This window comes from Salmo salar, chromosome ssa09 (genome assembly GCF_905237065.1).
Source record: "Salmo salar chromosome ssa09, Ssal_v3.1, whole genome shotgun sequence".
Classification (NCBI taxonomy): Eukaryota; Metazoa; Chordata; class Actinopteri; order Salmoniformes; family Salmonidae; genus Salmo; species Salmo salar.
Window position 1 is genome coordinate 18,142,025 of NC_059450.1, and position 60,948 is coordinate 18,202,972.

General features: G+C 43.2%; 2 protein-coding genes across 3 annotated transcripts; one reads left to right on the forward strand and one right to left on the reverse strand.

The window, feature by feature from the left end:
• The first annotated feature begins 19,767 nt into the window (after positions 1–19,767).
• LOC106610885 (sodium-dependent lysophosphatidylcholine symporter 1-B) lies at positions 19,768–47,205 on the forward strand. Of its 2 annotated transcripts, none has more exons than XM_014210539.2 (14): positions 19,768–20,024; positions 25,929–26,057; positions 28,123–28,247; positions 37,882–38,005; positions 38,353–38,431; positions 38,523–38,692; positions 38,795–38,885; positions 39,187–39,305; positions 41,189–41,272; positions 43,632–43,715; positions 43,805–43,917; positions 44,065–44,208; positions 44,470–44,646; positions 44,952–47,205. In XM_014210539.2, the coding sequence occupies exons 1-14, from the start codon at positions 19,935–19,937 to the stop codon at positions 45,004–45,006; spliced, it is 1,584 nt and encodes a 527-aa protein (XP_014066014.1). In that variant the 5' UTR covers positions 19,768–19,934; the 3' UTR covers positions 45,007–47,205. The 2 variants fall into 2 exon arrangements, with proteins under 2 accessions (XP_014066014.1, XP_045579392.1); XM_045723436.1 differs by having other exon boundaries at positions 44,571–44,646.
• An 11,081-nt stretch (positions 47,206–58,286) lies between these two features.
• cd276 (CD276 molecule) lies at positions 58,287–60,043 on the reverse strand. Its single transcript, NM_001140791.1, is given in 4 exon segments — positions 58,287–58,752; positions 58,913–59,197; positions 59,376–59,723; positions 59,882–60,043. Coding segments are annotated over 4 exon segments (912 nt in total). The 5' UTR covers positions 59,952–60,043; the 3' UTR covers positions 58,287–58,543.
• Positions 60,044–60,948: the final 905 nt, after the last annotated feature.

The window sequence follows — 60,948 nt, forward strand, 5'->3', positions numbered from 1 at the left end:
AGAATGATTTATTTCAACATTTATTTCTTTTGTCACATTCTCAGTGGGTCAGAAGTTTACATACACTCAATTAGTATTTGGTTGCATTGTCTTTAAATTGTTTAACTTGGGTCAAACGTTTGGGGTAGCCTTCCACAAGCTTCCCACAATAAGTTGGGTGAATTTTGGCCCATTGCTCCTGACAGAGCTGGTGTAACCGAGTCAGGTTTCCAGGCCTCCTTGCTTGCACACGCTTTTTCAGTTCTACCCACAAATGTTCTATGGGATTGAGGTCAGGGCTTTGTGATGGCCACTCCAATACCTTGACTTTGTTGTCCTTAAGCCATTTTGCCACAACTTTGGAAGTATGCTTGCGGTCATTGTCCATTTGGAAGACCCATTTGCAACCAAGCCTTTACTTCCTGACTGATGACTTGAGATGTTGCTTCAATATATCTACATACTTTTTTTTCTGAGGTCTTGGCTGATTTCTTTAGATTTTCCCATCATGTCAAGCAAAGAGGAACTGAGTTTGAAGGTAGGCCTTGAAATACATCCACAGGTACACCTCCAATTGACTCAAATTATGTCAATTAGCCTAAGAGAAGCTTCAAAAGCCATGACATCATTTTCTGGAATTTTCCAAGCTGTTTTAAGGCACAGTCAACTTAGTGTATGTAAACTTCTGACCCACTGGAATTGTGATACAGTGAATTATAAGTGAAATAATCTGTCTGTAAACAATTGTTGGAAAAATGACTTGTGTCAAAGTAGATGTCCTAACCGACTTGCCAAAACTATGGTTTGTCAACAAGAAATTTGTGGAGTGGTTGAAAAACTAGTTTTAATGACTCCAACCTAAGTGTATGTAAACTTCCCACTACAACTGTAGATGCTGACTTATATCAATTACAAGCAATGTAGACAGCATACATGGTTAATATTTGCCATTTACCTCTGCTAGATCACATTTATCAATAAAAGCGCTATTTGTTTTTTGTATAAAATGTGATTTCTGTTAAAAAAAATCAATTATAATCAATACATGGGTGGAATAAATCATGTTTATCTTGAACAAATATAAATGAAACAAGGTTTTCATCACTGTTGATGTTAATTTAGGACAAATTTTATGGAAATGATAAATGAGCCCGATTGAACACAAATTAAGGCTGGTCTACACACCACATGAGGGACAGAGTTTACTGTGTGTGTGTTGAAAATGTATTTCTTGCACTTGATGCATGTGTACTGTGTCTTCCTGTCCTTTTTAGGTTCACACACATCCAAGCGCTTCTTCTTGTTGCTACCAGCTGCAATCTAGAATTATGAAAACATTTAGTTCAGGAATTTTACTAACATCTCACTCACTCACATATATAATTACAGCAGGTCAAGGTAGGAGAGTCAGACACACACACATGCAACAACATCACGCACACTTACTTCCGGTATTGGAGTTGTTGGTTCTGTGGGTCGGGCGGACGGGGAACCAGCCTCCTCCTCCTGAATCCTCCTCATGATGGCTGCAGAAGCTGGTGTCCATGGGATATGTTACCTCCTCTGGATTTGAGGTCTTACCAATGCCTTGCCCAGCTCCTCGAGAAAGAGCCGTCTCTTCTGGAGCTTCCCTCTTCCAATCTGGGTTCAACACCATCCAGATGACAAATGCGTTGTACAGACGTGGCCAACATTTTTAAGAATGACACAAATATTAATTTTCACAAAGTCTGCTGCCTCAGTGTCTTTAGATAGGTTTGCCAGATGTTACTATGGAATACTGAAGTATAATTACAAGCATTTCATAAGTGTCAAAGGCTTTAATTGACATTTACATGAAGTTGATGCAAAGAGTCAATATTTGCAATGTTGACCCTTCTTTTTCAAGACCTCTGCAATCCGCCCTAGCATGCTGTCAATTAACTTCTGGGCCACATCGTGACTGACTGATGGCCCATTATTGCATAATCAATGCTTGGAGTTTGTCAGAATTTGTGGGTTTTTGTTTGTCCACCCGCCTCTTGAGGATTGACCACAAGTTCTCAATGGGATTAAGGTCTGGGGAGTTTCCTGGCCATGGACCCAAAATATCGATGTTTTGTTCCCCGAGCCACTTAGTTATCACTTTTGCGTTATGGCAAGGTGCTCCATCATGCTGGAAAAGGCATTGTTTGTCACCAAACTGTTCTTTGATGGTTGGGAGAAGTTGCTCTCGGAGGATGTGTTGGTACCATTCTTTATTCATGGCTGTGTTCTTAGGCAAAATTGTGAGTGAGCCCACTTCCTTGGCTGAGAAGCAACCCCACACATGAATGGTCTCAGGATGCTTTACTGTTGGCATGACGCAGGACTGATGGTAGCGCTCACCTTGTCTTCTCCGGACATGCTTTTTTCCGGATGCCCCAAACAATCGGAAAGGGGATTCATCAGAGAAAATGACTTTACCCCAGTCCTCAGCAGTCCAATCCCTGTACCTTTTGCAGAATATCAGTCTGTCCCTGATGTTTTCCTGGAGAGAAGTGGCTTCTTTACTGCCCTTCTTGACACCAGGCCATCCTCCAAAAGTCTTCGCCTCACTGTGCGTGCAGATGCACTCACACCTGCCTGCTACCATTCCTGAGCAAGCTCTGTACTGGTGGTGCCCCGATCCTGCAGCTGAATCAACTTTAGGAGACGGTCCTGGCGCTTGCTGGACTTTCTTGGGCGCCCTGAAGCCTTCTTCACAACAATTGAACCGCTCTCCTTGAAGTTCTTGATGATCCGATAAATGGTTGATTTAGGTACAATCTTACTGGCAGCAATATCCTTGCCTATGAAGCCCTTTTTGTTCAAAGCAATGATGACGACACATGTTTCCTTGCAGGTAACCATGATTGACAGAGGAAGAACAATGATACCAAGCACCACCCTCCTTTTGAAGCTTCCAGTTTGTTATTCAAACTCAATCAGTATGACAGAGTGATCTCCAGCCTTGTCCTCGTCAACACTCACACCCGTGTTAACGAGAGAATCACTGACATGATGTCAGCTGGTCCTTTTGTGGCATGACTGAAATGCAGTTGTCACAAGCGTTGTATTGATGAGACCAAGACGCATCGTGTAGAGTGCTCATTCTTGCTTATTTATTTAACGAGAACACTTAAACAAAGAAAAACCAAACGACAGCAAACAGTTCTGTAAGGTTCACAGACTATATGGAAAACAACCACCCACAACCCACAGAAAAAAACAGGCTGCCTAAGTATGGCTTCCAATCAGAGACAACGAAAGACACCTGCCTCTGATTGGAAACCATACTCGGCCACACATAGAAAATGAACATAGAAAATGAAAACTACAACAAATCCCCATGAAACAAACTAACCCCAAAACACACAAAAACAACACCCCCTGCCACGCCCTGACCATACTACAATGACAAATGACCCCTTATACTGGTCAGGACGTGACAGCAATGGGGATTCAGTTAATTTGCATGGCAAAAAGGGACTTTGCAATTAATTGCAATTCATCTGATCACTCTTCATAACATTCTGGAGTATATGCAAATTGTCATCATACAAACTGAGGCAGCAGACTTTGTGAAAATTAATATTTGTGTAATTCTCAAAACTTTTGCCCACGACTGTACGCCGAGATGTCCAAGATGTTGAAGAATATCACAAGTGGCCAGCGTAAGGTTCTTTTTTTGCAGCGGTAGCCAGTCACCAGTCACCCCTCCTTTTGTGTGTCGTGAAAATTCATACTGCGAGAAACTTTGTCATTTATTCAAACAATCATCTTTATTCAATATATTGATTAATTATTGCAATAATGAGACTAGTCAACCCAACACTCTTGACTGTTGGGCCGAGCAGACTAACCTTAAAGAAAATGCTGTTTCTTATATAGCTGACATTAAAAATGCTTAGTCATGGCTGGTTCCACCCCTCCCATGCAGATCGGGGGCATCATAAGCCACTTTGGGTTAATATTGTGGTTATCTGCACATGGTGTTTTTTTAACCCCCACCCGGCTTAGTCTCCCAGATGCAAGGATGATTTTGAGACAATGAGGGATTGTTCTACTCCTAAGCTATATCTATCTCGGTTGCACCCACCCCATCTTGTCTATGGAATGCGGGCTGTAACACAATTGTCAGCTCAAGCACCACAGACACATGATGAAAGAGTACTCATCAAACCTTATTTGACGCATAAACAGTTTTATAACATAATCTTGTAATTTTTCTCTCACATGTGGCATTGTAATCCATTATGATTTCTGTTTTTTGATGTTTCTGGCCACAGATTCTCCCATCTCTATGTAGCGTGCTCATGAGACCACATTTTTGCCATTCTTTGGCACATAGAACACAAGGGACGTGTCGGCCGTGAACACAAACTTAGAGGAATTGATAGGCTTGCTCCGTGTATTCAACAACTGAGGTGGGAGCTCTGATTTGTTTTTTAATACTGTTCCTACCATCGTCAGCTTCCACTTGTGTGAATTAAAAGGTTATTGCATTTGATGTTGTGGCCACGGAGTCCCTCTGTCACATCTAGGACAACCCGCATACATTGGTTCCTCCAATACACTTGCAAGTTCCACACATATGATGAAGCAGCATCACAGGCAGCCCAGATCTTGATTCCATATTTTGCGGGTTTAGACGATATGTACTGCCTGAAGGGGCAGCGGCCCCTAAATGGCATAAGCTGCTCATCAACAGTAACGTTGGGCCCAGGGTTGTAAAACAGGGGAAGGCGGTCCACCCACTGGTCCCACACTGACCTGATTGTAGCTAGCTTATCTCTCTGCCGCTGAGCTGGTCTGGTGTCTCGGTTACCGAAGCGGATAATTCTGGAAATTATGTGGAAGATTTCCAGACATTGTTGCACGGTAAAGTTCTCTGCCAGTTCTGCATCCCACTGGGATTATGTGGATTCCCCATTGGATCTGAAAACACCAGCAAGGACAAGAACCCCAAAGCACGCATGTAAATTAGTTTGGTCCATCTCCTTCCATCGCTCTCCAAAACCACGCTTTCCTTCCAAATTAGTGCAGTCCAGAATGATTTTCTGGATGGTGTCTGGGTTGAACAGTTCAAAAGAAGACTTTATGTCCTGCACATGAGTAACCGCCATCCCATTGGCCCTGGTTGCATCCTTATCACATTGGCAGCCATGCAGGGTGGCTCATTCCTTGGGCAAGAAGGCCATTCAATTTCACACATTTTTTACATGCATATTTCTCCTCCTGCAGGCTGCTGATGAGATGGTTGCTGACGGGCTGGTCCTGGGGCTAGCTGCTGACGAGCTGGTCTTGGGGCTGGCTGAGGGCCAATCTCATCCTCTTCTTCCAACTCACTGTCAGACTCCGGATTGACAGAGAGATGATCCTCATATTCCGAAAAATGTTCATCTCCCAAAGTGGAAGACGCTCCTTCCACACTAGCTTCTCTCTCTGCAAAGATTATTTCTTAGGCCCTCTGAGCAGAGATGATTTTTGCCATACTGATTGATTGTGGTAAGAAGCCACACATTCAAAGCTATTTATTTGTTGTGTCCCTCCCCTAATTTACACCTGGCTGGGGTAGAGTGTGGGAAAATACATTTTTTTTTAGAATGTATCGAAATAATGTATCGAAATAATGTATTGTAATAACATTGCGCAGGTTCCCGCAAGACATTGTGTAGTTTCACACACTACAAAGGGTAAAGAGTTTGAGAAAAGCAGGAGACAGGCAAGGAGACAGACAGGTTATTGCTGCTATGTTGAAACAGCAGGCCCAGGGAGGAGGAAGACAGAGTGAAGGCACACAGCAATGTCACACCCTGATCTGTTTCACCTGTCTTTGTGATTGTCTCCACCCACCTCCTAGGTTTCACCCGTTTTCCCCATTAGTCCCTGGGTATTTATTCCGGTGTTCCCTGTTTGTCTGTTGCCAGTTCGTCTTGTCAAGTCAACCAGCGTGGTTTTCCGTGCGCCTGCTGTTTCTCTCTTTTGCTAGTCCTCCTGGTTTTGACACTTGCCTGCCTTGACTCTGAACCCGCCTGCCTGACCATACTGTCTGCCCTGACCTCGAGCCTGCCTGCCACTCTGTACCTCCTGGACTCTGACCTTGTTATGATCTTTTGACTGTCCAGGACCATTCTCTTGCCTGCCCCTTGTATTATAATAAATATCAGAGACTCGAAACATCTGCCTCTCATGTCTGCATCTGGGTCTTGCCTTGTGCTCTCATAAGCAAACTTTTTTGTTTCATTTTTACTTGTTGCTGCGTACACACACACACACACTTTTATTACCCTTTGGTCCAGTGGACCCAAACACCACATATGTAATATAAATGTGTAGGGGGGTGCAAAGTGTGCACTCAATGAAAATTTGTTATTTTACATGTTTTTCACAGAAAATGAGCCATGGTCAATAAGTCTCAAGTTGATAAAATTATTAGTTGTATAATTTTTATTTTAGTAAACATTGAAATGGGTCGCACAGACCCGAACACCACACAAGGGTTAAATAGAGTAGGCTATAGCCTATGCATGGGCGGAGAAGCATGGGGTAGTTATCTTGAGAAGGAAACTTAGGCCTATGATTAGGCAATAGTTTACTACATTACCTACAGTGGGGGGGAAGTATTTGATCCCCTGCTGATTTTGTACGTTTGCCCACTTACAAAGAAATGATCAGTCTATTATTTTAATAGTAGGTTTATTTGAACAGTGAGAGACAGAATAACAACAAAAAAATCCAGAAAAACGCATGTCAAAAATGTTATAAAATGATTTGCATTTTAATGAGGGAAATAAGTATTTCACCCCTCTGCAAAACATGACTTAGCACTTGGTGGCAAAACCCTTGTTGGCAAACACAGAGCTCAGACGTTTCTTGAAGTTGGCCACCAGGTTTGCACTCATCTCAGGAGGTGTTTTGTCCCACTCCTCTTTGCAGATCTTCTCCAAGTCATTAAGGTTTCGAGGCTGACATTTGGCAACTCGAACCTTCAGCTCCCTCCACAGATTGTCTATGGGATTAAGGTCTGGAGACTGGCTAGGCCACTCCAGGATCTTAATGTGCTTCTTCTTGAGCCACTCCTTTGTTGCCTTGGCCGTGTGTTTTGGGTCATTGTCATGCTGGAATACCCATCCACGACCCATTTTCAATGCCCTGGCTGAGGGAAGGATGTTCTCACTCCATCGTCCCTTTGATGCGGTGAAGTTGTCCTGTCCCCTTAGCAGAAAAACACCCCCAAAGCATAATGATTCCACCTCCATGTTTGACGGTGGAGATGGTGTTCTTGGGGTCATAGGCAGCATTCCTCCTCCTCCAAACACGGCGAGTTGAGCTAATGTCAAAGAGCTCCATTTTGGTCTCATCTGACCACAACACTTTCACCAGTTGTCCTCTGAGTCATTCAGATGTTCATTGGCAAACTTCAGACGGGCATGTATATGTATTCTTGAGCAGGGGGACCTTGCGGGCGCTGCAGGATTTCAGTCCTTCACGGCATAGTGTGTTACCAATTGTTTTCTTGGTGACTATGGTCCCAGCTGCCTTGAGATCATTGACAAGATTCTCCCGTGTAGTTCTGGGCTGATTCCTCACTGTTCTCATGATCATTGCAACTCCACGAGGTGAGATCTTGCATGGAGCCCCAGGCCGAGGGATATTGACAGTTCTTTTGTGTTTCTTCCATTTGCGAATAATCACACCAAATGTTGTCACCTTCTCACCAAGCTGCTTGGCGATGGTCTTGTAGCCCATTCCAGCCTTGTGTAGGTCTACAATCTTGTCCCTGACATCCTTGGAGAGCTCTTTGGTCTTGGCCATGGTGGAGAGTTTGGAATCTGTTTGATTGATTGCTTCTGTGGACAGGTGTCTTTTTTACAGGTAACAAGCTGCGGTTAGGAGCACTCCCTTTAAGAGTGTGCTCCTAATCTCAGCTTGTTACCTGTATAAAAGACACGTGGGAGCCAGAAATCTTTCTGATTGAGAGGGGGTCAAATACTTATTTCCCTCATTAAAATGCAAACAATACTATTTTCCCCCACTGTAGAAATAGGCCTAAATAAACTTAAATCCATTTTACCCAATTTCTACCAGCATGGCACATGAGATCTTCAGTTTCTTGGCAATTTCTCGCATGGAATAGCCTTCATTTCTCAGAACAAGGATAGACTGACGAGTCTCAGAATAAACTTTTTTGTTTCTGGCCATTTTGAGCCTGTAATCGAACCCACAAATGCTGATGCTCCAGATACTCAACTAGTCTAAAGAAGACCAGTTTTATTGCTTCTTTAATCAGAACAACAGTTTTCAGCTGTGCTAACATAATTGCAAAAGGGTTTTCTAATGATCAATTAGCCTTTTAAAATGATAAACTTGGATTAGCTAACACAACGTGCCATTGGAACACAGGAGTGATGGTTGCTGATAATGGGCCTCTGTACGCCTATGTTGATATTCCATTAAAAATCAGCCGTTTCCAGCTACAATAGTCATTTACAACATTAGCAATGTCTACACTGTATTTCTGATCAATTTAAGGTTATTTTAAAGGCAAAAAAGTAGCTTTTCTTTCAAAAACAAGGACATTTCCTAGTGACCCCAAACTTTTGAACGGTAATGTACATATCCCAACCAGAAACCATGGACTACAGGCAACATCCTCACCGAGCTAACGACTAGAGCTGCCGCTTTCAAGGAGCAGGACATTAATCCGGATGCTTATAAGCAATCTTGGTATACCCACAGATGAACAATCTAACAAACAAAAAGGGTCAATAACGGACTAAGATTGAATCCTACCACACCGGCTCTGACGCTCATCGGATGTGGCAGGACTTGCAAACTATTACGGACTACAAAGGGAAACCCAGCCATAAGCCTACCAGACGAGCAAAATGCCATTTATTTCTCGCTTTGAGGAAAGCAACACTGAAGCATGCATGAGAGCACCAGCTGTTCCGGACGACTGTGTGATCACGCTCTCCATAGCCGATGTGACCAAGACCTTTAAACAGGTCAACATTCACAAGGCCGCGGGGCCAGAAGAATTGCCAGGACGTGTATTCAGAGCATGCGCGGACCAACTGGCAAGTGTCTTCGCTGACATTTTCAACCTCTCCCTGACCAAGTCTGTAATACCTACATGTTTCAAGCACACCACCATAGTCCCTGTGCCCAAGAAAACGAAGGTAACCTGCCTACGTGGCTATGTCAGTAGCCATGAAGTGCTTTGAAAGGCTGGTCATGGCTCACATTAACACCATCATCCCGGAAACCCTAGACCCACTCCAATTCGCATACCGCCCCAACAGACCCACAGAGGACGCAATCTCAATCGCACTCCACACTGCCCTTTCCCACCTGGACAAAAGGAACACCTATGTGAGACTGCTGTTCATTGACTACAGCTCAGCGTTCAACACCATAGTGCCCACAAAGCTCATCACTAAGCTAAGGACCCTGGGACTAAACACCACCCTCTGCAACTGAATCCTGGACTTCCTGACGGGCTGCTCCCATGTGGTAGGGGTAGGCAACAACACATCTGCCACACTGATCCTCAAGGGGTGCATCCTTAGTCCCTGTTCACCCACGACCGCGTGGCCAAGCACGTCTCCAACAATATCATTAAGTTTGCTGATGACTTAACAGTGGTAGGCCTGATCACTGACAACGATGAGACAGCCTATAGGGAGGAGGTCAGAGACATTGTAATGTGGTGCCAGGACCTCAATGTGAGCAAGACAAAGGAGCTGACGTGGACTACAGGAAAAGGAGGGTCCAACAGGCCCCCATTAACATCAATGGGGCTACAGTCGAAAGGGTCGAGAGTCCACATCACCAACAAATTATCATGATCCAAACAAACCAAGACAGTCTGGAAGAGGGCACGACAAAACCTTTTTCCAATCAGGAGACTGAAAAGATTTGGCATGGGTCACCAGATCCTCAAAAAGTTCTCTCAACCAGCTTCATAAGGAATGCTATTCCAACAGTCTTGAAGGAGTTCCCACATATACTGAGCACTTTGTGGCTGCTTTTCCTTCACTCTGCGGTCCAACTCTTCCCAAACCATCTCAATTGGGTTGAGGTTGGGTGATTGTGGAGGCCAGGTCATCTGATGCAGCAGTCCATCACTCTCCTTCTTGGTCAAATAGCCCTTACACAGCCTGAAGGTGTTTTGGGTCATTGTCCTGTTGAAAAACAAATGATAAGCCCACTAAGCACAAACCAGATGGGATGGCGTATCGCTGCAGAATGCTGTGATAGCCATGCTGGTTGTGTGCCTTGAATTCTAAATAAATCACTGACAGTATCACCCGCAAAGCACCTCCACACCATCACACCTCCTCCTCCATGCTTCACGGTGGGAGCCACACATGCAGGGATCATCGGTTCACCTACTCTGCGTCTCACGAAGACATGGCGGTTGAAACCAAAAATCTCACATTAGGCCTCATCAGACCAAAGGACAGATTTCCACCGGTCTTAATGTTTGTCTATTGCTCGTGTTTCTTGGCCCAAGCAAGTCTGTTCTTCTTATTGGTGTCCTTTAGAAGTGTTTTTTGTTGTTGCAGCAATTCCACCATGAAGGCCTGATTCACATAGTCTCCGCTGAACAGTTGATGTTGAGATGTGTCTGTTACTTGAACTCTGTGAAGAATTTATTTGGGCTGCAATCTGAGGTGCAGTTAACTCTAATGAATTTATCCTTTGCTGCAGAGGTAACTCTGAGCCTTTCCTGTGGCGGTCCTCATGAGAGCCAGTTTCATCATAGCGCTTGATGGTTTTTGCGACTGCTCTTGAACAAACTTTCAAAGTTCTTGAACTTTTTCAGATTGACTGACCTTCATGTCTTAATGTAATGATGGACTGTTGTTTCTCTTTGCTTATTTGAGCTGTTCTTGCCATAATATGGGCTTGGTCTTTTACCAAATAGGGCTATCTTCTGTATACTACCCCTACCTTGTCACAACACAACTGATTGGCTGAAATGCATTAAGAAGGAAAGAAATTCCACAAATGAACATTTAACAAGGCACACCTGGTAATTGAAATGCATTCTAGGTGACTACCTCATGAAGCTGGTTGAGAGAATGCCAAGAGTGTGCAAAGCTGTCATCAAGGCAAAGGGTGCCTACTTTGAAGAATCTCTGATATAAAATATATTTGTATTTGCTTAACACTTTTTTGGTTACTACATAATTCCATATGTGTTGTTTTGTAGTTTTGATGTCTTCACTATTATTCTACAATGTTGAAAATAGTAACAATAAATAAAAGCCATGGAATGAGTAGGTGTGTCCAAACTTTTGACTGGTACTGTATATACTAGGCATTGTCAGAGTAAGGCCCAAAAAATTGTCAGACTCCGGTCACCCAAGTCATAGACTGTTCTCTCTGCTACAACACGGCAAGCAGTACCAGAGCACCAAGTCTAGGTACAAAAGTCTCCTTAAAAGCTTCTAACCCCAAGCCATAAGTTTTGTCACACCTATAAATCCACTACAATTGAGAATTTCAATAAGCATTTTTCTACGGCTGGCCATGCTTTCCACCTGGCTACCCCTACCCCGGTCAACAGCCCTGCATTCGCCACAGCAACTCGCCCAAGCCTCCCCCATTTCTCCTTCACCCAAATCCAGATAGCTGATGTTCTGAAAGAGCTACAAAATTTGGACCCCTACAAATCAGCCGGGCTAGACAATCTGGACCCTCTCTTTCTAAAATTATCTGCCGAAATTGTTGCAACTCCTATCACTAGCCTGTTCAATCTCTCTTTCGTATCGTCTGAGATTCCCAAAGATTGGAAACGGTAATCCCCCTCTTCAAAGGGGGTGACACTCTAGACCCAAACTGCTACAGACTTATATCTATCCTACCCTGTCTTTCTAAGGTCTTCGAAAGCTAAGTTAACAAACAGATCACCGACCATTTAGAATCCCACCGTACCTTCTCCGCTATGCAATCTGGTTTCAGAGCTGGTCATGGGTGCACCTCAGCCAGGCTCAAGGTCCTAAATGATATCATAACCGCCATCGATAAGAGAAATTACTGTGCAGCCGTATTCATCAACCTGGCCAAGGCTTTCGACTCTGTCAATCACCACATTTTTATTGGCAGACTCAACAGCCTTGCTTTCTCAAATGATTGCCTCGCCTGGTTCACCAACTACTTCTCTGATAGAGTTCAGTGTGTCAAATCGGGGGGCTGATGTCCGGACCTCTGGCAGTCTCTATGGGGGTGCCACAGGGTTCAATTCTCGGGCTGATTCTCTTCTCTGTATACATCAATGATTTCGCTCTTGCTGCTGGTGTCATGACTTCCGTCGAAGTCGGTCCCTCTCCTTGTTCGGGCGGCGTTCAGCGGTCGACGTCACCGGCCTTCTAGCCATCGCCGATCCACTTTTCATTTTCCATTTGTTTTGTCTTTGTTTTACACACCTGGTCTCAATTCCCCAATTACATGTTCATTATTTAACCTTCTGTTTTCTCCATGGTTTTTGTGCGTGTTTGTTTTATGTATTTCGGTCCTTTTGTGTGGGCTTGGTATTACTACATGTATTTGGTAATTTTGAGTAAAGTTACTTTTATTACTCATCTCTGCTGTCCTGCGCCTGACTCCTCTGCACCAGCTACACCCAGACCTTTACAGCTGGTGATTCTCTGATCCACCTCTACACAAACGACACCATTCTGAATACCTCTGGCCCTTCTTTGGACACTGTGTTAACTAACCTCCAGATGAACTTCAATGCCATACAACTCTCCTTCCGTGGCCTCCAACTGCTCTTAAATGCAAGTAAAACTAAATGCATGCTCTTCAACCAATCACTGCCCGCACCTGCCCGCCCGTCCAGCATCACTACTCTGGACGGTTCTGACTTAGAATACATGGACAACTACAAATACCTAGGTGTCTGGTTATACTGAAAACTCTCCTTCCAGACTCACATTAAGAATCTCCAATCCAAAATTAAATCTGGAATCGGATTCCTATTTCACAACAAAGCATCCTTCACTCATGCTGCCAAACATACCCTCGTAAAACTGACCATCCTACCGATCCTCGACTTCGGCGATGTCATTTATAAAAGAGCCTCCAACACTCTACTCAACAAATTGGATGCAGTCTATCACAGTGCCATCTGTTTTGTCACCAAAGCCCCATATACTACTCACCACTGTGACCTGTACGCTCTTGTTGGCTGGCCCTCGCTTCAAACCCACTGGATCCAGGTCATCTACAAGTCTCTGATAGGTAAAGCCCCACCTTATCTCAGCTCACTGGTCACCATAGCAGCACCCACTCGTAGCACCCGCTCCAACAGGTATATCTCACTGGTCACCCCCAAAGACAATTCCTCCTTCGGCCGCCTTTCCTTCCAGTTCTCTTCTGCCAATGACTGGAACGAATTGCAAAAATCACTGAAGCTGGAGACTCGTATCTCCCTCACTAGCTTTAAGCACCAGCTGTCAGAGCAGCTCACGGATCACTGCACCTGTACATAGCCCATCTGTAAACAGCCCATCCAACTACCTCATACCCATACTGTATTTATTTATTTATTTATCTTGCTCCTTTGTACTCCAGTATCTCTACTTGCACATTCATCTTCTGCACATCTACCATTACAGTGTTTAATTGCTATATTGCAATTTACTTCGCCACCATGGCCTATTTATTGCCTTACCTCCCTAATCATACCTCATTTGCATTCACTGTACATAGACTTTTTGTTTTCTTGTTTTTCTACAGTATTATTGACTGTATGTTTTGTTTATTCCATGTGTAACTCTGTGTTGTTGTATGTGTCGAACTGCTATGCTTTATCTTGGCCAGGTTGCAGTTGTAAATGAGAACCTGTTCCCAACTAGCCTACCTGGTTAAATAAAGGTGAAATATATTTTTTTAAATAAATAAGACTGCTGAACAATTAATTAAATTGCCACCCGGACTATTTACATAGAGCCCCCCCCTTGTTTTTAAACTGATGCTACTCGCTGTTTATTATTATATGCATAGTCACTTTACCCCTACCTACAAGTACAAATTAGGTTGACTAGCCTGTACCCCCGCACATTGAAGATTTTCATCCCAAAGTCGTCTGTCTGACTGCCCGCTCCCACTAGCAGCATGAAAAAAGCAGACTGGAGCATGGCCCGAGGGCCCGCAATGATCTCTGTCAGGACCTGCAGGTCTCGCAGGCATCCCACAGGAATGCAGCCCTCTAGTGCAGTCAGGACACAACATTATGTTCATCATGGCTTAGCTGGATCAGATGGTGACAGGGGTCCCAGCAGGGTCAGATAGCCAGGGAAGACCAGTCTACAGAGCTCAGGTGAATTTTGCTGTATATTTACAATATCAGTGAATTATACAAGTCCCATCTTGAATTGTAGACCTACAGTAGCTACAGGACAGCAGCTTAAGTTCAAAGTTACTGTCTGTGATCTGGGAATAATGGTAATTTCAATTATTGAACCATTGATTATATTCTTGGATAATATCATTTATAAATTTACACCAAGGTAAATCTTTGTCATGCCTCATTTTAGGAAGATCAGATGTTGACAGTGGTCTCAGCATGGTCAGGCAGCCAGAGAGGACCAGTCTGTGACAGATTCTTGGTGACTTTTTGCAGATACAACACTTTATTCCCTCTGTGCAGCAAACACTGGATAAGTCAGATGCTATATTAATGCAGTCTGACAAACCTCCAAAGTTGATTTCCAAACTGTATCAAGGGTTGATAGAGGCTTTCCCCGATGACACAAAATAAACTGCTAAAAAAAATAAAGGGAACACTTAAACAACACAATGTAACTCCAAGTCAATCACACTTCTGTGAAATGAAACTGTCCACTTAGGAAGCAACACTGATTGACAATACATTTCACATGCTGTTGTGCAAATGGAATAGACAACAGGTGGAAATTATAGGCAATTAGCAAGACACCCCCAATAAAGGAGTGGTTCTGCAGGTGGGGACCACAGACCACTTCTCAGTTCCTATGCTTCCTGGCTGATGTTTTGGTCACTTTTGAATGCTGGCAGTGCTTTCACTCTAGTGGTAGCATGAGACGGAGTCTACAACCCACACAAGTGGCTCAGGTAGTGCAGCTCATCCAGGATGGCACATCAATGCGAGCTGTGGCAAGAAGGTTTGCTGTGTCTGTCAGCGTAGTGTCCAGAGCATGGAGGCGCTACCAGGAGACAGGCCAGTACATCAGGAGACGTGGAGGAGGCCGTGGGGAGGGCAACAACCCAGCAGCAGGACCGCTACCTCCGCCTTTGTGCAAGGAGGAGCAGGAGAAGCACTGCCAGAGCCCTGCAAAATGACCTCCAGCAGGCCACAAATGTGCATGTGTCTGCTCAAACGGTGAGAAACAGACTCCATGAGGGTGGTATGAGGGCCCGACGTCCACAGGTGGGGGTTGTGCTTACAGCCCAACACCGTGCAGGACGTTTGGCATTTGCCAGAGAACACCAAGATTGGCAAATTCGCCACTGGCGCCCTGTGCTCTTCACAGATGAAAGCAGGTTCACACTGAGCACTTGACAGACGTGACAGAGTCTGGAGACGCCGTGGAGAACGTTCTGCTGCCTGCAACATTCTCCAGCATGACCGGTTTGGCGGTGGGTCAGTCATGGTGTGGGGTGGCATTTCTTTGGGGGGCCGCACAGCCCTCCATGTGCTCGCCAGAGGTAGCCTGACTGCCATTAGGTACCGAGATGAGATCCTCAGACCCCTTGTGAGAGCATATGCTGGTGCGGTTGGCCGTGGGTTCCTCCTAATGCAAGACAATGCTCATCTGGGACATCACATCTGGGACATCATGTCTCGCTCCATCCACCAACGCCACGTTGCACCACAGACTGTCCGGGAGTTGGCGGATGCTTTAGTCCAGGTCTGGGAGGAGATCCCTCAGGAGACCATCCGCCACCTCATCAGGAGCATGCCCAGGCGTTGTAGGGAGGTCATACAGGCATGTGGAGGCCACACACACTACTGAGCCTCATTTTGACTTGTTTTAAGGACATTACATCAAAGTTGGATCAGCCTGTAGTGTGGTTTTCCACTTTAATTTTGAGTGTGACTCCAAATCCAGACCTCCATGGGTTGATAAATTGGATTTCCATTGATTATTTTTGTGTGATTTTGTTGTCAGCACATTCAACTATGTAAAGACAAAAGTATTTAATAAGATTATTTCTTTCATTCAGATCTAGGATGTGTTGTTTAAGTGTTCCCTTTATTTTTTTGAGCAGTATATATAAAACAAAAATGTGAGGAAGACCTGATATATTGATGATGATGAATGGATACAGATATGTTTGAATGCCCAGTCATGTTCATATCATCTCAGACATAAAGTACTGCAGTTTAAGACCATCCATTGAACATACTATATGCCAGTGAAACTGAATTACATGCACTCAGAAATGTAATTCCTCTGCAGGAGGTGTAAAACACTAAAGGGGACATATTTCCATGTTATGGTCTTGTGAAGGCTGGCTAAATTCTGACAAAGAGTATATGTTTGTAACGTAATCGCTGAGAGTCAGGAAGAAAGTACAGAACTTGAGTTTAATAATAATAATAATAATAGGCAGATAAACAAAACAGGAGAAGCGTACTGAACGAGACAAAACCAATACTGCCTGATGACTGAGGCTACCGAGGGCTAAATAAAGGGGGAGTAATCAAGGTGATAATGAGGTCCAGGTGCGCGTAATGGAGGGACCTGACGGCATAGGCGAGGGTCCCCTCAATGTCCAGTGGAGGCGGAGGGCTGTCACGGGGGACGGCATCAGCCACGGGACCAGGAACCACCGGCCTGAGGAGGGAAACATGAAAAGAGGGTGAGATCCGGTAGTTTGAGGGGAGTTGTAAATGGTATGTTACCGCGTTGACCCTCCATAGGACCTTGAAGGTCCCCACAAACCAGGGGCTCAGCTTCCGGCAGGGCAGGCGGAGTGGGAGGTTCCTGGTGGAGAGTCAGACGCGATTACCAGGATGGGACACGAGAGCCTCACTATGGTGGCAGTCTGCCTGCTCCTTCTGGCTTCGGTCTGGCTCAGGGTCCACAGGGCTAGAGTCTGCTGATATCCCAGGACACACTGGAAGGGAGTCAGCCCGGTGGAGGAGTGACGAAGTGAGTTCTGTGCATACTCCGCCCAGGGAAGGAACCGGGCCCACTACCCCTGTCGGTCCTGGCAGTCACTCCTAAGGAACCTCCCCAGCTCCTGGTTGTTCCTCACCACCTGCCCATTGGACTGAGGCCGGTACCCGGATGCGAGGCTGGCCGTGGCCTCCAGCTTCTCCATGAAGGCTCTGCAACGTGAATTGTGGTGTACTGTCGGAGACGATGTCCTCTGGAAGGCCATAGTGCCGGAAGACCTGCTGGAACAGTGTCTCAGTGACCTGGAGAGTGGTAGGGAGACCAGAGAGAGGGATAAAACGGCAAGATTTAGAGAATCTGTCTACAACAACCATAATAGTGGTGAAACCATCAGACGGAGGTAGATCTAACGAAATCTATGCACAGATGGGACCAAGGCCGCTGAGGCACGGAAAGGGCAAGGAGTTTCCCTGCTGGAGCGTGCCGGGGAAATTTGATTTGGGCACATACGGAGCAGGAGTTGACATAGTGGGCGACGTCCTGTGCCAAGAGGTGCCACCAGTACTTAGCGATGATGGATTGAATAGTGCGGGTGATACCTGGGTGTCCAGCCGCGAAGGATGTGTGTGCCCAGGTCAACAGCCGGAAAAGGAGAGGAGAGCGGGTACAAGATGATGTTCAGGGAGGAGGCGAGGGCCTGGTCGATTCAATTCCCCGTGGCACCAGAGTCCACTCGAGCAGTAAAGACAACACCTGAGGGACAGCCAGCCAGTGAAATGGAAACCAGGAAGGGTTTGGCAGGGTTTGGCGGAGAACGATGATGATGATGAAGTACTCATGCCTAGCCTGGGAGACAGATGATCACAGGGCCAGAGCAAAGTACAGAGAGATCCTTGATGAAAACCTGCTCCAGAGCGCTCAGGGCCTCAGACTATGGGGAAGGTTCATCTTCTAACAGGACAACGACCATTAGCACACAGCCAAGACAACACAGGAGTGGCTTCGGGACAAGTCTCTGAATGTCCTTGAGTGGCCCAGCCAGAGTCCAGAATTTAACCTGATCGAACATCTCTGGAGAGACCTGAAAAAAGCTGTGCAGCGACGCTCCCCATCCAACCTGACAGAGCTTGAGAAGATCTGCAGAGAAGAATGGGAGAAACTCCCCAAATACAGGTTTGCCAAACTTGTAGTGTCATACCCAAGAAGACTCGAGGCTGTAATCTCTGCCAAAGGTGCTTCAACAAAATACAGAGTAAAGGGTCTGAATATTTATGTAAATGTGATATTTACGTTTTTTATTTTTAATATATTTGCAAACATTTCTAAAAATCTGTTTTGCTTTGTCATTATGGGGTATTGTGTGTAGATTGATGAGGGGGAAAAAACTATTGAATCAATTTTAGAATAAGGCTGTAACCTGACAAAATATGGAAAAAGTCAAAGTGTCTGAATACTTATTGAATGCACTGCACCTATTTAGGCAATCACTAGCTGCTGGGCTGCACAGTCCTGGCATCGGGGCTCTGCCATCCTGTGGGTTGTCACTCTCGCCTTGGCCTAACACACCTAAAACCAATAAGGAATGCTTCATTAAGATCCTAAAGCTGAGTGGGGTGTGTTTGGTTGGGGCCCTCCAGAGTGGTGGACCCCTAGGGACAGGTAAAAAGAGCTCTACAGTACTATTAGTCCTATGATATTAGTTATATGGAGGATTTGCTGTTTCTGTGTTTCTGTGTGTTAATGCATATTGGAGGTGTATGTGGGTTTTTTGTTTTCCAATCCTTTCCCTTGGGAATTTAAAAAATGTAAGGTGTGAACTGGGAAGGAAATTGTGTTGGGAGAGAGTTGAATTATTGACTAGATTGGTGGGGGTCAGGGGTGCAGGCAGCTCGGAATGGCTGGTCGGTCTGGCTGAAAGTTGATATAGAGGGTGTCTTAATAAAGACAATTTTTGTATTTGTATTTTTTTAAGCGTTGCTCATATGTTAGGCTATTGGTTAAAGTTGTAACACAATATTTATTATTGAATTACCTTTGATCTAGTTCAGTCTTATTAACCACTTAAACATGTTTAGTAATGATCTCTTACCTAGCTTGATGACTGTGGGCATTTTTGCTGACTTTTTGTTCTAAATAGAGATGGCATATTTGATTGTGTAAAAATACAGAAAGTTAGCTTTAGATGCCCCCCAAAATTTGGTTGAATCATAACATCAGTGAACTTCAGGTTGGAAAGTCAGAGCTCTAGAAAGAGGTCAGAGTTCCCAACTTGGAATTCGGAGTTGGATGACTGTTAAAAACACATTTTCCCAGTCAGAGCTCGTTTTTTACCTAGCTTGATGACTGTGGGCATTTTTGCTGACTTTTAGTTGCAAATAGAGACGACATATTCGATTGTGTAAAAAGTTCAGAAATGTGCTTTATATGGCTCAAAAATTCTGGGGGAGGCCCCTCCCACCCGCCAGGTCATGTCCCACCCACACTTTTATAACCCAAAGTGCACTATGTCATAATATAAAATTGATGCAGACAAATATTTCTGCCTATATTGTTGGTATGCTATGTTTCCTTTAGTGTCGGCTACCTTGCATTGAATCCAATTAGTCGCGTCAGCACATTAGTCAATTAAAGGGTTAACATGACGTCGGAGGCGTAGTATTTGAAAGCGTGTATGAATGAGTGGGGGAGGGCAAAGACGCGCTCTATCCATCCATATCAAACCAAGGAGACCAGCCTCCCAAATTGAGTGTGCAACCCGTGCGGTTCCAATACTGAGTGAGGAGCAAAACATTTTTTTAAGGCTTTTGAAAGAAATTATCGATTTAAAACGATATGGTAAAAGGAGAGTGCGCGGAGCAATATTCCGCGTCAAGCCTGTTACGAAAAAAAACAAGAAGTCAAGATGGAATCAAAATTGCCAAGGTGAGTGCGAGGAATTCTATTAATTTATGGCCTAAAATTATCTTCACAATACTGTTATGTAGACTATACGGATATCTGGACGGTATTATTTTACTAACATATCCACATGGATAAATATGGGCTGTATTGTAGCTTAAATAGGCATTTTTATAATGGGTTTTTCAACACACACAAATTCACTGAAATATTTTGACCGTGATATTAAGATAAAATTGAGACCGGTTTGATTAGGCTATTAGGAAAGCCGCTGTAATTGGCAGTGAGGGCATGTGGTGCCATTATGTGCTATTTTTATTGGGCTGGTTACTTACTGCAGTCACGTTTCAAACGTCAAATAGCCTTCAAATGATAGGCATTTACAATGAGTGGCTTAGGTTACTGGTGTAATTGTGACTAAACCATAGCTGACATAGTACACTAATGCCCTCCAGGTTCGTCGATGGGGCTTGAATTTCACCACGCTAGAGCAATCGGAGTAGGTCTTCAGAGAAACTTTACCGGTTTTAAAGGGACATGCATTCATTAAACCTGTATTTTAGCTATGATTAATATTGTCTGAAGGATAATGTTGACCAGCTGACGTACTCAAACTCTCAAAAGAACAGCATACATAGACCTATTGGTGCTTTCAAGACAATTGGGAACTCTGGGGGGGGGAAATGTGGTTCTCATAACATCAGTGATCTTCAGGTTGTAAAGTCAGAGCTCTAGAACTAGGCCAGAGTTTCCGACTTGGAATTCGGATTTGGATGACCATTCAAGACACATTTTCCCAATCAGAGCTGATTTATTTTTAATTTTTTCCCCCGAGTTCCCAGTTGTCCTGAATGCACTACATTTGTCTATAATAAGAACCGAAGACTAATGTTTTACTGACGTTCACTGATATGACGTCAGTAATTGTCTCGATGGGCCGCGTTGAAAATAACTGGGAACTGGGAAATCTCTGACCTCAGTGCGTTCAAGACAACTGGGAACTCTGAAGAAAACGAGCTGCGACTGGGAAAATTAGTTTAACGGTCATCCAACTTCGAATTCCAAGTCGGTCTCTGGCCTATTTCTAGAGCTCCGACCTGAACATCACTGATGTTATGATTCAACCTCTGAGTTCCCTGTTGTCTTGAAAGCACCATAATGCCGCGTTCAGGTGCTAGTAGGAACTAGGAAACTCAGACATTTCCAACTTGCTACTTACATGTGCTGCGTTCAACCAGTTAGTTAGCAAGTTGGACATTGCTGAGTTTCCTAGTCCCAACGAGTGTTTGAACGCGGCATCAGTGCTGTGCTGTCACACTGGATTTCCTTGTAACAGGTTGATTTCCGGTGTGTAATGTTTTGGCTGCTCCGTCAAAGTTTTGCCTCATCTCTGGTCCCATGCCAGTCTCGGCTGCTTGACGAGCTCAAAGGCTATTTACCTTTCATTCTGACTGGCAGGGAGGTGCAATGTGGCACATCAACACCATTTTAGAGGTGTCACTGATTGTCTGTGTCAATTTCAATTTAAGGGCTTTATTGGCATGGGAAATGTGTTAACATTGCCAAAGCAAGTGAAGTAGATAATAAACAATAAAAATGAACAGTAAACATTACTCACAAAAGTTCAAAAGAATAAAGACATTTCAAATGTCATGTCTAAATAGTGTTGTAACAATGTACAATGGTGTTTGTTCTTCACTGGTTGCCCTTGTGGCAACAGGTCACAAATCTTGCTTCTATGATTGCACACCGGTATTTCACCCAGTAGATATGGGAGTGTATCAAAATTGGGTTTGTTTTTGAATTTTCTCTCTGAGAGAATTTATAAGTGCAACAATTTCAAAGATTTTACTGAGTTACAGTTAATATAAGGAAATCAGTCAATGTAAATAAATTGGCTGATTTAAGTAGGGGCATGGATCAGAAAACCAGTCACTATCTGGTGTGACCACCATTTGACTTATGCAGTGTGACAAATCTCCTTCACATAGAGTTGATCAGGCTGTTGATTGTGGAATGTTGTCTCACTCCTCTGCAATGGCTGTGCAAAGTTGCTGGATATTGGCGGGAACTGGAACTGTTGTACACATTGATCCAGAGCATCCCAAACATGCTCAATGGGTGACATGTCTGTTGAGCGTGCAGGCCATGGAAGAACTGGGACATTTTCAGCTACCAGGAATTGTATACAGATCTTTGTGATATTGGGCTGTTCGTTATCATGCTGAAACATGAAGTGATGGCAGCGGATGAATGGCATGACAATGGGCCTCCCAGGATATTTTTTTTCTCCTTTATTTAACTTGGCAAGTCAGTTATTAAGAACAAATTCTTATTTTCAATGACGGCCTAGGAACGGTGGGTTAACTGCCTTGTTCGGGGGCAGAACGACAGATTTTTACCTTGTCAGCTCTAGGATTTGATCTTGCAACCTTTTGGTTACTAGTCCAATGCTCTAACCACTAGGCTACCTGCCATCGGGGCAGCAGGTAGCCTATCGTCACGGTATCTCTGTGCATTGAAATTGCCATAGATAAAATGTAATTCTGTTTGTTGTAGCTAATGCCTGTCCATACCATAACCCCACCGCCACGATGGGGCACTCTGTTCACATTGACATTAGCAAACTGCTTGCCCACACGACGCCATACACGCTGTCTTCATCTGCCAGGTACAGTTGAAATTGGGATTCAGCTGTGAAGGGGGCACTTTGTTTTCCAGCGTGCCAGTGGCCATCAAAGGTGGGCATTTGCCCACTGAAGTCAGTTACGACACTGAACTGCAGTCAGGTCAAGACCCTGGTGAGGACAAGCACGCAGATGAGCTTCCTTGAGACGGTTTCTGACACTTTGTGCAGAAATTCTTCGGTTGTGCAAACCCACAGTTTCAGCAGCTGTCCAGGTGGCTGGGCTCAGACAATCCTGCAGGTGAAGAAGCCTGATCTGGGCTGGCATGGTTACACATGGTCTGCTGTTGTGAGGCCTGTTGGACCTACTGACATTCTCTAAAATGATGTTGGTAGAGAAATGAACATTAAATTATCTGGAAATAAAAACTCTGGTGTACATTCCTGCGGTCAGCATGCCAATTGCTTACTCCCTCATAACGTGAGACATCTGTGGCATTGCGTTGTGACAACTGCACATTTTTAAAGTGGCCTTTTATTGTACCCAACTGAATCAGCTTCTTGATATGCCACACCTGTCAGGTGGATGGATTTGCAGTATCTTGGCAAAGGAGAAGTGCTTACTAACAGGGATGTAAAATTTGTGTACAAAATGTGAGAAATTAGCTTGTTGCATTTGGAAGTACCTCTGCCAAATGCAGAGGTACTGCATTTATATTTTTGGTGTGTGTGGATAGATATCTATCTCATGACCAAGAGTATGTGGACACCTGCATATCGAACATCTCATTCAAAAATAATGGGCATTAATATGGAGTTGGTCCCCAACTGCTATAACAGCCTCAACTCTTCTGGGAAGGCTTTCCACTACATGTTGGAACATTGCTGCAGGGACTTGCTGCAGCCTCGAGCATTAGTGAGGTCGGGCTCTGATGTGGGGCGATTAGGCCTGGCTCACAGTCAGCGTTCCATTTCATTCCAAAGGTGTTCGACGGGATTGAGGTCAGGGCTCTGTGAAGGCTAGTCAAGTACTTCTGCACCGATCTCAACAAACCATTTCTGTATGGACCTTGCTTTGTGCATGGGGGCTGTGTCATACTGAACTGTTGCCACAGTTGGAAGCACAGAATGTCATTGTATGCTGTAGCGTTAAGTTTCCCCTTCACTGGAACTGAGGAGCCTAGCCCGAACCATGAAAAATATCCCCAGGCCATTATTCCTCCTCCACCAAACTTTACAGTTGGCATTGGGGCAGGTAGCGTTCTCCTGGCTTCTGCCAAACCCAGACTGCCAGATGGGGAAGTGTGATTCATCACTCTAGAGAACGCTGCTCCAATGGCGGCGAGCTTTACACCACTCCAGCTGACGCATAGCATTGTGCATGGTGATCTTAGGCTTGTAGAGCTGCTCGGCCATGGAAACCCATTTCATGAGGGTCCAGACGAACAGTTATTGTGCTGATGTCCCTTCCAGAGGCAGTTTGGAACTCGATAGTGAGTGTTTCAACAGGATGTTTATGTACTACACGCTTCTGCGTTCCCATTCTGTGAGCTTGTGTGGCCTACCACTTCGCCGTTGTTGCTCCTAGACGTTTCCGCTTCACAATAACAGCACTTAAAGTTGACCGAGGCAGCTCTAGCAGGGCAGAAATTGCATGGCTGTGTGCTCGATATTATACACCTGTCAGCAAGGCATGTGGCTGAAATAGCCTTATCCACTATTTTGAAGGGGTGTCCACATACACAAAAGTATGTTCCATACAAGTTGTCCTACACAGGATATCTTCAGGCTGCATTCCTGAAGGCAATGTGGGATGTAATTCCTGTTCTATGCGGGTGTATTTCACCTGGGAAAGTACTATGAATGGGTCAGGTGCTTATAACAACACTGACAGACAGGACGGTGTCAGAATAGATGCTATTGGACTGGGTTTATTTACTCATTGACCAGTAGGATGTTTTTGTGATTGGAAGGAGGGGTGTGTGCACTCCTGACTGTCTGCAGACTGCTGGGCCACTCAGGCCGCTGATGGAACATCGGAATGCCTCATCACATAGCCAGAGCCAATCGCTGCCTCCGGCACCAAGCATAGTTGTGCAGTGACCTCCCAGTCTCACACCAGTTTCTAAACTCCTTGTGGCCCAGACTGCATAGTCAGAGGGATTTGGTGCTAATCTGATGTTAAAAATGGGGTGAGGAGGGTTGGCCAATGTTGGCCTCACAATGTTGTTTTAGGGAATTTCTATCTAAAAGGACCTATGAGGACCAACATGTGAAGCTCATAAGAGCATGTCAAATGAAAGTGAAGTCTATTTTGGAGAAATTAATGCATTTACATTTTTCAACCATTTTCCATCAAAAAAATTAGGACTAAGCAAAGGCTATGATTTCTGGTCAAGCAGATAGAAAATTGGTCTCTGATAACATCTAGCAGAAAGTCTTAAGGTATTAGAAATGCATCCAAACATAATGTTAAAGACCCCTACCAACTAATATCAACACTTATATTTCGTTTTGGAGGAATTGTTTGCATACTGTATGTTTAAGAAACGTTGCCTTGTGCCGATACCAAAAACCCACATCCTTAAGGGAGGATGATGACAGTTCACAGAAGTAAAGGTAGACCTACCAGTTAGTTTTTACTGATCAGGTTTGTTCATTATTAAGTGATAAACCACAGTGTGGCTTCCCACCATGCGTCAGTGCAATAAGACGGGTCTTAACCAGCTACAACGTATCGTCAGTAGGGCTGCTTCTATCATGACTGGGTATTCACGGAAGGAACACAGATTACATTTTTTGTGCAAGAAGCTAGAATCGAACCACAGACAAGTAGGATCCATTACAACACCTTAGTGACTGTTTCCAAGGTGACACAGCACAAACTGCATGAATACATGTCAGACCTGTTCAGGTGGGAGTCTCCAACCAAGTATGAAGTGTGTGCTGTGATTTTAGCTGTGCTGTTGTATGTATGCTAAAGGATTTGCTGTATATGCTTCTGTGTATGGTGTGTTTTATTGATTATATGGAATCCAGGACTCCCTAGAAAACTGTAGCAATTGTTAGAGTGGACTGTCCTGGCTAAATATATAAAAATGAAATGCCTCCCACATTTGTCAGCTTTTAATACAAAGTCCGAGTTGGATATGGACATACACAGAGCCCCGTATCACAACACAGCTAAATTGTGTATCAATAGCAACCCATTAAATTCCAGTGTTCTTCATTTCTGTATTTAGTGTATGACAAAACATTGTCCTATCGTCCTGCTATGTGTGTCTTCTCTCCCTATTCTCCAGCGGCGGGACGACAGCGGCCGTCTATCAGTGTGCAGTAAGTTGTGCTATGCCATTGGAGGGGCTCCCTATCAGATCACTGGCAGTGCTCTGGGCTTCTTCCTCCAGATCTACCTGCTGGATGTGGCCCAGGTGAGTGAGACGGGGGTTGAGCCAGAGGGCAAAACCAGGGTGGGGGACATAGAAGGCTTGGGTTAGAAGTCCCAAGCTAGGCATCTCTATCAGTGGTGTGCATTACTTAAGTAAAAATACCTTAAAGTACTACTAAATTCGTTTTTTGGGGGGGCTTCTGTACCGTAAATTCCGGACTATAAGCCGCAACTTTTTTCCCAGCTTTGAACCTCGCGGCTTAAACAATATAATTTTTGGATTTTTCCCGCTTTCAATTTTTTTTTCTCCCAAAAAACACATTCTGTGACGTGCTCAGTTTTTTTGGGCGGCATGAAGCTTTCATTAGACCAATGAAATTGCCGAACGGGTTAAGGCCAAACAACGTTTTTGTTTACTGTTTAGATTAAATCGAGCACTCTCAAACTTCCCATCATTCTGATTATGGTAGTAATTTTGTCACCCTCATGGCAAAGACACGGAGAAATGCATATGATGCAGCTTTCAAGTTGAAGGCGATTGATCTGGCTGTTGGAAAAGGAAATAGAGCTGCTGCACGGGAGCTTGGTCTTAATGAGTCGATGATAAGATGTTGGAAACAGCAGCGTGAGGAATTGACTCAGTGCAAAAAGACAACTAAAGCTTACTGCTAATTTATTTTTTGTTACAAGCCGTGTTTCGTTAAAGCCTGTGTAAAGTTAATTTGTTTCAATGTACCGGTAGGCACCTGCGGCTTATAGACATGTGCGGCTTATTTATGTTCCAAATTTTTTATATATATATATATATATATATATATATATATAGTAAAAGTACTGTAATTTCTGGACTATTAAGTGCACCTGAATATAAGCCGCACGCACTGAATTAAATTTATATAATTCAGTGGGTGCGGCTTATATTCAGGTGCACTTAATAGTCCGGAAATTACGGTACTTTACTATTTATATTAACTACTTTTACTTCACTACATTCCTTAAGAAAATATTCTACTTTTTACTCCGTACATTTTCCTTGACACCCAAAAGTACTCGTTACATTTTGAATGCTTAGCAGGATGGGAAAATAGTCAAATTCACGCACTCACTTATCAAGAGAACATCCCTGGTCATCCCTACTGCCTCTGATCTGGCGGACTCACTAAACACATGCTTTGTTTCTAAATTCTGTTGGAGTGTGCCTGTGGCTTTCCATAAATAAAAATACATTGGGTGTCATCTGGTTTGCTTAATATAAGGACTTTGAAATAATTTTTTACTTTTGATACTGAAGTATATTTTAAACCAAATACTTTTACTCAAGTAGAATTTTACTGGGTGACTTTTACTTGAGTCATCTTCTAGTAAGGTATATTTACTTTTACTAGTTGGGTACTTTTCCCACCACTGATCACCTATATAGGCACTGTAATTAATAACTCCCCAAGACAAAGAGCACAGTGTTCCTAGGGCAGAACTGAAAATTTTAGTTCACCTTCAGTATTTCAGTGTCCATCTAATGAGCTTTATACTATCAGTCCTTGTCTTGAAATTGTCATTTAAAGCACAACATAAAAAGTCAGTGTATATATTTTGTCTCATTTATTTTCTGAATATTGTAACATTTCTGAGCTCACTGTCACAAAATCAGTTCCCCTTTTACTTTTTTAAAGGGGAAGGCCAAAGAGCTGGTTTCATTTTGCCAGCCTCTGGCATGACTCATCCAGTGAAGCACTTTAACTCTGACTCCCCACTGCTTTGCTTTGTCTCTCAATTAGCAAGTGATAAACTGTGCACACTGAATACAACACCTTCAACCAGAGAGATAATGAGCTCCTTGGAATTGTCTTAAACACCACACTGTTCTGATGGTAATGTTGTCAATGTGGCCACACCATGTATCCCTGACTGTTCTTACACAACCTTTGCAACTCACTAAATATCCTCTTAGTCATCTTGTTGCTAAGATGCAAAAGATGGCTTTTTTATTTCTGTGTCAATGGCCACAGCTTCTGTGAGGAGAGGTGATGGCTGATGTCTGTGGTTGTAGTGGTCTGACAGACAATGAATGTTTTCTCTCTCTCTCTCTCCCTTTAACTCTCTCTCCATAGCTGGACCCATTCTATGCCTCTATCATTTTGTTTGTGGGCCGGGCCTGGGATGCAGTGACAGACCCAACGGTGGGCTTCCTGGTGAGCCGGAGCAGATGGACCCGGTGTGGCCGGATGATGCCCTGGTAGGTGTCTCCGCCTCGGTCACCCAGTGGACATCCTTACAGCAGGCAGGAATGAAAGAGGAAATGAAAACAGAGGACATGAACAAGAATAGGATATTGGCGGAAGGGGGAGAGGAGAGGCATTCAGAGATTTAAAGCATAACCTCTCGTCACGCTTCGAGGGAGAACAGTAGTGGAAATGGAAATATAGGTGGTAATAGTGACAACGAAGCTGAAATGAAACAGATTGAATAGAGAGAACAGGCTGTCACTGATATGTATAACTTGTTCTCTATTTGACCTCGGTATCTGCTGACGCTATTACTGTCTTTATCTGCAGTTGGGTACGGTCTGTCTTAGATTGTAGTAGCTTTTAACTTCTCCTCTGGGTGCAAACCAGGACAGACTGGAATGAGGCTAAATCTTATTTTAGTTAGTTTTAGAATACCCAGGTGCTTTCTTTTTTTTCTGAGCTGCCACTGCGAGGTTCCACAAAGTTCTCGGGTGGTAGAAATGCTATGATTTTCCCCCAGATGCCCTAATCGAGACTTAAGCCAAGTGGTGGGTGCTATGTGTCAGGAATGGAAGAGAACGGTGAGTTCTCCCTCTAAAGTAATAGGAGTGCATTTTGGAGTGAGTACAGCAGCCCAGAATGGCCGTCACTAGTTGATGAAACCAGAGCTCCAGTGTCACACACTGATCATCTAAACACATGAGCATTGCATATAAGATTCGGCAATGCTACTGCTAAAGTAATCCTCGCGTCAAAAAAACGCCATTGTTACTGTTTTGTTGCTAGGTGTGCTCTATCAAGGCAGTAGTCTTATTTGACATCTGGTTGTAGGAATTCCATAATGGGAGGTATTTAACATTGTGAGACAGTTGTTTGTAAAGAGATGATCTCGATGGTGTTAGATCCTCTAACAGCATCCTACCCCTGCTACCTAGCACTTTGGGGCCTACTTTATATGGACCTGTGAAACTCTATGACCCCATGTGGTCAAGAGAAACACTGATCCCTGACTCCTCTCTGGCCTTTGGGTACTGCGACTGTGTGACCCTGCACCGGCCAAAGTTATTTAAACCAGAGGGAACATGGTGACCACTGCTATATAACATTTTTTTACATTTAACATACTAATGTGTGTATATATAACATACTAATGTATATTTTCACATACTCCTCTACAAGAGGATAGAGTGAAATTGTGGTTAAAATGTATATTTGGCATTATACTGTGACTGTCTAGGAATTCTGTCAAGATATCAAGCTGGATTCGCTTGATATCTTAGGACCCTGGGCGTGTAATGTAGGATGCCAGGTGGAGAGAACTGGCTTCTCCCTCTCTAATTGGTCCAAACCTCAACACACCACTGGATTTAGGCCAATGGGGGGCCTGAAGTGTGTGTGTGATTCCAGAATGCAGGTGGGGAGGGGGTTTGCCTACATTTTACATTTTAGTCATTTGGCAGACGCTCTTATCCAGAGCGACTTACAGTAGTGAATGCATACACTTCATACATTTTTTTTCTCTCCGTACTGGTCCCCCGTGGGAATCGAACCCACAACCCTGGCGTTGCAAACACCATGCTCTACCAACTGAGCCACACGAGACACCAAATTCAGAGAAGTTACCACAGGTCAAGTAGAGGGGAGATTCTTGGCTGCTTGTCAATGAGGTAGGTCACTGTTAGGTGGCAGTTTTCTGGCCTGTACAAACCACAAAGCCTCCAGCATGTTATCCGCACCTTAGCACAGACTAGGAGATTTAGATGTCTTCCCCACTAACAATAATGCATTACTTAACTAAACCTTGACTAAAGCTCTTTCCCCATCTGAATGCTCCAGCCTTTTTAATTGGCACTATAAGTGGAAGATGTTTTTCCCAGAATAGTGTTCATTAGTCCTAAACACTGTGGAATTCTAGAACCCTCTTCCATGTATCTGCCTGCAAGACTGATTTTAAATAATCATCTGATTGGTTGTGATTTAAAAATGACATCAAAAGGATCATTGTTATAAAAGAGAGGGAACACAATGTTATCTTAATGGGCTCTGCTGATCAGTACTTTAATAGTTTCGCTTTTTAAGTATTATGATATTGATAAGACAATGTTGACAACTTGAACAAGCACATGAATGTTTCTCACAGGCAGATGATCCAGTCTGCAAAATAAAACCCTGAGCCCTTTCCTCTCTCGTGTCTTGCTCTACACCCTGAGGTGTGTTGTGTATGTCTTTGCCTCAAGGTCATTGGTGTTGGGCTGCCGTCGAGCTCATGCTGTGAGCTTGGTGTATTAAACCGGAGTGACGGTTTACAAAATGCAGACAATCAAGGAGAAATCTGACCTCTATTTCCAGTCAGATCTGCCTATTGACTCTCATTAGCCCCATTGTCAGCCCACATAGTCTAAGGAACAAGATGATGGGGGATTATCCAGTCCAGTTGGTGTGGGCTGCTGAGGATGGGCCATTTCCATTGACTGGCCATTTTGTGAGTGGGGTCGTCATGTCAGACAAACATGCATTTTCAGTTAATCTAGCTGATAGGCCCCCTGAGGACTGTAGGCACCATAATTGCAGGTCAAGCATAGATTATGGATAGAAAGAAACATTACTTATTAGCGAGAGATTGTTCTAAAGTGTTAATGCTGTTGTAGTGATTAAAACACTTGGCAGATGAGCATGCAATGTTAGAGTAACCACTGTTCTCAACTGTGGTTTTTGCGGCGACTAGTGAGAGGATGAGACGAGTGGAACGCCCACTGCCCTGCAGGCATAGAAATGTCTTTGATGCATATTTGTCTCCAAAATACCCTGCCAGCAATGCCCCTGACTTGTATTATTTCGAGTGGCCTGGTCTGCTGGAAACCCAGTAGTGCTGGGGTCTCCAACATTTTCTAGCATGGTAGCTACTTTCAGATACGCACATTCTTCTCTACCCTGCACATCTTCCCTGGGTCTTTGGTGTATGTGTTTTCTATCAATATACCTGGTAATCTAATGGTTAATATGAATTTTATGGGACCTGTCATGCCAAATAATCTTTAGTATTTTCGAATTCTATTTTCGCAGTTTTATTCTTGCTGGTATTTTTATTTTTTTTTCTACTCAATATAACAATTATTCATAGAGAAACAGCGAAAAGGAATGTTCGAGTCAAGTCAATGCTTAAATCGCATCGGAAGACAATTGTTTGGGAAAAAACGATCACATTTAGATTTTTGTTGTTGGTGTAATTCCCCTTTTTTTAAAATTGTAAATCTATCAAATAAAATGTTACTGGTCACATACACGTGTTTAGCAGATGTTATTTGCGGGTGTAGCTTCTAGCTCTGACAGTGCAGTAATATCTAACAGTTTCACAACATATTCACGTAAATCTAAGTAAGGAATGGATTAAGAATATACAGTTGAAGTCGGAAGTTTACATACACCTTAGCCAAATCCACTTAAACTCAGGTTTTCACAATTCCTGACATTTAATCCTAGTAAAAATGCCCTGTCTTAAGTCAGTTAGAACACCACTTTATTTTAAGAATGTGAAATGTCAGAATAATAGTAGAATGATTGCTTTATTTCTTTTGTCACATTCCCAGTGGGTCAGAAGTTTACATACACTCAATTAGTATTTGGTGGCATTGCCTTTAAATTGTTTAACTTGGGTCAAATGCTTCAGGTAGCCTTCCACAAGCTTCCCACAAAAAGTTGGGTGAATTTTGGCCCATTCCTCCTGACAGAGCTGGTGTAACTGGGTCAGGTTTGTAGGCCTCCTTGCTCGCATACACTTTTTCAGTTCTGCCCACAAATGTTCTATAGGATTGAGGTCAGGGCTTTGTGATGGCCACTCCAATACCTTGACTTTGTTGTCCTTACGCCATTTTTCCACAACTTTGGAAGTATGCTTGGGGTCATTGTCCATTTGGAAGACCCATTTGCGGCCAAGCTTTAACTTCCTGACTGATGTCTTGATGTTTCTTCAATATATCCACATACTTTCCCTCCCTCATGATGCCATCTATTTTGTGAAGTGCACCAGACCCTCCTGCAGCAAAGCACCTCCACAACATGATGCTGCCACCCCCGTGCTTCACGGTTGGGATGGTGTTCTTCGGCTTGCAAGCGTTCCCCTTTTTCCTCCAAACATAGCGATGGTCATTATGGCCAAACGCTTCTATTTTTGTTTCATCAGACCAGAGGACATTTCTCCAAAAAGTATGTTCATTGTCCCCATGTGCAGTTGAAAAAAGTAGTCTGGCTTTTTTATGGCGGTTTTGGAGCAGTGGCTTCTTCCTTGCTGAGCGGCCTTTCAGCTTATGTCGATATAGGACTCGTTTTACTGTGAATATAGATACTTTTGTGCCTGTTTACTCCAGCATCTTCACAAGGTCCTTTGCTATTGATTTGCAATTTTCCACCAAAGTACATTCATCTCTAGGAGACAGAATGCATCTCCATCCTGAGCGGTATGACAGCTGCGTGGTCCCATGGTGTTTATACTTGTGCACTATTGTTTGTACAGATGAACGTGGTGCCTTCAAGCATTTGGAAATTGCTCCCAAGGATGAACCAGACTTGTGGAGGTCTACAATTGTTTTTTTTTTTTTGTTTTTTTTAATTCTGATATCTTGGCTGACTTCTTTTGATTTTTTTTCCCCCCACGATGTCAAGCAAAGATGCACTGAGTTTGAAGGTAGACCTTGAAATGCATCCACAGGTACACCTCCAATTGACTCTAATGATGTCAATTAGCCTATCAGAAGCTTCTAAAGCCATAATATTTTCTGGAATTTTCCAAGCTGTTTAAAGGCACAGTCAACTTAGTGTATGTTAACTTCTGACCCACTGGAATTGTGATACATTTGTTGGGAAAATTACTTGTCATGCACAAAGTAATGTCCTAACCGACTTGCCAAAACTATAGTTTGTTAACAAGAATTTGAATGCTGGTGGTGCTTTCACTCTAGTGGTAGCATGAGACGGAGTCTACAACCCACACAAGTGGCTCAGGTAGTGCAGCTCATCCAGGATGGCACATCAATGTGAGCTGTGGCAAGGTTTGCTGTGTCTGTCAGCGTAGTGTCCAGAGCATGGAGGCACTACCAGGAGACAGGCCAGTATATCAGGAGACGTGGAGGAGGCCGTAGGAGGGCAACAACCCAGCAGCAGGACTGCTACCTCTGCCTTTGTGCAAGGAGGAGCACTGCCAGAGCCCTGCAAAATGACCTCCAGCAGGCCACAAATGTGCATGTGTCTGCTCAAACGGTCAGAAACAGACTGAGGGCCCGACGTCCACAGGTTGGGGTTGTGCTTACAGCCCAACACCGTGCAGGACGTTTGGCATTTGCCAGAGAACACCAAGATTGGCAAATTTGCCACTGGCGCCCTGTGCTCTTCACAGATGAAAGCAGTTTCACACTGAGCACATGTGACAGACGTGAGAGTCTGGAGATGCTGTGGAGAACATTCTGCTGCCTGCAACATCGTCCAGCATGACCGGTTTGGCGGTGGGTCAGTCATGGTGTGGGGTGGCATTTCTTTGGGGGGCCGCACAGCCCTCCATGTGCTCGCCAGAGGTAGCCTGACTGCCATTAGGTACCGAGATGAGAGCCTCAGACCCCTTGTGAGACCATATGCTGGTGCGGTTGGCCCTGGGTTCCTCCTAATGCAAGACAATGCTAGACCTCATGTGGCTGGAGTGTGTCAGCAGTTCCTGCAAGAGGAAGGCATTGATGCTATGGACTGGCCCGCCCGTTCCCCAGACCTGAATCCAATTGAGCACATCTGGGACATCATGTCTCGCTCCATCCACCAACGCCACGTTGCACCACAGACTGTCCGGGAGTTGGCGGATGCTTTAGTCCAGGTCTGGGAGGAGATCCCTCAGGAGACCATCCGCCACCTCATCAGGAGCATGCCCAGGCGTTGTAGGGAGGTCATACAGGCACGTGGAGGCCACGCACACTACTGAGCCTCATTTTGACGACATTACATCAAAGTTGGATCAGCCTGTAGTGTGGTTTTCCACTTTAATTTTGACTGACTCCAAATCCAGACCTCCATGGGTTGATAAATTGGATTTCCATTGATTATTTTTGTGTGATTTTGTTGTCAGCACATTCAACTATGTAAATAAAAAAGTATTTAAGATTATTTCATTCAGATCTAGGATGTGTTATTTTAGTGTTCCCTTTATTTTTTTGAGCGGTGTACATATGAAATGGGTGACGCAATATGTAAACACAATTTAAAAGTGACTAAGATGGTGTGGAGTGCAGTTTACATATGAAATGAGTAATGCTAGGTACAGAAACATTAGTGGCCAGTGATTCCTAATCGGTCTGTAGGCATTTGCCTCTGTGCTAGTGATGGTTGTTTAACAGTCTGATGGCCTTGAAATGGAAGCTGTTTTTCGGTCTCTCGGTTCCAGCTTTGATGCACCTCTACTGACCTCGCCTTCTGTATGATAGCGGGGTGAACAGGCAGTGGCTCGGGTGGTTGATGTCCTCTTTTTTGGCCTTCCTGTGCCATCAGGTGCTGTAGGTGTCCTGGAGGTATTCTTCACCCCACTGTCTGTGTTGGTCGACCAATTCAGTTTGTCAGTGACGTGTACGCCGAGGAACTTGACGCTTTCCACCTTCTCTGCTGCGGTCCCATCGATGTGGATTGGGGGGTGCTCCCTCTGCTGTTTCCTAAAGTACACGATCATCTGCTTAGTTTTGTTGAGTGAGAGGTAATTTTCCTGGCACCACACTCCCAGAGCCCTCACCTCCTCCCTGAAGGCTCTCATCGTTGTTGGTAATCAAGCCTACTACTGTTGTCTGCAAACTTGATGATTGAGTTGGAGGCGTGCTTGGCCATGCAGTCATGGGTGAACAGGGAGGACAGGAGGGGGCTGAGCACACACCCTTGTGGGTCCCCTGTGTTGAGGATCAGCGAAGAGGTGTTTCCTACCTTCACCACCTGGGGGCGACCCGTCAGGAAGTCCAGGACCCAGTTGCACAGGGTGGGGTTCAGACCCAGGGCCTCGAGCTTGATGATGAGCTTGTACTATGGTGTTGAATGCTGAGCTATAGTTAATGAACAGCATTCTTACATAGGTATTCCTCTTGTCCAGATGGGACGGGGCAGTGTGGTGGCGATTGGATTCTCTGGATCTATTGGGGCGGTAAGCAAATGGAAGTGGGTCTAGGTGAGTCAGTTAAGGTAGAGTGATATGATCCTTGACTAGTCTCTCAAAGCACTTCATGAGGACAGAGGTGAGTGCTACGGGGCGATAGTCATTTAGTTCAATTACCTTTTGCTTTCTTAGGTACAGGGACAATGGTGGCCATCTTGAAGCATATGGGGACAACAGACTGGGATAGGGAGAGATTAAATATAGCTGTAAACGCCAGCCATGCTGTGAGGACACGGCTAGAGATATCATCTGGGCCCGCAGCCTTGCGAGGGTTAACACACACTTAAATGTCTTACTCACGGCCGCCACGGAGAATTAGAGCCCACAGTCCTTGATAGCGGGCCGCGTCGGTTTGTACTGTATTATCCTCAAAGCGAGCGAAAGTGTTCAGCCTGTCCGGAAGCAAGACGTCGGTGTCCGCGACGTGGCTGGTTTTCCTTTTATAATCCGTGATTGTCTGTAGACCCTGCCACATACAACTCGTATCTGAGCCTCGTATCTGACCCATTGAACTGGGACTCAACTTTGTCCTTATACCGCCGTTTAGCCTGATTGCTTGCGGCGGGAATAACTACACTGTTTGTATTATTCCATATTCCCAGTCTTCTTGTCCTGGTTAAATGCGATGGTTCGCGCCTTCAGTTTTGCGCAAATGCTCCCATCTATACACGGTTTCTGTTTGGGGTAGGTTTAAATAGTCACAGTGGGTGCAACATCTCCTATGCACTTCCTGATACAGTGAATGAATTTATCAGTATATGTGTCCATTTTCTGAAGCTACTCTGAACATATCCCAGTCCTCGTGATCAAAATGAGTGAGTAATGTGTCGGTTTAGCAATAAGGCCTACTGCTGCAGAACACGTCATGGCAGAGTTTGCCAAACAATGACCTAATTAATCATGATAGTTCTGTCTGGGAAGCCAACTTCGCAGTTTACATTTAATTGACAAGGTTTTTGGGGAAAGACGGTCTACCCACAAGATGCTGGGTATCATTAACATCGCTAATTGGCTACATACTGACTGATGGACAACTGTACGCACCAAACAGACAGAGGGGCAATATTGCTGGAAATTAATTGGCAGATATTGTTACATTTGGCTTTAAGCCAATAGTGGCTAACCAGGGGTGGGATAATGTCAATGTTGCTTTGATTGGATGGTAGCCGTGAGCTTTGAGATAGCATGCATGTACTTTCAGAATTGATTGTTGAGCTAATGGTCTATGTGTTGGAGACCACTGCAGTAGTGGATCCTTTGTTCTCTATGGATGTTCTGCTTTTCTAGCTGGAGTATATTGGTTTGCTGGTCAGGTGTATTGTGTAATTGTGCCTATAGAGTGAGGCGAGTCAGTATGGCGCCACCACAATCTCCCTGTCGGCAGGCATAGTGCAGAGAGAAGGGCCACAGTGAGCCCATTCTGAGCCCCTTCTCCATACACAGCCCCAAACAGGGGATTAAGGCTTATAGATCTCAATGCAGAGAAAGAAAGAATAAAAAAAGGACTGTGAATGTAAGAAGATTAGAAAACGACAGGGTTCAAGGGCTCCTGAGTGGCGCAGCAGTCTAACGCACTGCATCTCAGTGCTTGAAGCATCACTACAGACACCATGGTTCGAATCCAGGCTGTATCACAACTGGCCGTTATTGGGAGTCCCATAGGGACGCACAATTGGCCCAACGTTGTCCGAGTTTGGCCGGTGTAGGCCGTCATTGTAAATAAGTATTTGTTCTTAACTGACTTGCCTAGTTAAATAAAGTTAAATACTTTATATACTGAACAAAAATATAAATGCAACATGTAAATTGTTTCATGAGCTGAAATAAAAATAGAAAATTGCACAAAAAGCTTCTTTCTCTACAAATTTGTGCAGAAATGTGTTTACATCCCTGTTAGTGAGCATTTCTCCTTTGCCAAGATAATCCTTCCACCTGACAGGTGTTGCATATCAAGTGGTCTAAGGCACTGCATCTCAGTGCTAGAGGTGTCACTACAGACCCTAGTTCAATCCCGGGCTCTATTACAACTTGCCTAGTTAAATACAATTTTAAAAATGCCCCCCCCAAGGACCACTTATGGCTGCACCCCTGCCCAGTCATGTGAAATCCCTAGATTAGAGCCTAATGAATTTATTTAAATTGACTGATTTCCTTATAAGCTGTAACTCAGTAAAATCGTTAATTGTTTCTAATATTTTTGTTCAGTGTTTATATACATCTCAACCCTGTGCAGATGACAAGTTAGTGCCCAAAATCTGGTAGCACTACTGCCATCACTACCAGGTGCCACACTTAGCCTGGCAGGGACTCATGGAAATCATAATTGTGAGAACAAATATTTATTTACTGCTTCAATACTGAAAAAAAAATATATATATATATTTTTTTTAAGTATCATTTTTCTCCAGTCACAGAGATGAAATAGACCTACTTAGACACCAAAACATTAAAATGCTCCTCTGTTTTCCTCACAGGATCCTCATCTCCACTCCCTTTGCAGTACTCACGTACTTCCTGATCTGGTATGTCCCTCCAGTGGAGCAGTGGAAGGTCCTGTGGTATCTGATCTTCTACTGCCTATTCCAGTCTCTGCAGACGGTCAGTCTCCCCTATACACACACTATTGTTAGTGAACAAATGTGTTATTAATAAGGGGCACATGTTACAATGCATTGCTCCTCAATCTCCATTGAACTGTGATATGGTTGTAATTATAAGAGCGTCTGCTAAATGACGTAAATGTAATTAAACAATATATTTTTGTGGGGGGGTAGATCTGCTTTAATGTGGGTTCTATCAATATAATTGTTTGTCATTTCTAATCCCTTTTTAAAAAAATACTTTTTCCCTACCATCCCTACCCTGATTGGCGTAAACTAACAGACAATACTATTACTGCTACATACAGCTATTTTGTGCCAGGAATTGATTATTTTTGTGTGCAGTGCTTCCATGTGCCATACTCAGCGCTCACCATGTTCATCAGCGTGGACCAGAAAGAGAGGGACTCTGCCACGGCCTACCGTAAGTCATCCTGTACATCTTTGCAGTTATGTAGCATCTCATGTGGTTCTAATATGAGGTCTTCATTCTACTCTCTCTCTCTCTTGTTCAGGTATGACGGTGGAGGTGCTGGGCACGGTGGTTGGCACAGCGATCCAGGGGCAGATTGTGGGTGGGGCGATCGCCCCCTGTCTCCCGGGTGACCTGGATGTCCTTGACAACAGTAACACCACACTGCTGGGGTCAGACGTCAACATCTCCCACATATCCCTGGATGAAACGGTGAGAGGGGGACCCCCAGGGATGACATGTTGTGTAACATTGTAATGGCAATGTTAGAAGTGTCATTTGACCCTAACCCTGCTCCTCCTGTCCCTCTAACAGAAACGAGCCTACCTCATCGCCTCAGCAGTCATCTGTGTCATCTACGTTCTCTGTGCAGCAGTCCTGTTCCTGGGAGTCAGAGAGCAGGAAGGTGTGACTTGATTAATGGAAGTTGTTTACATAATTATAGTCACATTATTTTATTCGCATTAATTACATCAAATGTACTCTAAATATGAGAAAAGTATAACAGCTGTTATCCTCAGAAAATCCTTTCCTCTCAACCCTAAAATGTTACAAGAATTCTTTGTTACAAGTAACTAGGAGAAGGCCACATTTTGGCAGTCAGTAAATGTCATAGATGAGGGATAAGCACATCAGATAAGTCTTCAGCTGATGTTTGGCACAGTGCATTTAATCAGTTTTAATCACCATCTTTGTTTTGGTCATAGAGTGTGGGCGTCTGAAGACAGAGCCCATGTCGTTCTTTGAGGGCATGAGGATGGTGATGGGATATGGGCCGTATGTCAAACTGGTCATGGGATTCCTCTTCACGTCGCTGGCCTTCATGGTGACCCATACTCCTAGAGTGGGATACAGTTGCACCAAAAATTATTTATGATGAGCTCTAGGCTGTGTAACCCTGGTGTTTGGTTTGCTGTATGTACAGTTGAAGTCAGGTTTACATACACCTTAGCCAAATACATTTAAACTCAGTTTTTCACAATTCCTGACATTTAATCCTAGTACAAATTCCCTGTCTTAGGTCAGTTAGGATCACCACTTTATTTTAAGAATGTGAAATGTCAGAATAATAGGAGAGAATGATTTTAAGCTTTTTATTTCTTTCATCACATTCCGAATGATCAGAAGTTTACATACACTCAATTAGTGTTTGGTAGCATTGCCTTTAAATTGTTTAACTTGGGTCAAATGTTTCGGGTAGCCTTCCACAAGCTTCCCACAATAAGTTGGGTGAATTTTGACCCATTACTCCTGACAGCCTGACTCACTTACACCAGCTCTTTCTCGGACATGGTTTTTCAGTTCTGCCCACACATTTTCTATAGAATTGAGGTCAGGGCTTTGATGGCCACTCTAATACCTTGACTTTGTTGTCCTTACGCCATTTTGCCACAACTTTGGAAGTATGCTTGGGGTCATTGTCCATTTGGAAGACCCATTTGCGACCAAGCTTTAACTTCCTGACTGATGTCTTTAAGGAATACCTAGGATAGGATAAAGTAATCCTTCTAACCCCCCCCCCTTAAAAGATTTAGATGCACTATTGTAAAGTGGTTGTTCCACTGGATATCATAAGGTGAATGCACCATTTTGTAAGTCGCTCTGGATAAGAGCGTCTGCTAAATGACTTAAATGTAAATGATGTCTTGATGTTTCTTCAATGTATCCACAATTTTCCTCCCTCATGATGCCATCTATTTTGTGAAGTGCACCAGTCCCTCCTGCAGCAAAGCACCCCCACAACATGATGCTGCCACCCCCGTGCTTCACGGTTGGGATGGTGTTCTTCGGCTTGCAAGCCTCCACCTTTTTCCTCCAAACATAACGATGGTCATTATGGCCAAACAGTTCTATTTTTGTTTCATCAGACCAGAGGACATTTCTCCAAAAAGTACGATCTTTGTCACCATGTGCAGTTTCAAACCGTAGTCTGGCTTTTTTATGGCAGTTTTGGAGCAGTGGCTTCTTCCTTGCTGAGCGGCCTTTCAGCTTATGTCGATATAGGACTTGTTTTACTGTGGCTAATAGATACTTTTGTACCCGTTTCCTCCAGCATCTTCAAGGTCCTTTGCTGTTGTTCTGGGATTGATTTGCACTTTTCGCACCAAATTACATTCCTCTCTCCTTCCTGAGCGGTATGACGGCTGCGAGGTCCCATGGTGTTTATACTTGCGTACTATTGTTTGTACAGATGAATGTGGTACCTTCAGGCTTTTGGAAATTGCTCCCAAGGATGAACCAGACTTCTGGATGTCTACCATTATTCTTTCGGAGGTTTTGGCTTTCCTATGATGTCAAGCAAAGAGGCACTGAGTTTTAAGGTAGGCCTTGAAATACAGGTACACCTCCAATTGACTCAAATGATGTCAATTAGCCTATCAGAAGCTTCTAAAGCCATGACATAATTTTCTGGAATTTTCCAAACTGTTTAATGGCACAGTCAACTTAGTGTATGTAAACTTCTGACCCACTGGAATTGTGATACAGTGAAATAATTTCTGTAAACAATTGTTGGAAAAATTACTTGTCATGCACAAAGTAGATGTCCTAACCGACTTGCCAAAACTATAGTTTGTTAACAAGACATTTGTGGAGTGGTTGAAAAACAAATTTTAATGACTCAGTGTATGTAAACTTCCGACTTCAACAGTATATGACTTCCTGTATGTTCAGTGGCTGATGTTCATGTCATTGCTCTCCTTCTTGCAGCTCCTGGAGGGGAACTTTGCCCTGTTCATCAGCTACACCATGGGCTTCAGAAATGACTTCCAGAACATTCTCCTGGTCATTATGGTGAGTCTAGGGATCACTCCCACTAGAGGTGTAACACAAAGGCATCAGTGACTATATTCTGTACACTAAGACCTGTACATTCTGTGCTGACTGAAATGTCAGCTTGTGGGTTGGTGTAATGTCTGTGGTTCCATGGTGTTTCATGGAATGGAAAGGGCAAATTCTTTGTGGGGTGAGAGGTGGTTGTGGTCCCTGGGAACCTGTCACCCTCTCTCTCTAATAGAGAGAGCAGGGGTAAGAAAGGAGCACAGAGGGGCTTTTGTTGCTCGGGCAATCTGTCAGCACCGCCATGGGAACATGCTTTGGCCTTTCCTTCCAATTTACCATTCCCTCTTTTCTGCACCGTCGCTTCTCCCTCTGCCTGAGTAGGATGTAGACCTGCCCTGCACCGCCCTGGCCACTGGAGCAGGAAATGTGGGAGTTTAGAAAGGTCCTTAGTAGCCCGGTCACCAGATCTGTTTGTGATTTAGCCAACTCCTCCAACTGCCATACATGCAAGGCTGGTTTTGGTCAGCATAGTGTTAGATATTTCTAATACTGCTGAGTGCTCAGCTGCTAGCTAAACCTTGTGTGGTCATTTGACACATGGGTTGACCCAGGGGTGAAAATCTGATATCAACTTTGGAGGGGACAATTACATGAAATTTTCTCAAGAGCAATTCCTGAGGGGGACACCAAAAGTAGTGCTGTAACACATAGCCTACATTGTAATATGGTAAATGTATATTGAGGAACCAAAGAAATAAGGTGTTTGCTGTACTCCTAACTACCGGTACCCAAAACTACACAACTAATCACAACAGCATTGCCTTTAACAAATCTTAGTTCAGTCACCAGTTTAAGTTGAGAGTGGGGGTATCCATGGCATTTTCTAATTATGTTCCTATTTTACAAGTTAAAAAAAATTGAGAACCTTTCATAATGTTGCCAAAGACTCAACAAACTTACCTGAGACTCCCTGTCTCTGCCAGTCTGTCCCTGCATATCTGTCCCCAACTCTGCTGTCTGTGTGCCATCTGTTGCCTGCTCTGCCTAATGACATCATTGAAACATTTCCATTAGAATTTCATTTCTTTCTTATGAACATTTTATCAACTAGTCTTTGAGATATTAGGCTACTAGGGTTCTTACTTTGCGTTTTGGTGTACTGAAAAATACTCTGATGTCCGTCTTTTATTTTTCTACCTGGCTGGCTGGCTACACACACACACACACACACACACACACACACAGTGTGTAGGTTATTTACAGTAGGAGATGGGCTTCTATCATATATTTTATCATTCTATTTGGGCTTCGATCTAAAAGGTAGCTAGCAAATGTGAAACGGATTAAAATGACGAGTTGACAGCTGTATGAGTTCACCATTTACACAACATATGCTGCAACCTTTTGTAATTTTAATAGTTTGTTTCATATTGGCAGGCTTCCAACAATAGCTGAATTTGCAAAGCTAGCGAGCACCAATTCCGTTTCAGTGGTGTTTGCTATAATCTTTGCTACCCAGGTTAAATAATAAAGGTGAAATAAAATAAACAAAAAAGTTCCCTTGCGACAATTTAGCTTTTGTACCGAGACCATTAAATATATTTAAGAGAATGGTAGAAGAGAGTGTAGTTCAGTTTGGACTTCAGTTTATCGCTAACCTTATCACGGGGACTTTGAAGCACTAATTTACATCATCTGCATGCTGATCTTGGAATAAATTGATGATAGCAAAGATTCCATCTTTGACGAGGCCACATAAATGGAATAGGTACTAGCTAGCTTAATGGTTAATATTTGCACGCTAGCTCTGCATATTCAGCTAGTGGGTGTGCGCGATTGACTGGATTAACCTCACGTCAGTTACGTTCATTGAGTGCCTTTCAGACAGTAGACACGACCCCTCTGTTACCTTGCCAACTAAGGAACTGGCAGTGGATCAACCAATTGTGAGGCAAAGGGTGGGGGGGGTCGCAATCTTTTGAAACTTAAAAATGCGCTATTAAGTGTCTATAATCAGCACAATTGCTTTCATTGAATATTATTTAAATTACATAGTTATGTTTCAGTGATATATTGGGGGGGGGACAAATCATATTTTTCCCAGGATGGGGGGGGTCGTGTCCCCCTCGTCCCCCCCCGGGATTTCCGCCCCTGGGTTGACCACACCTCTATAAGAGGTCAAGGGTCATGGACCCCCTGCAGGTTTAAATAAAGAGCCCTTTCACATTGTGTCCTTCTCACATTATGTTTTAGCCTATCGGTCAGTCTGACCTTTTCTGTTCCCACATTGCCCTCAGGGCTTTGACTATTTTTATGGAAATGGTTCAAAAGTTAAATATCTTAATGCTCTTCTTTGGTGTTTAATTTGTAGCTCTCTGGGACTTTGTCCATTCCGTTCTGGCAATGGTTCCTGACCAGATTTGGGAAGAAGACTGCAGTCTACATTGGCATCACGGTAAGCAGTGTGTTGTGGCGCTTCATCTCAAAGCTGGTGTGTATGGGGTGCTCTCTTGTGGCTTGTTTTATTCATGTCTCTCTCCGCAGTGGGCAGTGCCCTTCATGATCCTGATCGTCTGCATTGAGAGCAGTCTGATTGTGGCCTATGTGGTCTCTGTGGCAGCAGGAGTCAGTGTGGCTGCAGCTTTCCTCCTACCCTGGTAAGTTTCCTACTGTCTGAATGTACCTCTGTATACCCACAGCAACCTATAGATCTCTATCATATCGCCGGTGTCTCTACGTATGTCCAGTCTGTGGTGGGTCGTGCCTTTTTTTTGTATACATTCACTTCTTTCTCTGTTTCTCAGGTCAATGCTCCCAGATGTGGTGGATGATTTCAAAGTGAAGAATCCAGACTCTAGTGGCCACGAGGCCATTTTCTACTCTTTCTATGTCTTCTTCACCAAGTTTGCCTCAGGAATCTCTCTCGGCATCTCCACTCTCAGTCTCGAGTAAGTGTGTTTCGCTCTCTTGCTTGTATTGTACATGATAAACTGAGCATGCTGATCTTAGCTTGAAATCTAACTCTATTTTGCAGCAGCTTAGTGAATCATATTTTCAAAACAATTGCCTAAATTCTACTGTAGGATAGCTGCATTTTCCTTGGGCCACTCGTGTGGTTAACCATAACATAATCCTCACATTCATAATCAAGCCAAACTGTACCTTATATCTGCTTTCTTTTCTTCTCTCTCCCTGTACATTTTGTTCAGCTTTGCCGGCTATGTGACAAGAGGCTGCTCGCAACCTGATGCAGTGAATTTAACCCTGAAGGTGCTGGTCTCAGCTGCTCCTGTTGTTCTGATATTCCTAGGGCTGTTGATATTCAAGACCTACCCCATCGATGAGGAGAGGAGGCAAGGCAACAGGAAACTACTGCAGGAGATGCGGTGAGTCAGGCCAAACACACCCACGATTAGGGCTGATTGGGGGTATCTAAGCCAGACACTCATTGTAATAGAACAGTGTTCATGCACAACCCAAGCAATTTTTATTCCTAAATTAAGTGCACTGGGGAACTAAATGATTGCAGGGGGACACTAAACTTAGTTCCTTTCTGGCATCTTTCTCTATACCTCAGCTAAATGTAAAGGACATGCTTTAAGCCTTAGCCTCTCTGCCATGAATAAGAACTATCTTGAACAAGCCAAGTCCTTTGTGTCTAACTCTTGGCTGTGTTCCTATTCTGAAACAGGGTCAGCAATCAGGATTCCGATACAGAGTCCACAGAGCTTGGGAGCGTTGTGTAGGAGTCCTGGGAGAGGAGCCGAAAGGCCACAACTGTCCCGCGTGTTTGCACTGGCAGGCTGGAGTGTTTGGGTTTAATTGGAACTAACAGTAGAAAAACCAGATGACACTGTGGCTGCTTCCTACCTGTTGCTACATGAACGCAATGGCCCTAGTCTCCAAAGGATTCAACAGGCTTACAGAGACCCCTATTGTCCAGTCTGAGTCATCGCTCTCTGTGCCCTGTCTATTGCGTGCTGTACTATGTATTTGTGGTGTTGGTTTATGTGTCTGTTTGCATTACAAACATTGGTTTGGGATTTTTTTTTGGGGGGGGGAGGGTGGGGCATTTACCCTTCAAATCTAACATTTTAATGATTTGTCTACCTGAACCAAGTATTAGTTCAAAGGGGGGGGGGGAGCCTTTCTCAGCAGAGGAAAAAAGATTTTCCATCCAGAAAGGATGGTCCTCATAGAGGGAAGATTTCGGTCCTAATTTTTAGGGCATACCAGTAGCTTGTTCTATCTAGACTGTTTATGGTTACGTTTTAATGTAAATCCTTTTCACTTATCGTGAGAGTAATAGCCTTCTTTAGGGACGTGGAGAGCACATAACTGTTCCATTTCGGACAATCTGATCCATTCACTGGAATTATATTGGTGTCTTGTGGGGAAAAGGAAACGCTAACCTTAATGAACTCATTAACATTGCCAATGATGTCTGGATTTCAGACTTACTGTATCTAGGCTAGCTGAATTCCACCTTATTATTACTGTCTTAACACATCTTGTACTTTGGAAACCTTGTAATTGCAATGAGATTTTCTGTATAAGTTTTTACTAAATTATATTTGGTCAAAGTTGTTTCTCTCACACGGTGAAGACTTCCCTTTTTTAAAAGTTGACTTGAGCATGAACAGTCCAACTTCGCCATTGGCATGCTGACTGCAGAAATGTCCAACAGAGCTGTTGCCAGAGTATTTAATGTTATTTTCTCTACCATACACCGCCTCCAATGTTATTCGAGCATTTCATATGAAATCCATAGATTAGGGCCAAATTAATTTATAACAGTTGACTTATTTCCTTATATGAACTGTGACTTAGTAAAAATGTTGCATTCATATTTCTGTTCAGTATAGTTCGTCAGCTAAGCTAGCCACTTTAGCTAGAATGGGAACTCGGGAAAAACACAAGGTTAAATCATTCAATCTCGGGAACTCGGGCCTTCAGGTTGGAAAGTCGGAGCTCTAGAAAGAGGCCCGAGTTTGAATTCTGAGTTGGATGACCACTCAAATCGGTGTTTTTTTTTTCTTTTTTTTCCCAGTCAGCCCTTTTTTTTAAATTTTTATTATTCCCCGTTTTGAATGCACTGAAGTCAGAAGTTTGAGATTTGCGTTCAAAACAACTGGGAACTCAAATCTCAATCTCCAGTATGTGTTGACATTTCACAGGATTAGTTTTTGGACAGATGGGTAAGAAGTGGCATCTCTGTAGCCAATATCTTATAAAAATATGTTTCTTTTTAAGCATTAAATGACCTGGTATCATAATGCATTGATATACAGTTTTTCTCCCAAAGTCACCCTTTAAAAAGTAGAACCGTTCTTGGAGAGTGGGAAAGCTTTCTAACGAGTTTGAGTTGACGATCTCACGTCTAACTTAATGTTTGATGCCTTCAACTGAATGGAGAGATTAGAGCCTAATAGCACAGCATTTTCACTATTTATTAAAACTAGTTGTGTTAAAGAAGGCACACGCATTACTAATTTGGCACATTACATAATCTGTACACAGTTGTCTGTGAATATGGATGTGCGCATTTTTGTATAGACAAGTTTATTTGGCTATGGGTGTATACAACATGCATGTGTGTTGTATGATAATCTGAATTATGTGACTTTTATCACAAGGTAATGGGCTGTTTTTTTTTTTTTTTTTGTGTATTTAAAGTCTTAACTTGTTTACCTATTTAGAAGTATTGTCAGATCTGTCAGTTGAAGCTGTGTCCTGATCTTGTGAATGGTTTGTGTTGTGTGTAATGTGACAATTCATTTGATTGTATTTATACTTGTATGAATCTTTGAGCAGACCCAAGCCAAGTTTTCTATTTATCAGCAGTGTTGGGAAATGAATCTGAAATATAGATCACTCTGCAGTCAGATGTTAACATAATGTATCATTTTGCCTATTAAATATACAAACTATGTTTCAAGTGAGAATCGGGTACGTCTGATGCCGAGAAAGAATGGAAATGATTGCCTACTTCACACATTAAAAAAAGAAATAAAGTAGTGTGTAGTTGGGTATATGGCAAAAAGTTATGAACTACTGAAAACACTACCAAGATCAGAAGTTAGTTCAACTACTACCAAGCTACTGCAAAATGTAGTTACATTTCTAGTTGAATTGCATGTAGCGTACTACTCCCCAACACTGTTTATATGACATATCAAAACACAGAACTCTAAAAATGATTGTTACTCTTGAATGTCTCAAGTACTGTAATATTTAACTTTGACAAATCCTAAACGGTGTCAATTTAATTTTTTCCTGACGACTCAAATTATTCCGCTGTCCATGTTCGCTGCACAGCATACTTCATGATGAAGGCGCATTCAGTTCACCTTAACGTTTGTTACGTTGCGGAACGGTTTGTACAGAACGACACGTTCACCCAAAACATTTTTGTTCGTTCTTGAACAGACTTTGAGGTAGTTATGCTACGTTCAAAATAACTGGGAACTCGGAAAAATACATGGTCAAATAATGACGTCGATGATCTCCAGGTCGGAAAGTCAGAGCTCTACAAAGAGCCCCGAATTCCGATTTGGATGATCGTTGAAGTCTATTTTCCCCAGTCGGAGCTCGTTTTTTTCAGAGTTCCCAGTTGTTTTGAACTCGGGATTTGCTCGACTAATTTTCAAAACGCCGCTTTGCCCAAGTGTGTTCTGATCCAACCCATCAGTTTCTGGGTTCAATCAGAACGGTTAGAATGAGTTTTAGAAATAGTCTGGGAGGTAGCCTACTCGGATCCATACTCATTGCTGAGAAGAAGCTAACGTCCGTGGGCGTGGCTTGCTGTTTGGCAGCAGCAAGGAGTTTGGGTAGCCAGGCGAATTTTCTTTGGCTAGTAAGTAGTCTACAATGTGGTAACATTAAGTACACTTTAAGGGCCTACTAGACCAGCCAGAATTCAGCGTGAACTGATTATGGCAAAATGGTATGAACTTTGAACTCTCTTTAAGGGCCTTATCCAATGTGCTCCTCTCTCAAGTGAAAATGGTGCTGTTTTGGTGTAGGCCTACATGCTTGTGAGTGCACATTTATTTATGGCCCTAATAAATAAATACTTTAATTTAAACTAAAAAATATATTACCATTTAATGTGGCATGAACACAACCAATCATGATATTGTCTTTTGATTGTCAAACAAATCACTTCAAAAAGTGGGAATGTTCATCCACTCTAAAATAAATCCAGCATCCAAACTGGCACCATTTGATTAATGGAAATGGACATCCGTTAAAAGCAAAACGCCAAAAAGTGTGCCATTACTTAGGCCTACATTAATTGATGCGTCTTGCTGACAAATTTAAAAAAAAAAATAATTTTTATTGGAGCCTGAAAAATCGGGACACCTAAAATGGGTCTGAAACTGTGCAGGGAAAAACGGGATGGGCACACTAACACACGTCAAATTAATAAACTAGGCTACAATGTGTATTAACATCAACTTCAAATAGGCCTACCGGTAGCCAGTGATGTGTAAAAAAATAAAATAGGTGGGTAAACTCTGCCGGTGGCGGTGAAAAAAATGTATGCTCCATATACTTTCAATGCATTTTTTTTTGGGGGGGGGGGGTAAACAGCATTTACCCTACGCTAGGCCTACACCACTGCGAGTAGCCTACCGTCTCAGCCAAAGCAATTTTAAACACATGAACACAGGCAAAATAGGTATCCTACATTCAATACATGATGTGTTGAATCAAAACATGTTTTACAACCTAGTTCATGAGTTGTCCATAATTCATGGGTTAATGCTTGGAGTCTTCACAGATCGTTTGACATAAAATACTACCTTTCTTTCCTTACATTAAGGACGACATTTATGACAATGTTATTTGTCATTATTAAGCCTTTAACAGTTGAATTAGAACATTGACGTTAAACCCTGTACGAATTATGGATCTCGGAAAATGCACTGTAAGTGTTATTTATTTTTATTTTGAACCTTTATTTAACTAGGCAAGTCAGTTAAGAACAAATTCTTATTTACAATGGCGGCCTACCAAAAGGCAAAAGGCCTCCTGCGGGAGCTGTGATTAACATAAACATTTTTTTTAAAATAGGACAAAACATACATCAGACAAGAGAGACACCACAACACTACATAAAGAGAGACCTATGTTGTTGTCTTAGCATGGTAGCAACACAACATGACAACAACATGGTAGTGTCGTGACGTTGCCCTGTTGTATGAGGTTTATGACCCCCATAAATACCTTTCCCCCTTTTCTCTCCACTCTACAGAATGGACTCTTGGAAAGCCCTTTGTTAACATAGAGTTAACATATGCTAACTTCAAAAGGTTGGGGAAAGGTACAATATTTTTATAATCCAACCAGTTGAAAGTGTCTGTTGGTACTTAAAGAATATGATGTCAGATCAGTTGGTGTCTGGGACATTATATCTGATGATAGGACCCATCTATCGAAGTGCAGCTCAGTGTAAATATATATCTTGCATTTTCCTTTTCGGAATGGGCGGCTACTAGAATGCATAAGATTCTGTATTTACATTAGCATAGCTCCTCAAGGTCCGATAGAGACCTAATTCCCTTTGTCCCTCAGTCTTCCCGCTCTTTCTTTCAAACCTAACCCCCTTTCTTTGTGTAACTAGCTGTCATATCGGTTTCGCCTGCTAGGGACTTTTTCTTTTATGACATGATTAGTAATGGATGTATGATCCATCCTGTGTAGATGTGATTATTTAGGTATTTCATAAATAATTAAGCCAATTTTTGTATTGCTATTCAACTTGTTAGCCAGGGTTCGTGAAGATAACCAAGAATTTTACGACATTCAGATGAGACTGAATAAGTTGACGATTAATATAAGTGGACTGCAATTGATATAAAAGATCTTCAGATCTTTAAGAGTTTATTCGGGAGACAGCACCTCTATAAACACTCTTCTGTGGTGCCCCAGGTTATTAACGAGTTAATTGTTTAATGGTTTAATTAAATCACGTAATCAATCAAACGTTAGGTAATTGATTTGAAAATAGCCTGTAATATAATTTAATCAGTCAGAGGCACGACAGTAGCAACACAACATGGCAGCAGCCCAACATGGTAGCAGCACAAAACATGGTACAAACATGATTGGGCACAGACAACAGCACAAAGGGCAAGAAGGTAGAGACAACATTACATCACATGAAGCAGCCATAACTGCTAGTAAGATTGTCCATGATTGAGTCTTTGAATGAAGAGATGGAGATAAATGTCCATTTTGAGTGTTTGTTGCAGCTCGTTTCAGTTGCTAGCTGCGAACTGAAAAGAGGAGCGACCCAGGGATGTGTGCGCTTTGGAGACCTTTAACAGAATGTGACTGGTAGAACAGGTGTTGTATGTGGAGGATGAGGGCTGCAGAATATTTCTCAGATGGGGGGAGAGGCCTAACAGGGTTTTATAAATAAGCATCAACCAGTGGGTCTTGCGACGGGTATACAGAGATGACCAGTTTACAGAGGAGTATAGAGTGCAGTGATGTGTCCTATAAGGAGCATTGGTGGCAAATCTGATGTCTGAATGGTAAAGAACACCAAGCCGCTCGAGAGCACCCTTACCTGCCAATCTATAAATTATGTCACTGTAATCTAGCATGGTAGGATGGTCGTCTGAATCAGGGTTAGTTTGGAAGCTGGGGTGAAAGAGGAGCAATTACGATAGAGGAAACCAAGTCTAGATTTAACCTTAGCCTGCAGCTTTTATATGTGCTGAGAGAAGGACAGTGTACCGTCTAGCCATACTCCCAAGTACTTGTATGAGGTGACTACTTCAAGCTCTAAAGCCTCAGAGGTAGTAATCACACTTGTGGGAAGAGGGGCAGTCTTCTTACCAAACCACATGACCTTTGTTTTGGAGGTGTTCAGAACAAGGTTAAGGGCAGAGAAAGCTTGTTGGACACTAAGAAAGCTTTGTTGTAGAGCGTTTAACACAAAATCCGGGGAGGGGCCAGCTGAGTATAAGACTGTATCATCTGCATATAAGTGGATGAGAGAGCTTCCTACTGCCTGAGCTATGTTGTTGATGAGAAGAGCGTGTGGCCTAGGATCGTACCTTGGTGACAGGCAGTGGCTGAGACAACAGATGTTCTGACTTTATACACAGCACTCTGAGAGAGGTAGTTAGCAAACCAAGCCAAAGACCCCTCAGAGACACCAATACTGATTAGCCGGCACCACAAGAATGGAATGGTCTGCCGTATCAAAAGCTTTGGCCAAGTCAATAAAAATAGCAGCACAACATTGCTTAGAATCAAGGGCAATGGTGACATCATTGAAGACCTTTAAAAAGTTCAGAGATAGGCTTGGCGATGATAGGGGCAGCAACCTTAAAGAAGAAAGGGTCTAAACCATCTGACCCGTAATGTTTTTTTGTGGTCAGACTCAGTGACCGCCTGCAGGGAGAAACTTTGTAGTGGGGCAGGGGCAAAAGAGGGAGGAGCATCAAGGCTAGTCGCATTAGAAGGGGGGTGGGCGATGAAGAAATGTTGGATGTAACTATGCTTGTGTAAAATGTAATTATGTTTCACTGTGTAAACAGTTCTCATGGGCACACAAATCATGTATCATCGAATACTTCTAACCGAAAGTCAACTATAGGCCTGCTGTCATTAAGGTATTGTTGTTGCTGTCTAGCTGTAGGCTAGTTGTCTAGTTATGTTGTCGACCATCATCAAGCGATCTAGGAAAGAAAAGGCCCTTCTCCCCCGATTGCTCAGTTTGGCCGGGCGGACAGCTCTAGGAAGAGTCTTGGTGGTTCAAAACTTCTTCCATTTAAGAATGATGGAGGCCACTGTGTTCCTGGGGACCTTCAATGCTGCACACATGTTTTGGTACCCTTACCCAGATCTGTGCCTTGACACAATCCTGTCTTAGAGCTCTACGGATAATGCCTTCGACCTCATGACTTGGTTTTTGCTCTGACATGCACTGTCAACTGTGGGAACTCATATAGACAGGTGTGTGCCTTTTCTAAATCATGTCCAATCAATTGAATTTACCACAGGTGGACTCCAATCAAGTTGTAGATACATCTCAAGTATGATCAATGGAAACAGGATGCACCTGAGCTCAATTTCGAGTCTCATAGCAAAGGGTCTGAATTGTTATGTAAATAAGCTATTTCTGTTTTTTCTTTTTAATACGTTTGCAAAAATCATTAAAAACCTGTTTGGGGTTTTTCATGATGGGGTATTGTGTGTAGATTTAAGAAATGTTTGAATAAGGCTGTAATGTAACAAAATGTGGAAAAAGTGAAGGGGTCTGAATACTTTCTGAACGCACTGTATATCTGATATAGCTAGCTAGTTTTTGTTCTAGTGCAATGTCCATTAAATGTTACAGCCACAACATCATGATCATGCATCTGCAGACCAGCAAGGAGGAGAAATGCCTGCTTTGGGTGAGATAGCTAGAACAACATCAACTAGTTAGCTACAGTATCAGATAGACATTTTCTAGGAAAAGCATGGACAGAGCTAGCAGGAAAATTAAGTTTTGATTTACAGATGAAGATTCACCAGCAAAATATTATTGGATTTGTTCACATATCAAGGTCCATGTTTGCAAGTGTAGTTGCATTTATTCTCAAAATAAGTTACATATTTGCAAATATTTTTGCAACTACTAAACTAATTATACAGACACAACTCATATTTTACATGTGCAAATCATACTTTACATGCTTGTACACTTAACATTATTTTACCTTCATAATCATGTCTGAATTTAGACATTCCATGTAATGTAAGAGGTAACGATGAGTTGAACTCCACTTAATTATTGTTTTGTGGCACATTCTTTATTTTCTTTTGCGTGTTCCATATTTCTTTAGCCAGCCACAGAGTCGGGGGCAAAATGTACTGTTCATTTATTGAGGACCAACAGCTTGTGTTGAATAGTTTATGAAAGGGGTTGAACTGACTGAATAAAGTCAATCTCCTACACCCCTTTGCCATTCATAAACTAATCAAACAACATAGTTATATGTCCATGGTATTGCATCAGGACACGTAAGCTCAAGGTCTTCTTTGTATTTTCCTAGGATTCAAAGCCCACGTCGAGACTTGCAAGTGACCGCTAAAGTGACTCGTCAGTGCAGCCTGGTGATGGGTTGTTCGCAAACGAACAGCTCTTTTTGAACGGATCGCATCGGTGAGAGAGCCGTTCATTTGGCTCTCTAATTTGCATACTGGTAGGCTACTACTGCTTTTTGGCTATTATCTGCATTCGATGAAGATGTTGAATCCTCACTGCAGGAACAATAGGTAATGAAGAGGGCCCAAAATATGATAAATAGATTGAAGGTTATAAAAGCTTATGTTATAATACTTCTAAGATATTATTAAGATGCAATTTCCTGCAATTCTATATTGTTTCTCAACCGGGAATAGATGTTTTCTTCTTTCTTCAAAACAGTTACCACCTTACCTCAAAGTCCCACCCACAGTGATTTATTGACCGATCTTAAACCCTACCAACTCTGACTCACAAATATCCTGCCCCCTTCCCTGACAATCCCACCTACAGTGATTAATTGAGAGGCCAAACTGTTAGAGATAATTCACTCAAATAACAAAATGACACATTGGTTTCCTTAGCTTAAGTGTCCACAGCAGCGGAGCCAAATACATAATTTGAAGAACAATCATCATTGTGGCAATTCATATCTTTCAGAAAAACTGTAAATATGAATTGAATCGCAAGAGAAGACCGGTTTAAAGTTAAAGGTTCTCTTACTTAGAAAATAGTCGTGATCATCTAGGCCTAGGCAATATCCAAAATTCACAGTCCGGAACTTCCTGGCTGACTACTTTTTCTATTTGGCTGGCTACTCGATGTACTGTGCTGTGCTCTACTGTACTGTGCTGTCCAAACTTGTGAAACATAGACATCTATGATTGGTTCAGATTTGGTCCAGTCCGGAACGAATCTAAACCAATCATAGATTTCTATGTTTGGGCCAAATCGAGGCCGGTCTAGACCAGACGTTGGTGGACTTTGAAATCAAGGCTGGACCAGACCAAATCTGATCCAATTATAGACGTCTGTGTTTGGTCTGTGGACGTTGAAATCAATGCCAGAGCCAACATGGACATCGGTGTCGGACGGTGCTCACTGGGAATACACATTTCCCAAAAAGGACACAATAGGAAAATTATTATTATTCATGACCTGAGTGAAAACCCATTCTGTTCTGATCCACAGCTGCATGCTGGAGAGCCAAAATAACCCTGGTGGCTCTGTTTGTCACCCCCAGAACTGATTGCGCCCTCCGGTTCTCCCTCAGCGCCTTCCAGTTTACCTCTAACCCAGACACACCGGTGAGCACGGGAGACTTATAATCTATCATTGAATTTCAATCACTCTCTGTTGCATCTATGCAATAAACAGTGTTTTTTATTGTAAAGAATAAAGCAAATTGCAGCCTTTGACCAATAAAATAATTGACATGAATTAGTCAATTTCTTGTATCAAAGGTAATCTCCTCTTGGTCTTCCTTCACTGCATGTGACATCAGAGGACCCCGGTCCCATGCACAACTCATGCACCTACCGAGCGAACAGGTACGCTGACGTAAGGTAAATGTTGCACTCTGGGAAATGTACAGTCTGCCCTTTACATCTGTACATACCTTTCATGCACTAACATTTGCCTTTTCTTACTAGCACTGACTTTGGCGATGGCTGCTGTATTGAGGGACGTTTTACTTACTATGACTGTGAGATGTGGTTGTCATACCTATAAACCCACAGATGAATGCACTAACTGTAAGTCGCTCTGGATGAGTGTCTGCTAAATGATGAAAATGTAAATGTAAGTCTCTGACTCCCCTTCTGTATGTGGAGATCTCTCATGGAAGAGGATTCCATATGTGACTGCTGTGACTCTGTCACGTGTGCTCCCTCCGACCTCTAGGTCACCAGGCTGCTCGTTAGGGCACACACCTGTCACCAGCGTTTCGCGCATAATGACACTCACCTGGACTCCATCACCTCCTTGATTACCTGCCCTTTATATGTCACTCCCTTTGGTTTCTTCCCGTCGTCATTGTTGCTGTTTCATGTCGGTGCACTGTTTGTTTTTCTTGTTGTATTCGTTTATTTATTAAATGTATTCACTCCCTGAACTTGCTTCCCGACTCTAAGCGTACATCGTTACAGACTCCAAATGTGTGACGTCCAAACCCAAAAGAGCTATGATGTATGGTGAGTGACTGTCAACCTAACAACCCATAATCACACTACCTCTGTTTGGTTTGGGTAAATAGCACTGACATCTCCCTTGTGCTCAAATAGGCCATGGGACTAAGTGATTTGTAGGGAGTAGTGATGATAAGACCTCCAGTGGTGATCACACTTCTAACCCTGTTTATTTCCATATCCTTTAGGGTTTGCCAGCATTGGGCTTCTGCTGCTCTCAGATCAACTATCCACACCAAAGGGTGATTTCCTACCAGTCAGTCTCTCACTGGTCAATGATGATGATGAAGATGTTGTCTGGTTTGGTACAAAATGGATGGGAAGATGGATGAGTTTGACAACCCAGAGGATATACTGGAACCTTTGATGTGGAGAAGTATCGTGATTAGGAAGAGCAGCGCTACACTCTTCCACGGAAAAGGAACAACATTTAGAGGAGGATGAAGCCGTGCCCTTAGAGGGTGAGGAGTCAGACGTGGTTCAGATGGTATTTAGAAAGGGGGTACATATGAGCGGACACATGGGTCAGGTATGAGGGATTCAGAGTTGATAAGGGGAGAAGGTCAGGGTTTAGAGCTGAGGAGGGGGCAGAGTTTATAGAGAGAGGGAGGGATCAGTGTTGATAGAGGAGGAGGGCTCTAGTGGGAGGGAATGAAGAGTCCTCATCCCTGGGATCAGGGATGGGGAAGAAGTCTGTATCACAGGAAGAGGTGCTTTCACAGTCCATGAAGGAATAGGGATTTTGGGTGGGCGAGGAGCAGCTACTGGATAAGGGGAAGGAAGGAAGGGAGGAGTCTGTGGGGAGATCTTGGGTGATTATGCGTGGCCTGCGTGGCCAAACACGACTCCAACACCATCATTAAGTTTGCTGACGACACAACAGTAGTAGGCCTGATCACCGGCAACGATGAGACCCTTATAGGGAGGAGGTCAGAGAACTGGGAGTGTGGTGCCAGGACAACAACCTCTCCCTCAATGTGAGCAAGACAAAGGAGCTTATCATGGACTACAGGAAAAGGCGGGCTGAACAGGCCCCCATTAACATCGATGGGGCTGTAGTGGTCGGGTCCAAACGAAATATCATGGTCCAAACACACCAAGACAGTCGTGAAGAGGGCACAACAGACTGAAAAGATTTGGCATGGGTCCCCATATACTCAAAAAGTTCTACAGCTGCACCATCAAGAGCATCCTGACCAGTTGCATCACTGCCTGGTATTGCAACTGCTCGGAATCTGACCGTAAGGCGCTACAGAGGGTAGTGCGTACAGCCCAGTACATCACTGGGGCCAAGCTTCCTGATATCCATGACCTGTATAATAGGCGCTATAAGAGGAAAGCTCATAAAATTGTCGGAGACTCCAGTCACCCAAGTCATAGACTGTTTTCTCTGCTACCACACGGCAAGCGGTACTGGAGCTCCAAGTCTAGGACCAAAAGGCTCCTTAACAGCTTCTACCCCCAAGCCATAAGACTGCTGAACAGTTAATCAAATGGCCACCGGACTATTTACATTGCCCCCCCCCCATTTGTTTTGTACACTGCTGCTATTCGCTGTTTATTATCTATGCATAGTCACTTCACCCCTACCTACGTGTACAAATTACCTCGACTAACCTGTACCCCCGCACATTGACTCGGTACCTCCTGTATACAGCCTCGTTATTGTTCTTTTATTGTTACTTTCGATTATTTTTTACTTTAGTTTATTTGGTAAATATTTTCTTAACTCTTCTTGAACTGTACTGTCGGTTAAGGGCTTGTAAGAAAGCATTTCACGGTAAGGTCTACACTTGTTGCATTCCGTGCATGTGACAAATAACGTTCAATTTGATTATGATGAACTGGTAGAGACTGGGATTGTCGGTGGAATAGACTTGCCCGGGTTTGGCGTTTCAAGTGGCGTTAGGGTCAGTGAGAGACCATACAGTGGTTCATTCAACACCCTAGACGTCTATACCACTGTACACCTAACTCATTTGAAGTAAAAACAAAATTGAAATAAAGTCAATACAACTCCTGTTAAATTTTTAAGACAAATGGATATGGTTAGGCCATTTCCCTGATAAATAATACTTTCTGAACTAACATCTATGAAGGAAGCAAACAGTTATTTCCTTGTCCTTGGAATGTTGATAAGGTAACTGCCTCTTTACAATCATCAATAGATACCATTATTTTCCCAGTCAGACAATTGGCCTCAATATTTGCTTGTACACCCCTATGACTAGCTTAATGAGTGTTAAAGTGTAACATTGTTTCAACCACAACACTTATGATGGGATAACAAACCACGTGTAGATAAGTGGTCTCCACAATATCCCCACTAAGTGCTTCATAAGTGCCATAATAGAATGACTATGTGTGTACTATACAGGTACAGTAGGCTATGCATAACCGTTGTCACATTCCATTAACATGACATGAAGAGACAGTTGGTCTGGAATGTGTGTGAGTCATACAGGTGCTCCCGAGTGGCGCAGCGGTCTAAGGCACTGCATCTGAGTGCTAGAGGCATCACTACAGACCCTTGTTCAATTCCAGGCTGTATCACAACTGGCTGTGATTGGGAGTCCCATAGGGTGGCGCACAATTGGCCCAGCGTCGTCCGGGTTAGGGTTTGGCCGAGGTAGGCCGTCATTGTAAAGAAGAATTTGTTCTTAACTGACTTGCTTAGTTAAATAAAGGTTAAGTAAAATACAATCACTGTACCTTTTAACTGGATATATTGTACATCTATTGTACATTCACTATAAGAATTCAGATTTAACTGAGACGCAGCTAGTCAATGATGCACTTAATCCATACGTTTAAATAAATCTGTATTATTCAGCTTTTTGTCTCTTTCTCTGAAAAAATTAATTGGCAAACATTTCTGTGTTTTTAGAAGAAACTAAGTAGCGCCCACATTTACATGGTAAACTATAAAGTACTATGGCAGTAACTCCTTGGAAAGATACTACGGGCTGTATTGCAAACACTGGCAAGAATCATATTGACGCCATAGATCCATTCATTATATATTCCTAAATGTCTTGTCTTTTTCTCCGTTATAAAGTACATTTAAAAAGGCATTTGTGATGACTGATGATCCTGATGGTGTTTGGTAGACAGATGATGGTTTCTGTGATGGCCATGGCACATTTTTCTCAGTGCTGGCATTAATAGTACAAACAACAGCAGTACAAATGTCACTATAGGAACAAGAATTGTCCATCTCTTCTTGTTGTCTCCAGAAATTCTGCCGTTTTCCACTGACGACCTCTCATTTGCTGTGAAGAGAAATTTAGGACATTGTGATTACACTGCATGTCTAAACAACTGAACTCTATTTCTCTCTCTTGCTCGCTTGCGCTCTCTCTCCTCTCTCTCTCTCGTTCAGTAAAGAGGCAATGTCAAGTTTTTTTCAAATCCAGGATATTGTCTATGTACCTGAGTGAAGTGTGATCTCTCTCCTGATCTCCTGTCCCAGGTCCTTGTTCTTTAAGACGAAGGTGATGGTCTCGTTGACTTGTCCCTGTAGATTTAGTGTACTGAACACAGTGTATAGTCCCTGTGTGTCCTCTGAGATGTTTGTGACTGTGTTATTGGTGACATCATCACCGCTGTCATCCAGCCAATGCACTGAGGGTCGCGGGTACCCTCCCTGTGAGGTCAAGAGTAGCTCCACATCTCTTGGAGATGCTGTGAACTTCAGGTGTGGCTCAGGGTAGTATGCTGAAATAAGAGGCAATGGACACAGTTTAATGGCATGAAAGAATATACAAGTATCTCAGTAAGCATGATACAGTACATCACAAGGAACCCTAATTAGTGTGTAAATTACTCATTTTCTAGTACATCAGTAATTTCTCAGTCCACAAAGCAGAAAACCATGTTTAATATGATATCACACCTGCTAATTTCAGGGCAAAGGTTTTCGTCTCACTGCCCAGCAGTGTGCTCACGGAACAGGTATAGTCTCCTTTGTCCCCCAGGTTGGTACGGTCCAGCCTGAGAGAGGCATTACCCCTCTCCATCTCAGAGTGGTACAGGCTGGTTCTGTTAGTATAGTGACTGCTCTGTCTGTCCAGTTGGTCCTGTCCGTGGTAGAAGCTGTGTATCACCTCCAGGCCTCTCTGCCATGTTATCACACTGTTGTCCAGGTCCCAGGCCTTTCCCACAGGGAAGCTGCAGTCTAGGACCACATACTGCCCCACGATGGCAAGTTGAGGCTCACGAGGAACACTGATCTCAAATTCAACTATAGACAGAGGGACACAGACAATCTTACTACCCCATCTAAGAGATGGCATGATTACAGTGACCCTTTCTATTAGATACATTACTCATTACATTAAAGTATTAAAGTAGTTAGTCACCATTGACCGTAAAAGAAGGTGTACCATGGAAGTGTCTTACCAGAATAGGATGCCTTGATAATGAGGAGAGAAACAAAACATCTTTGAGCGACCCAGGATTTCCAGCTCATGACAGAGTTCACAGTATTTAACCAGTATTTGTCAAATTCAATGAATCGGCAGCAGTCCAGCCACTGGTGTCTTACAAAGTGACTTGAAGAATGAATGAACTACTGATCTACGCCATCTACTGTACTCTTCTACTTTTTCTCACACCTTGGCTACACCCTCTAATAGGTTCCATGACGCCCCATTCCATTCCTTAAAAGGTAGTGTTTCCTGTATGACTTCTCTTTTCAGTTATTGTTGTAAATCAATATCCAACCCCATTATATTTTGATCATAAAAAAGAATTTAGTTTATAGCCCCCAACAGAGACACATCCAATATTGTAAACACATTTAAGAATTCTCTTTTGTGCAGACATACAGTTGAAGTCGGAAGTTTACATACACTTAGGTTGGAGTCATTAAAACTCATTTTTCAACCACTCCACAAATTTCTTGTTAACAAACTATAGTTTTGGCAAGTCGGTTAGGACATCTACTTTGTGCATGACATAAGTCATTTTTCCAACAATTGTTTATAGACAGATTATTTCACTTATAATTCACTGTATCACAATTTAAGTGGGTCAGAAGTTTACATACACTAAGTTGACTGTGCTTTTAAACAGCTTGGAAAATTCCAGAAAATTATGTCATGGCTTTTGAAGCTTCTGATAGGCTAATTGACATTATTTGAGTCAATAGGAGGTGTACCTGTGGATGTATTTCAAAGCCTACCTTCAAACTCAGTGCCTCTTTGCTTGACATCATCGGAAAATCAAAAGAAATCAGCCAAGACCTCAGAAAAATAATTGTAGACCTCCACAAGTCTGGTTCAGCATTGGGAGCAATTTCCAAACGCCTGAAGGTACCGCGTTCATCTGTACAAACAATAGTACGCAAGTATAAACACCATGGGACCACGCAGGAAGGAGATGCGTTCTGTCTCCTAGAGATGAACGTACTTTGGTGTGAAAGGTGCAAATCAATCCCAGAACAACAGCAAAGGACCATGTGAAGA

Bases quoted from the DNA above. Each gene is read 5' to 3' on its own strand.
- LOC106610885 (XM_014210539.2), top strand. From the start codon at position 19,935: ATGGTAAAAGGAGAGTGCGCGGAGCAATATTCCGCGTCAAGCCTGTTA. The intron at 20,025-25,928 runs GTGAGTGCGAGG...CCTATTCTCCAG, and splicing joins ATGGAATCAAAATTGCCAAG to CGGCGGGACGACAGCGGCCG. The intron at 26,058-28,122 runs GTGAGTGAGACG...CTCTCTCCATAG, and splicing joins ACCTGCTGGATGTGGCCCAG to CTGGACCCATTCTATGCCTC.